We start from the raw sequence: 72,089 nt of genomic DNA, 5'->3' as shown, positions 1-72,089 counted from the left end.
CTCTGGGTTTCTCTCCTGTTCCATTGATCTATATTTATGTTTTTGTGCCAGTACCATATTGTCTTGATTACTGTAGCTTTGAAGTATAGTCTGAAGTCAGAGAGTCTAATTCCTCCAGCTCCATTTTTTTCCCTAAAGATTGCTTTGGCTATTCAGGGTCTTTTGTGTCTCCATACAAATTTTAAGACTTTTTGTTCTAGTTCTGTAAAAAAAGAGTCTTTGGTAATTTGATAGGGATTGCATTGAATCTGTAGATTGCCTTGGGTAGTATAGTCATTTTCACAATATTGATTCTTCCAATCCAAGAACATGGTATATCTCTCCACCTGTTTGTGTCATCTTTGATTTCTTTCATCAACGTCTTATACTTTTCTGAGTACAGTTCTTTTACCTCCTTAGGTAGGTTTATTCCTAGATATTTTATTCTTTATGTTACAATGGTGAATGGGATTGTCTCCTTAATTTCTCTTTCTGATGTTTCATTGTTAGTGTATAGGCATACAAGAGACTTCTGTGTATTAATTTTGCATTGTGCAGCTTTACCAGATTCACTGATAGCTCTAGTAGTTTTCTGGTGGCATCTTTAGGATTATCTATGTATATTATCATGTCATCTGCAAACAGTGACAGTTCTACTTTTTCTTTTCCAATTTGTATTCCTTTTATTTATTTTCCCTATCCGTTTGCCATGGCTTAGAGGAAATGTTTTCAGTTTTTCACCATTGAGAATGATGTTTGCTGTGGGTTTGTCATATATGGCCTTTATTATGTTGAGGTACGTTCTCTCCATCCCTGGAGACTACAGGATCTTTGGTGAGGCTAATGGTGAACTCTGGAAGGGCTCATGTGAAGGAGTACTTCCCAGAACTTCTGCTGCTTGTGTCCCTGTCCCCACAGTGAGCCACAGCTGCCCCCCATCTCTGCAGGAGACCCTCCAACACTAGCAGGTAGGTCTGGCTCAGTCTCCTGTGAGGTCACTCCTCCTTCCCCCTGAGTCCTGATGTGCACACTACTTTGTGTGTGCCTCCAAGAGTGGAGTCTCTGTTTCCCCCAGTCCCGTCAAAGTCCTGCAATTAAATCCTGCTAGGCTTCAAAGTCTGATTCTCTGGGAATTCCTCCTCCCGTTGCTGGACCCCCAGGTTGGGAAGCCTGTTGTGGGTCTCTGAACCTTCATTACAGTGGGTGGACTTCTGTGGTATAGTTGTTCTCCAGTTTGTGAGTCACCCACCCAGTGTTTATGGGACTTGATTTTATTATGATTGTGCCGCTCCTACCATCTAATTGTAGCTTCTCCTTTGTCTTTGGATGTGGGGTATCTTTTTTGATGAGTTCCAATGTCTTCCTGTCGATGATTGTTCAGCAGTTAGTTGTGATTCTGGTGCTCTCGCAAGAGGGAGTGAGCACACGTCCTTCTACTCTGCCATCTTGGACCAATCTCCCAGAAGGTTCTTATTAGTTATCTATTTTATATTTCGTAGTGTGTGTATGTCAGTCTTAAAGTTTGTAAAATGAATTTACACATGACCATAAATTATTTAAAACAAAGCTGCTGGGCTTCCCTGGCAGCACAGTGGTTGAGAGTCCACCTGCCGATGCATGGGACACAGGTTCGTGCCCCGGTCCAGGAAGATCCCACATGTCGCAGAGCGGCTGGGCCCGTAAGCCATGGCCACTGAGCCTGCACGTCCAGAGCCTGTGCTCTGCAACGGGAGAGGCCACAACAGTGAGAGGCCCGCATACCACAAAAATAAATAAATAAATAAATAAAACAAAGCTGCTTTTCTTGATAAATAAGCTGTAAGAGAACAGGGATTTTTTTGTTATTGTTATTTTGGTTTATTGTTGTACTCCAAGTATCTAGAATGATGCTGGGTATACTTAGAATTGTTAGGTAAATGCTGAATGAAGGCTGAATAAATCAATAAATGAATTGGGTTCTATTACACATGAAATAGAATTTCCTATTTTTTTCCTCAAGGTGGTGCTGTGTACAGTATAAATGGTCACTTAAGCAATATCATTTTTTTCTAATATTGTCTTGATATCTGATCAATCTCCTTTTATTATGTGTCCTTTTTGTTTTTTAAAAGGCTTCTCATCTTTCCAAACTCTTAATCTTTTAAATTTATTTTCTTCCCTGGAAGAGGCTTTACAAGATTGTCAGAGGTGTTGGCTTTCTTGTTTTCTGCTCCCACCATTTATCTCTACCAAACTGTACAAGCAAGTCTCCCTTTGAACCCTTCTTGAAAGATATTACATATACTGTTCCATTTCTACCTACTATGTTTATCATTTATCATAGAAGGTTTATCTGAAAAACTTTGATATATTCAATGCTAAGTTTTCCATTTCTCAGTCCATTGTTTATTCCTGGCTGTTTATTGTCCAGTATTATTTTTTTCTGCTTCAACTTTAAACTAACTACTCCTTTATAAAGTAATGGTTTTATTGAGATATAATAGGCATAGAATAACTGCACGTATATTATGTAATTTGATATGTTTTGGAATATACATACACCTGTGAAACCATCACCACAATCAAGATAATGAGCATAGCCATTGCTCTTAAGTCTCCTTGCTTCCCTTAGTAATCCCTCCCCACTCTCTCCCTACCAATTCATCCCACAATCAAAAGGCAACCTCTGATCTGCTTTCTGTCACTATAATTTAGTTTTTATTTTATAGAGTTTTAAGTAAATGGAATCATACACCATTTACTCTTTTTCTTCTGGCTTCTTTCACTCATAAATATGTGTATCAGTCATTCATTTGTTTTTATTATTGTGTAGTATTTCATTATATGGATATACCACAATTGGTTTATTCATTCATTTTTTATGTACTTTGGGGTCCTTTTGAGCTTTTGGTTATTACAAATAAAGCTGCTGTAAACATTTGTGCCATAAACTTTTGCATGGATGTTTTCATTTATCTTGAGTAAATATCTAGGAGTGGAATTACTAAATCATATGGTAAAAGAATGCTTAACTTTTAAAGAAACTGTCAAATTATTTTCGAAAGTGGATGTACTATTTAATATTCCTACCAGCAGTGTATGAAAGTTTCAGTTTTTTCACATTCTTTCCAACACTTGGTATAATCAGTCTTTTTAATTTAGCTACTCTGATATGTGCATAATGATGACTGATCACTTTTTAAGACCAATTTCTTATGTTTAGATACATTTTCAGTTTTTTATGAATTCCATAAAATTTTATATATACTGACATTATCATTAGACACAAAGGAAAAAAATGTATGAATGAAGAAAAATATGCCTTTTAAAAATGGAAGGATAGAGGGCTTCCCTGGTGGCGCAGTGATTGAGAGTCTGCCTGCCAATGCAGGGGACATGGGTTCGTGCCCCAGTCCGGGAAGATCCCACATGCTGCGGAGCAGCTGGGCCCGTGAGCCATGGCCGTTGAGCCTGCACGTCAGGAGCCTGTGCTCCGCAGTGGGAGAGGCCACAACAGTGAGAGGCCCACATACCGCAAAAAAAAAAAAAAAAAAAAAAAAAAAAAGGAAGGAGTGTGGTTAGTTATTCTTAAAAAGATTGATTCTAGGGCTTCCCTGGTGGCGCAGTGGTTGAGAGTCCACCTGCCGATGCAGGGGACACAGGTTCGTGCCCTGGTCCGGGAAGATCCTACATGCCACGGAGTGGCTGGGTCCGTGAGCCATGGCCGCTGGGCCTGTGCGTCCGGAGCCTGTGCTCCACAACGGGAGAGGCCGCAACTGTGAGAGGCCTGCGTACCACAAAAAAAAAAAAAAGATTGACTCTAGATACAATAAGATCCATGTATCATTAGCCTCGAATATAGAAAGGACTAGCATAGGTGTAGGAGGAATAACTTGAGAGATATCATGACACCATTTCCTCATTCTCCTCTACCTCTTTGATATCTCCTCTCAGGAGTCCTCAAATGACACCATTTATTCCCTTTGGCTCTTCAAAGTTTTCTGTCTTTTAAAACCAAGTATGACTGGGGAAATGGTTACTTTAAGGTCACTTGTCTTCTAACACTGGATGAGTTCACATCTTAAGAGTTCTTATGAGGAAGGAATGCAGATGGGTCAGATAGGGACTGAGATGTCTGGGGGCTACAGGCTACTGATCTAACTCACACCCTCAGGGGAGTCTCTCTTCTCTTTGCCCTCTACAAAACTGTAAAAATTCAGGTTACTCAAGAGTGCAAATTCCAGACTGAGCTCTGGGAAGCACAAAAGTGTGCTATGCCCACTCCACATCTCAGTATACGCTGGCTTAGCAAAGATACTGTGACTTCTTTCACAGTATTCATGCAAAATGTATATTCCAAGCACACATTTATATTAATGCAAATATAAAACATTTCAATTAAACATAACAAATGTAAGCCAGTATTTGTAAGCTACATGAACACAAAGAATATCCTAATTTATCATTTTTCCCTCCTCCTCTCATTCTCCCTTCTCAATGTCTGGCATGTGGTGTGCATGGGTGGGAGGGTGGGAGGGGAACATTAAAAATAAAATCATTTAAAATGCACCACATAGGGTTTTGAAGTTAATAAGATGAGAATCAATAATTTGACAGAGTTTAGCAATGGCTGCCATGCCACCTGGGTCACCTTGCTCAAGTTATCAAACATTTCTATGCCTTCATCTGTAAAACAGGAAGTTTTAAAAATCATAGAGTTCTTGTGGTGGTTAAATGATTTATTCTACAGAAAGCTCTTAGAACATTGCTTGGTACATAGTAAACACTAAGTAAATATTAGATATAGTTAAGGAAGTAGACTCCAAAAATATTGTTTCTCAAAACTAAAGAAAATACAAGACAAAGGAATAGATAAATGGATATTCCAGACTCAAACCATTGATGAAATTAAAATCTTCCCTGTCTCAAAATTTATTTTAATCACTATTAGTGGTTAATTTTGAGACACGAAAGATTTTAATAACTTGTCAATAATATTCCTATTTTTGACTCTATTGATCTACAGTTCCCATTAACATTTATAACCTATTTCCTAAGAGCAGCCTTCTGCTTATGTATTGTGACTTTATTATTGAACTTGATCTATGCCCTTAGCCCTTTGCGATGTTACTATAGTTAGATACCTTGCTTTCCTCCCAACCACTTAATGCAATTAATTCCTTCAACATAGATCTTTGTTAATTAGGACACAGATAAGATAAGACTCTTGTAAAATGGAAACATTTATAAATCTTCTATTATCTAAATTAATGTTTCTCAATTCTGGTGTGTCTGTTAGAAATTGGAACCTCTGCAGTGGGTGAGGGCATATATTGGGGCCCAGAACCTGCATTTTCAAAAGAGTTTGCAGTATAGATAGATATGTGTAAGTACGGTGTTGAACGAAATAATTTTTATTAATTAGGATTATGACATTTTTGCTGCTTACACAGAATTCTAGAATTGGAAGAGGGCTTGGAAATTTTCTACCCCTTCTAAATTTTTTTAATCTAGAGAAGGCATCTAAATTTCCCAAATTCTCACAGTGTAAAGGGCAGAAGTTAGGCTAAAGCAGCTTGATTCCCAGTGCTCTTTACCATATATCATATTCTCCTTACCATTTTAATGTAATTTTGAGGTCAGTTTCATTATTGTTAAATCAAAGTATTTTGGGAAAAATTATTATTATTATTATTATTATTATTATTATTATTATTATTATTATTATTATTTTGCTTTATGCGGGCCTCTCACTGCTGTGGCCTCTCCCATTGCGGAGCACAGGCTCCGGATGCGCAGGCTCAGCAGCCATGGCTCACGGGCCTAGCCGCTCCGTGGCATGTGGGATCTTCCCAGACGGGGACACGATCCCATGTCCCCTGCATCGGCAGGCGGACTCTCAACCACTGCGCCACCAGAGAAGCTCCAAAATTAATATTTTTAATTTATTATTTTTCACTCTTTTGGGAACAGGAATAACACCGTTAAGTAAGAAGCAGAGTTAATCAAACATTGACTGTAAGGAAGAAACTGAACTAAAATTCACATATTTGTATTCCTTTTTTGAATGAATAAACATGTATAAGAGAACATCAGAATATAGTTATCATCATCATCATTATCATTAATTCTTGGTTAAGTCACTAAATTGACTTAATTAATATCAATCTTGGAAAACTTTAAGAGTTTTCTAAGACCTGTGAGAAATATAATTGCTGATCAAATGTCAAAATAATATCAAGCAAACTAGTTGAGTCACAGGACACTGGAAAACGGTTTTAACCTAGTCCCATAAATGCAATTTCCCAGTCCAGGCAATTACTTAAAATTCAGCAAAAATCTGAGACTATATAGTAGTTAGAAGGACTAACCCTATAAGAGAGGCAAGTGTAAGAGTGAAGATATTTTGAAGATATTCTCTCAGATTTCTCTTGATTAGAGCTACACCACTGAGCTACTATGGAGGGGGTTTTAGTACCAGGTAAAATCTGAGAAATGAAGGTTCAGAGTGGAAAAGACCTATTTCACTTCAATTATGATCTTTACTTCATTGATTCAGGGTCTACTTATCTATTAGTCTTAGTGGCACAGATCAAATGGCTCACAATACTTTTAGAGGCCCATTAAAATTTTTAAATTTTGTTAAATCATAAGAAAAAGAATGAAGTTTTAGGGTTATAAAAGTGCTTTAAATTTTTTCTCACATCAGAAAAGAATAACATTTTTAGGGCCTTTACAATTTATTAAATTTGCCTAAAATAATAAAGTAAAGTTATATAAAAATAATTTTTAATGTTGTTATTATTCTGTGGGAAGGACCAATGAAGGCAAAGAGTATGAAAGACCATGAAGGTCATAATGCTGCCCTGCATTGATCCATTGACTTGCTTTCTTTTTTTCTTCCAGTTTTACTGAGATATAATTGACATACAACATTGTATAAGTTTAAGGTGTACAGCACAATGATTGGACAACATACAACATAAAGTGATTACCAGTATAAGTTTAGTGAACTTCCATTATCTCATATAGATACACTACAGAAGTTGAAAAAAACTCTTTTCCCTTGCGATGATAACTCTTAGGATTTACTCTCTTGAAACTTTCATATTTAACATACAACAGTTGTAATTATATTAGCATGTTACATATTACATCCCCAGTACTCACTTATCTTATAACTAGAAGTTTGTACCTTTTGACTGCCTTCATCCAGTTCCCCATTCCTCCCAACCCCTGCCTCTGGTAACCACAGATCTCATATCATTTTCTACAAGTTTGTTTGTTTTTGAAGTATAATTGACCTAAAACACTATGTTAGTTCTTGGTACACAACATAGAGAATCAATATTTCTACACATTTCAAAAAGATCTCCATGATGTCTAGTTACTATTTGTCACCATACAAAGATATTACATAGTTACTGACTATATTCCCAACGCTGTACATTTCATACCCATGACATTTATTTTATAACTGCAAGTTTGTACCTGTTAATCTCCTCATCTATTGCTCTCCTTCCCAACCCCTCCCTTCTGGCAACCATCTGTTTGTTCTCTGTATCTATGACTCTGTTTCTGTTTGGTTATGCTTGTTCATTTGTTTTGTTTTTAACATTCCACATATGAGTAAAATCTTATGGCAATTGTCTTCTTCTGTCTGACTTATTTCACTTAGCATAATAATCTCCAGGTCCATCCGTATTGTCTAAAATGGCAAGATTCCATTCATTTTTATGGCTGAGTTATATTCCATTATATAAATAGGTAGATAGATAGATATGGAAGCAACCTAAGTGCCCATTTATAGATGAATGGAGGAATAAGATGTGATTTATATCTAGACAGATAGATAGATATAGAGATAGAGATATATAGATCTCTTTTTGCAGTCTTTTTGTTTGTTTTTGTTTTTTCTTTTGCTTTCCTCTCTTCTTCCTCTTTTTAAATTGAAGTATAGTTGATTTACAATATTGTGTTAGTTTCAGGTGTATAGCACAGCGATTCAGTTTTATATATTTTTCAGAATCTTTTCCATTATAGATTATTATAAAATATGGAGTATAGTTCCCTTTGCTATACAGTAGGTCCTTGTTGGTTATCTATTTTGTATATAGTAGTGTGTATATGTTAATCCCAACCTCCTAGTTTATTCCTCCCCTACCCCCCTTTCCCCTTTGGTAATCATAAGCCTCACACTGGTTAGAATGGCCATCATCAAAAAGTCTACAAATAATAAATCCTGGAAATGGTGTGGAGAAAAAGGAACCCTCCTACACTGTTGGTGGGAATGTAAATTGGTACAGCCACTATGGAGAACAATATGGATGTTCCTTGGAAAACTAAAAATAGAGCTACCATATGATCCTGCAATCTTGCCCCTGGGCATATATCCAGAGAAAACCATAATTCAAAAAGATAAATGTACCCCAATGTTCATTGTAGCACTATTTACAATAGAAAAGTGATGGAAACAACCTAAATGTCCATCAACAGATGAATGTATAAAGAAGATGTGGTATATTTATACAATGGAGTATTACTCAGCCATAAAAAATGAAATAATGCCATTTGCAACATTATCTCATGGATGGATCTAGAGATTATCATACTAAGTGGAGGAAGCCAGACAAAGAAAGACAAATATCATATGATACTGCTTATATGTGGAATCTAAAAAAAATAATAATACAAATGAACTTATTTTCAAAACAGAAAGAGACTCACAGACATAGCTGTCTTTTTGATAATAGCCATTCTGACAGGTTTAAGGTGATATCTCATTATTGTGGTTTTGATTTGCATTTCCCTGATGACTAGTGATGTTGAGAATCTTTTCATGTGCCCGTTGGTCATCTGCATGTCTTCTTTGGAAACTGTCTATTCGGATCCTCTGCCTCCATTTTAATTGGATTTTTTGTTTTTCTGATGTTGAGTTGTACGAGTTCTCTGTGTATTTTGGATATAAACTCCCTCCTTATTGAATATATTGTTCACAAATATCTTCTCCCATTCAGCAGGCTGCCTTTTTGTTTGGTTGATAGTTTTCTTTGCTATGCAAAAACTTTTTAGTTTGATGTAGTCCCATTTGTTTATTTTTGCTTTTGGTTCTCTTGCCTGAGGAGACATCCAAAAAAATATTGCTAAGACTGATGTCAAAGAGCATACTGCTTATGTTTTCTTCTAGCAGTTTTATGGTTTCAGAGCTTACATTTAAGTCTTTCTTTAATACATTTTGAGTTTATTTTGTATATGGTGTGAGAAAGCAGTTCAGTTTGATTCTTTTGCATGTAGCTGTCCAGTTTTCCCAAAACCATTTATTGAAGAGACTGTCTGTTCCCTACTGTATATTCTTACATCCTCTGTTGTATATTAATTGCCCATATAAGTGTGAGTTCATTTCTGGGCTCTCTATTTTGTTCCATTGATCTATGTATCTGTTTTTGTGTCAGTATCATGTTGTTTAGATTACTGTAGTTTTATAGTGTAGTTTGAAATCAGGGAGTGTGATATCTCCAGCTTGGTTCTTCTTTCTTAAGATTGTTTGGGTATTTGAGTCTTTTGAATCTCCATGTAAATTTTAGAATTATTTGTTCTAGTCTGTGAAAAATGCCATTGGTATTTTGATAGGAATTGCATTGAATCTGTAGATTGCCTTGCAGAGTATGGTCATTTTAATAATATTAATACTTCCAGTTCATGAGCACAGTATATCTTTCCATCTGTTTGTGTTGTCTTCAATTACTTTCATCAGTGTCTTACAATTTTCTGAGTACAGGTATTTTAACTCCTTAGTTAGACTTATTCCCAAGTATTTTATTCTTTTTGATGTAATTGTAAATGAGATTTCTTTCCTAATTTCTCTTTATGATAGTTAATTTTTAGTGTGTAAAATGCAACAGATTTCTGTATATTAATTTTATCCTGCAACTTTACCAAATTCATTAATTAGTTCTAGTAGTTTTTTAACAGTGTCTTTATGATAGTCTAGGTATAGAATTATGTCATCAGCAAAGAGTGACAATTTTATTTCCAATTTGGATATTTTTTTTTCTTGTCTAATTGCTGTGGCTAGGACTTCCAATACTCTGCTGAATGAAAGTGGTGAGAGTGGGCGTCTTTGTCTTGTTCCTGATCTTAAAGGAAATGTTTTCAGCATTTCACCATTGAGTACAATGTTGGCTGTACATTTGTAATATATGGCCTTTATTTTGTTGAGGTATGTTCCCTCTCTGCCCACTGTCTGGAGAATTTTTTTCACAAATGGATGTTGAATTTTGCCAAAAGCTTTTCTATATCTATTGAGGTGATCATATTTTTTTCTTTCAATTTGTTAATGTGGTGTATCACATTGATAAATTTGAGGATGTTGAAAAATCCTTGCATCTCTGGGATAAATCCTCCTTGATTCTTTTAATGTATCATTGGATTTGGTTTGCTAATATATATATATATATATATATATATATATATATATATATAATTTTTTTTTGCAGTAGGGGTTTGAATTAGCTTCATGTGCATTTTTAAGGTTGAAACTTACCTGTGATTCTTTATGCAGAGAGATAATACTTGGTCTATACAATAAAATATTTAAAAAAATTTTTACTTACTCAAGATATTTTGTTTTCACTCTTATAAAACTTTTTCTATCCCCAGAAGAATCAGCCAACAAATTTATTGTTGACAGAGTCTTAAAATAAATGGAATTGTAAACACCATTCTAAATCTACCTGAGAGTATCACAACAGCTGAAAAGAATTTGGCACCTGCTAAAATTTTGGAGTTCAAATATGACAGTCTGAGCTGAATTTGGTCTTGTCTGTTTTTTTTCACGTTACATGGGCCTCTCACTGTTGTGGCCTCTCCTGTTGCGGAGCACAGGCTCTGGACGTGCAGGCTCAGTGGCCATGGCTCATGGGCCTAGCCACTCCGTGGCATGTGGGACCTTCCCGGACTGGTGCACGAACCCACGTCCCCTGCATCGGCAGGTGGACTCTCAACCACTGCACCACCAGGGAAGCCCTGGATTTGGTTTGCTAATATTTTGTTGAGGATTTTTGTATCTATGTTCATCAGTGATATTCACCAGTAATTTTCTTTTTTTGTGATATCTTTGTCTGGTTCTGACATTAGGGTGATGCTGGTCTCATAGAATGAGTTCAGAAGCATTCTTTCCTCTGCAGTTATTTGGAATAGTTTGAGAAGGATAGGTGTTAACTCTTCCTCACATGTTTAGTAGAATTTACCTGCGAAACCATCTGGTCCTGACTTTTGCTTTTTGGGAGTTTTCCAGTTATGGATTCAGTTTCATGACTGGTAATTGGTTTGTTCATACTTTCTATTCTTCTTGGTTCAGTCTTGGAAGATCGTACATTTCTAGGAATTTGTCCATTTCTTCTAGGTTATCCATTTTATTGAGATATAGTTGTTCATAGTAGTCCCTTATGATCTTCTGTATTTTTGTGGTGTCAATTGTAACTTCTTTTTCATTTCTGATTTTAATTATTTGGACCCTCTCTTACTTACATTTTTCTCACTGTTTTAAATGAATTTGACTAAAGGTTTATCAATTTTGTGCATTTTTCAAAGAACAAGCTCTTATTTTCATTGATCTTCTAAATATTTTTTTTTTAGTCTCTATTTTATTTATTTCTGCTCTGATCTTTGTGATTTCTTTCCTTCTACTCACTTTGGGTTTTGTTTGTTCTTCTTTTTCTAGCTCTTTTAGGTGTATGGTTAAGTTGTTCACTTGAGGTTTTTCTTGTTTCCTGAGGTAAGCTTGTGTTGCTATAAACATATCTCTTAGAACTGTCTTTGCTGCTCTTGAATGAGGAATATAGCAAAGTGTAGAGAACTGCTGGAGAGACACCAGGGCTCTTTCTGAAAATGCTGGTGCTTGAATATTGACTCCCCCTTGACGTCACTAATATCCAATGGATTTCTCTATGCAATTGCTTATTCAGGACATTAATTTTCTCTTTCTAATTTCAAACCTGAATGTCATGAAGTTCAAAAGTTAGAGTTTAAAATAAAAGTATTCTTATACTTTTGTAGGTATTTTTTTGGCTGACTTGGGTCTTCATTGCTGTCCACAGGCTTTCTCTAGTTGCGGCGAGCAGGGGCTACTCTTTGTTGTGGTGCGCGGGCTTCTTATTGTGGTGGCTTCTCTTGTTGTGGAGCACAGGCCCTAGAGCATGTGGGCTTCAGTAGTTGTGGCTTGCGAGCTCTAGAGAGCAGGCTCAGTAGTTGTGACACACAGGCTTAGTTGCTCTGCAGCATGTGAGATCTTCCCAGACCAGGGATCGAACCCATGTTCCCTGCATTGGGAGGTGGATTCTTAACCACTGTGCCACCATGGAAGTCCAAAAGTCCTCTTATTATTTTAAACAGATAATTTTAAAATAAAATGGAAATCTTAAAGCTGACAATCAGGTAATATATAAGCATTGTCTTTTACAAACTTTAAGGCTAGGGTACAATAAAAAATTGCAATTGTTTATTGCAGTCCTGCGTTAAGAGAGCTCTTGACTAAGGACTTTGGAAAATTTAGCAGATATTTAAATAGAGGTTTAAGTAGAGGTGTTGTTTTTTTGGGGGAAGTTGAATACCACCCGTTTCAATGTCAAAAATATACCTTACTGCTTTCTTATCCATTTTTGGAGCACCTTGGGAAGAGCTGACTTGCTGAATACAACCCTTTTTACATATTATTTCTCAAACATATTTACTTCTCTCATAAGCCATAGACTGGTAATTTCAACTTAGCATCTTTATGTAGTTTAATTATAATCTCTTTGTTTTAGAAAATACTTTATACTCTTTCTGAATTGAAGTATCTAGAGAACTAGACACTGGAGAATTAACTGCATTTAGCTAATGAAAGGCAGATTCCTATGAGTCCAAATCTATAAGAGGCTGGCTTAAAGTCTGTGATTAGTAGATTTTTCAGAGGATCTATTTCATGATGCTTGCACATACATCATAAAGTGATTATAAAACTTGTGTACTTTCAACTTATTACAAACTGAAATGGTAGTTTACATAGTGTTGGTCAACATCACTGTCATCCACAAGAACAGTCTTTACTCTGAGGGTAAAGACTTAAGAAAGGTTGTCACCACAAGGCAATGGCTTCCTCAGGCCAAATCAGCACTGGGACCACAAATGCTTTAAGAGTTCAGAGAAGAGAGGGGAATAAACTCAGGGTAGGAGCATTTGGGAACTCTTTCACAGAGGGGTGGATTGTAAATGAAAGAAGGATTTGGAGAAGGGAATTTGGACAAAGGCAGTGATGTAACCACATGGAAACATGAATGAATCATCAGTAATGACTGATGAGAAAAATGAATAATTGAATGGCCAGTTTTACAAACCTGAGGGACAGGAAGAAACAATCGGATCTAGCCTCTTAGCTTTAGGGAGGTAAGATCTTATTATCCCATTTTTCAGATAAAACAACTGAGGCTAAAATATCAAGAGAGGTTTAATGAGGTGACTAAGTCCTTAGTCCAGTGATTTTTTTTCAAACTTTCAAAAGAGATTTTTAAACATATAGATTTCTGGGTTCAAATCCTAGGGAGTCTAACTCAGTAAGCGGGGGTGGGACCTGGGTTCTCCATTTTTCACAAGATCCTCAGATGGTCCCCAAATGCAGGATTTGGGAGATGATGCTTTGTTATAATAGGTAACCAGGGAACATCTTGTGCTATATTCTTACCTGAAGTCTAAACCTAAGTGTTCATCAACTCAGGGTAGATGGACAAATATTTGGTTTGTCCCATCACTACTATTTTCCCATTTTCCAAGTTTTCAAAAATTCCTTCACAGGCAGAAAGTGGAGGTCTGACATCACTGCCCCCAAATTTGAAACTATATGCATATTTATGGATCCAGGCTCCTCAATGCAAGTATCATAATAAGAATCCCACAGAAGACCTAGGAATGATGGAGAGACGAGAATACTGAGTCAAAAACCCTGAGTTTGAGTTCTGGCTTGCCACTTAACGGCCTACTGGTGCTTGGTTAAGTTACTTTAACCCACATTTTAAATGATCATTTATGTAATGAGATCAGTAAGGTTTTGACTGATTATGTTACAAGATTATGGAAAGGACAGAAGGAGATAGTGTAGAAATGCTCTAAAACTATGAAGACCAATGCAAATTTTCAAAAATTATAATGAGGATTCAATTCAACACACTTTATTTAATTGCAATTAAATATCCATGATAAGTAAGCCACCATAGCAGTTACAGTATAGTAGGAGCCTCAGCCCTGCTCTCAAGAAGGTGAAAATCCCATCCTCATTCTTATCATCTTTTGGTCCCTGACATTGATCAGAGAGTAGGGTCATCAAAAAGCAATGACCTGACTGTCCCCTTCACCAAGTCTAAGGCATGAAACAATTAACAGAAGGGTAGAAAGGAATTGTAAACGTTTTATTCCTGTTGCTCTCTCTTTTTTCTTTTCCTCTGAAGGCTGAAGAGGTCTGGGGACTTGTGTTCCTTCTTGGGAAATACTACACTTTGGGAACATTTTAAAAAGGCCATAGTGGGGGCCTGAGGAAGGAAGTTAAGAGTTGCTTGTATATTTCACTTGGGATCAGGCTCTTTTGGAAAAGTAAAGGGTCTTTGTGAAGTTTCTGCATTTCATAGTTTATGTCATTAAGGCAGAAGTCATGGTCGTGGATGGGAAGAATGTATTTGGTCTCCTCTTAATATACTTCTTTGGATCCTAAGTGGAGTGATAAGCGGTAACATTGAAAGCTGGGTTCAAAGCAGGAAAAAAATCCTATTTCAAACAAGTGTACAACTGATGCAAGTCAGGATGTGATTAGTGAAATGGTATTTCAGAGAAGGGAGACTGCGATCAGCCATGTGGGAGCAGGAGATAAGAAGACAGAGTTTTGAAAAAAGCAAATGACAGCAAACGATGATACAATAGTAAAGGGGGTGGAGTATGAAAAGCCACAGGACTACAGATCAAAAAACCCTCTCTGTGTGATCCTAGGCAAATCGTTGTAACCTCTGGTGCCCCCTTTATTTCCATCTTAATGCACCCCCTGTTTATTTTTCTTTTAGACAATTGCATTAGCCTTTTAATTGGTCTCTAGTCACAGCTGCCAGTCATTCCTTAAACTAAGCCACTCTGCAACTAGAATTACCTCCTTAAAACTTGAATCGGATTTCCCAACTAACTCCCCTACTGGAAAGAGTTGATGATGTTCCTGTTGCTGACAAACAACCTGGCCTGACCTACAGCTCCATATCCACCCGCTAGGATGACCCGGCCCCAAACACAGCACCTTATGCTCTCCTCTTCACCCCCCCACCCCACATACTTTTGGACACTAAAACATGTACTTTTTTTAATTAATCACCACATGTCACACTCCTAGAATGCCCTTCCCCTCCTCCTCCATCTGGCAAACTTGTATTATCCAACAATATTCAGCTCAAGTGGTACTTTTTCAGTAAAATATTTCTTGTCCTTCCCTAATAATAATGAATTAAATATTTCTAGATCACAGGGAGATTTTTCTTTCCAAGACTTTTCTGGAATTTCCAGGCCAAATGGATGAGCAGCCTTATTAGTGGCAGGGTATGCTTCAAAAGAAATTATCTTCTTGGTCTCCCTGGCATTAGAAAGAATAGTTATGTGAGTTCTTGGGTTATTCTCTTTTCATGAAGGTTTAAATGATAGAAATTATGAGATGGCTCACATTTTACCTGAGGCAAAAGCTCACCCTCTTTTGTACTTGCAAGTTCTTAAGATGTCTCTTGCTGGAAATATGTCTAAGTAGACTTTAATTCAACCATGGTAAATTAAAGCTTGGAACTTAAATCTTCCAAGAGCATCTTTTCATCATTTTGAAACCAGTACAATCTCCCTCCATGTATTCACAAGTGTGTCTTATGGAGCAAAGAAATTTAATAGTCCATCCCATGAGGGTTTCATTAAACCAGGAAAAAATAAGTAGTGGAGCCAGATCCAGTTTAATTGATAACTCATAGCATAATGTTCTGTTTCTGTAGGACTTTCCCTTTCAACTTTTTAATCTCATTGTAACTCACATAAACTCTCTACTGCAGTCCTTAGACTTGATTCTGATATGGTGAACAAACCCAGGAAGGTATTTTTTTCATTGCTGTCTTCTTGCTTAAAATTATTAGTTGGTATTGAATTCATCCAAAGTTCTTACCCTACCCCAATTCTTCTCTCATCCCAAGCAGGTCCATTATTGGATTAGATCATGTCTAGGCCCTAAAATCCTCACACAGCATGGCAGATGAGCAAGTGGAAAAATGATGACCCTTGCTTTCTGAACTGGAAGCACAAACATTACATAGTTAAAGGGAGTTCCTCTAGATTTCTGAGCCAAATGAAGGAGGAGCTGGAGAAGGAAGGTCTCTGATACAAGTGATTAGATCAAAGGCAATGCTTTGTCCCATGTCAGGTGGTCTTCTGCCTGATGTACCTTTTATCAGGCATACATTAAGAAGTGCTGGGGTCATTGGGAGTTATTTCTTCTCAAAGCTATCTCTTAATAGTAATAAGTTGTGAGAAGGACCTTCCTCTTTCATCTTAGTCTGTTTTTCAAAATCTTTCTGTGGTAATTCAATAAAATGGCAACTCAGCCATCCCTTTGTAATTACACAAGGAAAGGTTTGTGACTAATTATTTCATTTATTCAAGGAGCATAAGGGTAATTTACCAAGAAGGCAATATTAGGCAATGGTTCTCAAACCTGATAGCATCCCAGCTCCAGCAGGGATCTTGCTGTGTGAGGACTCCACACTCCACCCTAGGCTTTCAGATCTCTGGAGGGATGGGGCCTCAAAGACTACTTTTTAAAATTTCCCAAGTCAGTTAGAGGATTAGTTATGTTTAAGGACCCCTTATCTTGTGGTCTCTTGCAAGGCTTCTCAAAGTCACTCTCCCCTGGGGAGACTGTAAAAAGTACAGATTTGATGTCCAACCCCAAGGGATTCTGATTTCTGTGAGGGGTCCAGAAATAGGCATTTTAATAAGCCCCCAAGGTGCTTCAGAAGCAGGTGGCCAGTGTACCTCATTTTAAGGTATGCTGTTCCATTCAAGGTTTAGCAAAAAGGAAGCAGAAGGGAAATGATTTGAGAGGCTCAGTGGTTTCTGGTCCAGGGTCAGTTCCAAAAGGCTTCCAAATGCCATACCAACCTGTATCTGGACAACCCCATTGCCAGAGAGAGAGTGAGGGTGGAGAGGGTGCCTGTCAGGGATAGGGTGGGTTTCCGGGTGTATCTTGCTCAGGATTAAGATGGGAGAATCTCAGTTAAAAAACACAGGCTATACAGATGTTCATCCCCTCCCTCCTGATATTTTAACAGCTCTTCCTTAGTCTTCTTGCCTTCAGGTTCTCCCTGGCTTGTCTGTCTCCCTTTTCCCAATTTGATTCCAGCCCCAACTCCCATAGTGCTGCTAGAATGAATTTTATAAAAAGTAAATTGTGTTTTCTCAGTGGCTTAACAATCTTCAAATCTCTGTAGCTTAAAACTCTTCTCAGTAATTTACCCATACCAAATCCAGACTCTTCAGCAAAGGATCTAATGCTATTTGTCATGTCGCCTCTTTGTACGTTTCCCCCCTTGCCTACCATCTCGATTCACAGAGTGTAAAGAAACGCCTTTGCCTGCAACATTCTTTTCGTGACTGTTTGGTGGACCTTAAGTTAAAATGTGAGCCAACCTGTCAAGTCTTCTATGACTATTCCAAGTAGAATTATTCTTCCTTCTGAATCTTGTACATACCTGTACCATAGTACCTATAACTCTATATTACATTTATTTATTTTAAAGTCTAGTCTCCCCAATAGACTTAACCATGTTTTAATGTTATTATCATTAATATTAATAAAAGTAAAAGTAATAATAGTAGCTGGTAGTAGATAGACATTAAAATAAAATACATATCTGAAGAAATACACAGAAAAAAAGTGACCTTAAAAGCCCAGTTAGGGGAGGGAGGGTGGGAACTGTTCATGGTTATTATGACCTGTTTAGGCCCTGGTCACTCATTATATCCCTCCCAGTGCTTGAGGCCACTTCATCCTTTCCTGAAGACTCAGCTTTGCTGTCCCCAGGAAGCACAAGCTACATCTCAGTCCTCACTGAAGACAGCACTGTCACACCCTCCAAACTCCCAGCCCAGCCTCCAGAGCATCAGTGTCTAGATTCTGGTAATTGGGCTTCCTTCTTATTTATGGGACCCAGTGCCTACTTTGCAGACTACTGTACTGAACTCTCTGCCATACTCAAGCAGCTGGGCCTAGTTATTGTTAATCAGCCTTCTGGTGGAGACCCAAGTAGTGTCCTGTCATTGTCATCCTGCTACCCGTGTGGGAGCCCCACCTGACCATGACTGCTTGCTTAGATCTCTGACTGTGCTAGTCTGATGCAGTAAAAATACCAGAGCTGGCACATCAGCTTTGTTTGGAGATACCATCTGGTTAAGTTGATGGTTAGTCCGTCATCAACTTCCATGATCCATCTAGTTTTCACAGGGGCTAGACAGGTAAGTAAACTGAATAGAGATATGATGGGGACCCCAATCCCTGCATTGATGCTGATGTTAGCATCCACAATCCTTCTAGGAATGCAGTGTTATTTATGTTTTACTGTCTTTGTTGCTGTGGAAGCTGGGGCAGAGGAAGCAAGGGACAACATCATCAAAAAAATCTAAAGAGATATTTCAATGTGTTCAATATACATGGTGAGTATTATAACTTCTAGCATGATATATATTGGACAATAATTTCGGGAAAATAGAATAACACTGGGAAAATAAAATTTCAATATGGCAGACAGCTTACAGAGAAAATGAAAAGAATTCTGTTTTGATGCTGGCTGAGTTAGTATCTTTGTGAATTAGGACAAGCCATACTACATATTGGGGATCTATTTTCTCATCTGTAAAACAAAGAAAATTTACTAGAATTCAGGGACAGCAGCATAATTCTATGATTTTTCTTATCATTTTCTTGGTGTTATTATAAAATTGCAGTAATTAAAGGAACCTAGGGGGAAAATTAAGAAGAGTAAACATTTTAAGAATAGCATATTTTATAGTCCATAAAGGATAAAAGCACATTTTTGTAAAAGTTAACTTAAAAACATCAAAAAGTTGAGTCTACATAAGACATGTAAAATTATCATATGCCTTCTTTTATATAGTTAGATTTTTTTTGTTTGCAGTTCCAAATCATGTTATTAGGCAATGATCCATCAATTAGAAGGAATAATGTACTTTTAAGAAGATCTGTTCATTACGGTTTTATGTTCCAGATATCTTTGCAGCTATGGAATAGTGGGTTGCACTTTGGACTACTTTTCAGTGATTTTTTTTAATAGAATGTTATTTTTGAATAAAGACAATACATATATCAGAATTTTTAAAAAATCATGAATATTAGGAAATGAGAATGTGTCATTGACTCGATTTAAAATAGTCTATGTTCTGTAGTCCTGAGGAACTGAGAAGTATGTCAAAGGACAAGGAAAAAAGCCATCTAGAAAAAAGTGAGGACAATGTCCCTGAGTGTGATTTGGAAAGAAGCAAGAATGACATTTGCAGAATTTGGCAAGATATCTAGGGGAAAGATCAGAGCTGGAATAGCTGTTTCCAAGTTTTAGGGCAGTTGGGAATCGAAACCCTGAAGAAATTTGGATGAAGGGAAATTCCACTTTGGCATCCCTGGGAATGCTTAAGTGTATAGTCTTGCCTGTTAATATTATTGAAAAATCTCTTCCTTTAGCTAAAGCAGGAAAGGGAAAGAAACACATTTTATAGTAAAACTCAGACACATTAATGACAAAGTAAAAAATTTTTTAAAGGAGTACTTCATATTAGATGTTTTCCCTAAGCCAGAACTCCTTTCTTTGATGATTTAAGAAATAAATAATTAGGAACATTCTAAGGAGCAGAAGTAAATATATTCCAGGGAATATCTTGGAAAAATAACACATATTAAAAATATAAGCTTCAATGATCGTTTGAAAAAGGACAGGCTTCAGTGCATAAATAAATTTACAACCTCCAAAACTTATAACCAAAAGATTATAAGATTAAAAGATTTCTCCAGGGGAAAAACGGAGATAAAAGAAATCCTTGAAAAAAAAATCAACTCATGTCAAAGAAATTCATGGTTCTTTACACACATACTAATGGTTAATCCATGCAGAAATAATCAGGGGGTTGATTTTATTTGTATTAGATGAAACTGTTTTTACCTGGAGTTTTTCATTTACCAATATCTGACCCTAGTAGCAGTTTTTAATAGAGTTGTTTGAAGGAGGTTTTCAGCATTTGTATTCATTGATATGTCTTTGAAGAATGACTGATGGCTTTATGCAAGCCAAACAATTATTCTTGGTAGAATTCTTGCAGCTTCATGGTGTACACCACCATGGGAGGGTAATGAAAGGGCACATAGTCCCAATGGTGCACCCTTGGGCATGGAGATTATAATGTTAGGAAACACAATCCACAGTTTCCTGAATTTTAAATCAGATTTTATGCTAGATTTTTCTCTCTGTTTCTATGTTAAAGGAACTCCAACACTGTTTCAATGCACCTTTGATTATTATATATTCATTGCAGATTTACACTTAATTTGATTAGGGTACTTATTTCCCTGACTGATAAACCCACTCATGCAACCAAGTCTCTTAATCTGTGTAAGGCAATCTCTAATACTTATACACTAAAGGGAATAAGCATTCCAAGAGGATTAGAATCATAGTAAGTTTTTTAATCCCAGAAAAATACAATATTTCAAACTTGCTTCCTATACTTACTAATAAATTATCTCCATTGGGAACTATAAGAGCAAATTCTCAACTCCCCAGAAGGCACAAATGGAAAAACCATACTTTTTGAGCTCTTGATTTGTCTTGAGAGAATAGTTATGACCAAAATATAATCATTGTAATTTTCCTGCCTTATTATTTGGAAAGCAGATGAAAATACATGACTAAAGATTGGATATTCCACCTCTCTCTGACTGGAACTTGAAAATGTCTCACCATTTCCCCTAAGCCTTCTCAAAAGAAGTTGCTTTAATGGCCTTTACACTTTTTTTTTAAAGCAGCAGACCATGAACACGGTACATAATATTACTTATTTCTCCTTACAATTCATTTACCTTTCCTAAGCCAGGCCCTTGACGATCATGGGTAGACAGCCTCATACTCAAGTTTGTGTTCTGTTGTCTACTCACCTTGTACCCATGTTGACTATTTCAAATGATAAGTCCCATTGAAAACAAGCCCCATTTTGAGCCAATTCCATTGAGAAGAAATAGGTAATATCATTCACTGTTGGTGGGAGGTTAAAGGGCATAACCTCTTTTGGGGGCAATTCAATAATACGTATCATCATTTAAAATGTGTATATCCATTGACCCTTCAACTCTATCTCTAGGCATTTATTCTACAGAAATAGTAACACAAATAGACAAAGATACATATGTAAAACAATGTTTACTGAAGTTTTTTTTTAAGAATGAAAAGTGGAAGTATTGGTTAAAACATGGCACATATGTAAATGGCATACTTGGCAGCAAATTTTTTTTTTTTTTTTTTTTTTTTTCTGTACGCGGGCCTCTCACTGCTGTGGCCTCTCCCGTTGCGGAGCACAGGCTCCGGACACACAGGCTCCGCGGCCACGGCTCGCGGGCCCAGCCGCTCCGCGGCATGTGGGATCTTCCGGGATCGGGGCACGAACCCGTGTCCCCTGCATCGTCAGGCGAACTCTCAACCACTGCGCCACCAGGGAAGCCCGCAAATTTTTTTAAATGAGATGGATTTATATTCATTGACATGAAGAGATGACCATGGTACATTACTAAGTGAAGATGACAGTTATGGGAAAGCATGTGTGTACAAAGTCTTGACGTATCATCCAGTGTCTTTAGTAAAAATTCATACTCAGATTCCATGTGTTTGTTTTCATGTGCCTAGATTGAAAGAATATTCACTGAATCACTAAAAGAAATGATCTGGAGAGTGGAACAATTCCTTTCTCCTCTATATCTATATTGTTTGAATTTTTATATCAAGCATATATTAATTTTTAAAAAAAAAACATTAAAATATTTCCATTTGGGGAGGAAAATTTATCCCAGTGAGAGGAAAGGAGAATTAACATGGTATAATGCTAATGATATCATGTTCTTGAGGAAAAAAATTTCTTGTTCTGAATCATGGATATCAAGAAAACTCCTTTTGAATTCCATGAATTTCTGTGCTCTCACGACTGAACTTTCACTCCCGAATCATTGCTTGGAGAAAGCTCAAACTTTTGAGACTTCTAAACCAAAGATGACTGAAAGTAAGACTATTCTGCATTAGAGAAAATTTCCTAATTCTTCCCAGCCCAGGATTCACATCCCAAGTATGTGGTTTGTCTTCTGGTACTTTATTATTACTACTATTACTTTCAGTACTAACTGACTCATGTCGAGTTAGCTAGGCAACATATAAAATATCTGAAATTTAAGATTGTTAACTTAAACAATACCATCAAATATAGCTTCCCAGTTTTACAGATGAGAAAGCTAAGTGTCAGAGAAATCAGCTAGCTTACCAAAGGTCACAAGCTAGTGAATAGTGGAAACAGAATTTCAACATGTCTTAACTCCAGAGCTCATGAATCTTTCTTTTATATAACACTGTTTATAAGGCAACCAGAAAAATGTCACAAGTATGTTAGTGTTCAAAAGTGAATAAAAAACTTAACATAATGACAACATTTTAAAGAATGATCATACCTTTATAACATAAAAATCATTATCAAGAGTCTTGTAGTAGGGGTAATAATATATAGATTTGGAAAATCTTAGCAAACCACTGAATAAGTGCAGGAATGCACATTTCACCCAGTGAGGGAGGATTTTTGTCAAGAAGGAAGTTAACACCCAGATGGCAAATATAATTCACAGATTCCTGACACTTGTGCTTTTTTACTCGATCAGAGTTCACTGGAGTGAAGTCCCAGAGCAAAAGTGCCTCCCAGAAAGAATACTCAGTGTTTCCTTGTAATCAAAATCGTTCTTGGATGGGTTGCTCCTGTTTTGTCTCTGTATCAGCATCAAGTCACAGTTAGCACCTATTGTGGCATCTGCCACTATGTCATATTTTCATTCTAGTACGTGATCCTCATTTTGTCTACAACCTCAGGGTATCCACGTATTCATCTCAAGCATGCTCTCTCACTTTCCCTTCCTCTCTTCTCCTTCGTTTCTTTATTCTTTTCTTCTTTTTCTATTCCTCCTCCCGGACCTCTTTTTCCTTCTTCTCTCTCCTAAACATTATTTCCCAAGTGCCTATTATGAACCAAGAACTATGCCTACTGTCAGCCAGAAACACTCTGGATGCACATCCCTCCTCTTCAGGAAGCTCACAATCCTCATGTGCCTTCTCTGCTTGTTTTATTCATTCTTGTGCCACAGCATCAAGCATAGAGACTGGTAATTATTAGACATTTAATGAATACACAGCTGAATATCTTCTTTGCCTTTAGCTCTATTTATGTAATTTAAAACACAATATGTGTACAATTTATAAAGCATGTAGAATGTAACTGGGCTGAGAGATTGGTAAAAGCGAGGATATGAACAGAAGTTTGGAAGAGACAAGGTGTGCTCTTTACTTGTGGATTGAAAAGAGTTCCTACAAGCACAAGTTAGTTTACATGCTACTACAACTTCAGGGAGCCAAACCGGTTCTTTTGTTCCATGGTTTATCCCCTACACCTGAAAATTTCCCCTTTACTCTGTCGCAAACAATTTTGAGGAGTTAATCAGGATCATTTTAAAAGATGTGAACACTTTTAGTAATGTTAAGATATTATTTGTCTTTTACACTTTAATATGATCAAAATCAATCTGATTGATTTCCTCCTAATTCAACACTGAACTCTATAGAACTACCAAGTCATACAGAGTGCTAAGCCTGGGTATACAAGGATGAATAAGATACAATTCCTACCTCCAAAGAGCTCACAGCCAGACGAGAACAAACTTAAGTATGTGTATGTGTGTTTCTGTCTCTCTCTGGACATTTTCTTGGTGATGTCTTCTGGCTCGTTTGTACATTCCATTCTGGTTTTCCTAGTTAATATTTTCACTTTTGCCTACAGTCAATTCTTCATAATGATGCTTGCTTTATTACATAAAGAAAAAGTAGGGCACACTCTACATTCAGAAAGTGCTTTGCCAGCTCTTTAGTTGGTTCCCACTTGCACCTACTACACTTAGCAGGAAGCCTCCCTTTTATGAGAAAGAGGGCAATTGAAGAAGTTATGCAGCACACTTGAAGCCAGAGTAAAACTCTGTAATTAGCTACTATCTTCTTAACTGACTCATAGCCTACCGACTTACTCACTCTTTTCAAAACCATCACTGTTTTGAAGTCAAAAAGTCAATGATCAGTCACTGTGAACATATGTTCAATGAATGGTACACAAACTAATACAGGGTTACCTTTATAGTGCCTCTTAAATCTAGGAAATGTAAAGCGATTCTCATATTAAACATTCCCATCAGTCTGTGGGGAGAGATTATCAAGTGAAATATGTTGAAATTTTTTGCCAGAATTTCATCTTAAAACTCTGACAAACCCTAAAACATTGGTAATGGCAATGCATTGATATAGGAACTTTGCTTCAATAAAAGGAGAGCCTTGTCATGATCTCTTCCTTAACCTACCACACACATGCCGTGAAAACACTCCCTCTCATTGTGGCTTTGTCTCTACTCCTTATTATCCAGTGATTGTGTATGTTTCCTCTTCAACTTAAAAATTGTCAGAAAAAATACCCTCATTTCCTCCAAAAGAAATAAACACAGGCAAAGGTCAGAGGGATACATTCCATGGAAGCTGTCCATCGTAGAGCAAAGTGCAAAGCAGCTGGTCTGAACTAGAGAGTGTCTGTCCCCCCAAGTCAGAACTGGGGGTCTGGGGCCACATTCCCCATGTCCACATTTCCAAAACAAAGTGAGACTCTGGTCCTTGAATATCCCTTCCCACATCTCGGTGGATGGGTGGGGGGGAAAGAGTTTGGCTTCGTATGTGCATTTTAATGCTGTATTTGAATATTCACGAACAAAAGCATAGTCCTCTCTGTGGGAATTCCTTTCCTAAACAAAGGCAAATTTTCTCCCATGTGCTTTGTCTATGGGAACCAGGCTCTTCCAGAAGGAAGGAGCTTCCTAAACCCCTCCTATATCATTTCTCAGTTTCTTCCACTGTTTTCCCGCTATCTCATTGCCATTACTTTTGATCAGCCCCACGCCATCTCTTAACTCTCACCTTGTAAGTGAATTTACATCTGCTTACTCTACCCTTTATAATCCACCCTTCCGAGTGCCACTATATCTTTGTAAAACACAGATTTGAACCCACTGCTTTGTTGTTTTAAAACTCATACACAAACATTAAGCATGATTATTGTACCCTAAATCCATACCTCATTCCTTGTGTTCATTAATGCATTAACCCAGCAAATATTTGGTGAATGAGTAAAGTACTAGGAACTTTGAATCATGAATGGGATAAAGTTCAGGATGAAGAATGGAGGTTAGGAATGAGGGGGAACTGGGTATGGAATGAAGGTATTGCTTATCTTTTCCACAGTATACGCTAATAAAAGATGCTAAAAGTGTAAAAAAAAATTTAGAAGAGCAGCAAGAGCCTCTTGTGCAAAAAAATTTCCATATTAAGATGATCGTCAAAGCAAAACATCTAAAAAAGGTTTTATATTGTATTTTTACTGTGGTCCCAGGCTGGTAACTAGAATGGAAATTTGGATCATTAAGGAGAGGCAGAAATCATGTGTTATTTATTATTATACTCCCTCCCCATGACTAGCCTAGTGCCTTGGACATAGTATGCTTGAAAAAAAGATTTTGTGAAAATTATATGCCAAACTATAAACCTAGTTTATAATTGAAACTAGGTTTGAAAATATAAACAGTATAATTTCTACTAGTTTTCAGGAAAGGATGACCACTAAAGTTTTGGTTAAATCTGAATTCTCTTCCTTAATACAAAGGGAGAATATTCTTTTTTTTCCCCTTCATTCTTTTTAAAAAATTTTTATTTTTATATTGGAATATAGTTGATTTACAATGTTGAGTTAGCTTTTGGTGTACAACAAAGTGATTCAGTTATACATATACATATATCTTTTTCAGATATTCTTTTTCAGATTCTTTTCCCACTTAGGTTATTACAGAATATTGAGTAGAGTTCCCTGTGTTATATATTAGGTCCTTGTAAGAGAATATTCTTTAAAAAGTGTTGAACCCAAGGTTGTATAACATTAAATTTTTTTTAGTGTGATTCTCCTTATTATATACCCCTTTACTCACACAGCAGTCCATCGGACTCTGTGGTGAAAGGTGATGGTTATTTGATGAGGGAACGTTCTATCTTATTTATGCAGAAAGAGTAAGTATTAGGAACTGAGATGAAGATAAATTATGGAGGAACTAGGCAGTTGCTTGTATTCCCAGTTACCCTGCAGAGCAGATGCATAAAATATGAGGTGTGTGCCTCTGCTTTAAATTTCTGGACAGCTTATTGTCTAGAAAGAATTCTCTACCTTACATGATACATAACTTAGTGGACTTGTGCATAGAAGAATATTAGCATTTCACAGGATGGCTCATGTATTTGGAACATAAATTGAACTGTTTTTAAAGATAGCATCTCTTCAAGTAAGTAATTCTGTCGAGCCTATTTTGTTATTCTACACAATTGATTTCATGAAATTCCTTCATGTAGGCTCAACTACCCTCCCACATCTTAATTCTTTCATTGCCAAGGCTCTTTACTATATATAGGTTACTACGATTCCTGTTTATATGAAATCATTAAAGGAGCTAATGTTCGTTTGTAGCAAATCTCAACTCTACCATTTCTCCAACAATGATCAGGCACTAAATATGTTGAGATAAGGACATGAGGCTACTGGCCCACAGAAATATTCTTGAAGTATTTTTACAGGAGTGTTGCTGGACTCTCACTAACCCACCAAACTAGTTTTTCCTTCATGCATTTTATTGAATACTTGGTTACTTGATATACATCAGTGAAAAATCTAGATGAAATCCCCTGCCTTAATGGAGCTTAGACTCTTATCACCAGGAACATATATCTGTACTTTGGTCATGGTTTATAGGAACATATATCAATACTTTGTCATGGTTTACTGATGGTGGTCATATTTGGGTAAACTTGTCATGAATGGGTATGAAACCAGCAACTCCTGCTATTCCCTGTGTCTGGAACATTATTTTCTCTGGTCTTTCCATGGCTGTCTTTTTCTCATTGCTCAAGTGTCAGCTCAACTGTTCACCTCCTTTGACTGACTTTCTTGGACTGCCCAATCTAGAGCTGCCAACCCTCACAACTGTCATTATATCAGATTACCCTGTTCTGTTTTCTCTGAAACACACAGCTGAATTGGTTTATTTATTTATCTATTTGTATATTATCTTCTCCAGTACTAGAATATAAGCTCCATGAGAGCAAGCAAATGCCTGGTGTGGCTTGCTCATTATTGAATCCCCAGTGGCTAGTAAATTGCCTACGATACATGCCAAATAAACAAATGGACCTTGTTGTTGTGGTACTCTAAATCAGCACTGCCCAATAGAAAAATAATGTGAGCTATATATGTAAACTAAAATTTTCTTGCAGCCACGTTAAGAAAGTAAAAAATAAACAGGTTAAATTAATTTTAATAATATATTTTATTTAATCCAGTATGTCTAAAATGTTGTCATTTCAACATATCATCAACATAAAAGTTTTTGATGAGATATTGTACTTTTTTCCATATAGTCCTCAAAATTTAATGTGCATTTTATACTAACAGCACACTTCCACTCAGATTCTAAATTTTATTTTGAAATGCTTCATAGACATTTAGATTTCATAAAATTTATAGTTGAAAAGGTAGATTCACATATTCAAGTAATTTCACATATATTTAAAAGTTTTCCAACAACTGAATTAGGATCACTTCTTACATTTTAATTAAAATTGAGTAAAATAAAAAATTTAGTTTCTCAGTCATATTAGTACATTTCAAGTATTCGAGAGCCACATGTGACTAGAGACTACAGTATTGGACAGTCCATCTCTAAAAAAATGTTTAAATTGCAGTGTCACAATACACATGATATATGTTCAAATATGATAATCATTTGAAAATCTGTCTGAAGCAATTTGTTACTGAAAGTAAAACATCAACATATATTTTGAAAAGTAAACCATTATTTACAGACTGGGAGAAAATATTTTCAAAAAACACATTTGATAGAAGACTGTTACCCAAAATGTACAAAATGCTCTTAAACTAAGCAATAAGAAACAAACAACACAATTTAAAAAATGGGCCAAGGACTTTAACAGACACCTCACCAAAGAAAATATACAGAGGGCAAATAAGCACGTGAGAAGATGTTCCTCATCATATGTCATCAGGAAAATGCAAACTAAAACAATGATACCACTACACACCTATTAAAATGGCCAAAATCAAAACACTGACAGCACCAAATGCTGCTGAAGACATGGAGCAACAGAACTCTCATTCATTGCTGGTGGGAATTCAAAATGGTACAGACCTTTTGGAAGACAATGTGACAGTTTCTTGCAGAACTAAACAAAGTCTTACCTTATCATGCTCCTTGGTATTTACCCAAAGGGTTTGAAAACTATGTCCACACAAAAACTCATGCTCCTTGGTATTTACCCAATGGGTTTGAAAACTATGTCCACACAAAAACCTGCATGTGGATGTTTATAACAACTTTATTCATAACTACCAAATCTTGGAAATAATCAAGATGTCCTTCAGTAGATGAATGTATGAATAAACCATAGTATGCCCAGGCAATGGAATATTCTTCAGTGCTAAAAAGAAATGAGCTATTAAGCCATGAAACAATATGGAGGAAACTTAAATGAATATTATTAAGTGAAAGAAGCTGATCTGACAAGACACATACTATATGATTCCAATTATATGACATTCTGGAAAAGGCAAACCTATGGAGATAGTAAAAATGACAGTGGTTGATGGAGTTGTGGGAAGGTGGTGGGAGTGCCGGAGAAAGATGAATAGGCAAAGCACAGAGGATTTTTAGGACAGTAAAAATACTCTGTATGATGTTATAAGGATGAATACATGTCATTATACTTTTGTTCAAACACATAGAACATACAATACCAAGAATGAACCCTCAGGTAAAATACAGACTTTGGGTGCTTGTAATGTATCAGTGTAGGTTCATCCTTAGTAAAAAATGTACCACTCTGGTGAGTGAGGTTGATAACAGGGGAGACTATGCCTGTGTGGGGGCAGGGAGTGCATGAGAAATTGCTGTAACTTTCAATTTTGTTGTAAATCTAAAACTTCTCTAAAAAAATTGTCTTAAACACAAAACAAACTAAAAACAAATGAAAAAGTAAAAGCCATTATTAATTTAGAACACGAAGTTATCCCTGCATGAAGACTGATCATTTTTATTTTCCTGTCCAGTGAATTTATAACAACAAGTCTACACAGAATGGTACACCACCCACAGTCTATGTATCTATGCAACAGTCCAGAGTGAATAAACATTATTACTGCACCATTAACATAAGCAACAATTAAAAACTACTATTTAACATGACTTTACCAGTTTTTCTTAGCAACTTGCTTGCCTACAGAAAATCCTGTCCTTTACAGAACCCTCTATCTCAACCATTTCTGGGAAGCCCTTAGGATACTTACAAATCAATCGTGTGCTCGGCAGATACTGTTCAATGGAATACATGGTGTAGTGATACTAAACACACCCATAGTATTTTAATTTCTTTTTTTTCTTTTCTAAAGTCTGGGTGTGCTAATGGGAGCTTGCTGCGCATGTGACCATCTTCCATCATTCTGGTATGGGGTAGGGGGTGGGGGGGGACTGAAAAACATGGTTACTTTAGAAAAGCATTCTCATGAATTATTCACTATGTAAAAGAAGGAAATTAGATTTTGATAGCTTGTGACCACCCCACTTCTGATTGTTTTTAAGTAAAGCAGCACCATTTAGATCTGGATAAATTTAGAGCTTATAATACAGTTCAGGAACTGGATGGATTTTCTCAGTATGGGCAGCATATTTTGTATTGGTGCCTATATTTTTTAAAGGGTCTGTGGAAATCCACACTATGCTCTCATTTAGGGGATGGAATGAGTGAGGTTAAATGATCATTTATTAATTAAATCTGCTGTCCAGATTCCTGGTGGATAATTGAATTTACTTTTTCTTTTTCATTCATACAAAACATTTAAATGAGAAAGTACTTTACCATTACTTGGCATGTTTTACAGAATTAGAACAAGAAAAATCTTAAAATTTGTATGGAGACACAAAAGACCCTGAATACCCAAAGCAATCTTGAGGGGAAAAAAATGGAACTGGAGGAACCAGACTCCCTGACTTCAGACTATACTACAAAGCTACAGTAATCAAGACAATATGGTACTGGCACAAAAACAGAAATATAGATCAATGGAACAGGATGGAAAGCACAGTGATAAACCCACGCACGTATGGTCACCTTATCTTTGATAAAGGAGGCAAGAATACACAATGGAGAAAAGACAGCCTCAATAAGTGGTGCTGGAAAACCTGGACAGCTACATGTAAAAGAATGAAATTAGGACACCCACTAACACCATACACAAAAATAAACTCAAAATGGCTTAAAGACCTAAGTGTAAGACCAGACACTATAAAACTCTTAAAGGAAAACATAGGAAGAACACTCTTTGACATAAATCACACCAAGATCTTTTTTGATCCACCTCCTAGAGTAATGGCAATAAAAACAAAAATAAACAAATGGGACCTAATGAAACTTAAAAGCTTTTGCACAGTAAAGGAAACTGTAAACAAGACCAACAGACAACCCTCAGAATGAGAGAGAATATTTACAAATGAATCAATGGACAAATGATTAATCTCCAAAATATATAAATAGTTCATGCAGCTCAATATTCAAAATGGAAACAACCCAATAAAAAAATGGGCAGAAGACCTAAATAAACATTTCTCCAAAGAAGACCTTCAGCTGGCCAAGAGGCACGTGAAAAGCTGCTCAACATCACTAATTATTAGAGAAATGCAAATCAAACTATAATGAGGTATCACCTCACACCAGTTAGAATGGGCATCATCAGAAAATCTACAAACAACAAATGCTGGAGAGGGTGAGGAGAAAAGGGAACCCTCTTGCACTGTTGGTGGGAATGTAAACTGATACAGCCACTATGGAGAACAGTATGGAGGTTCCTTAAAAAAACAAAAATAGAATTATCATATGACCCAGCAATCCTACTACTGGGCGTATATCCAGAAAAAAACATAATTCAGAAAGACACATGCACCCCAATGTTCAATGCAGCACTATTTACAATCGCTAGGTCATGAAATCAACCTAAATGCCCATCAACAGATGAGTGGATAAAGAAGATATGATACATATATACAATGGAATATTACTCAGCCATAAAAAGGAATGAAATTGGGTCATTTGTAGAGATGTGGATGGACCTAGAGACTGTCATACAGAGTGAAGTAAGTCAGAAAGAGAAAAACAAATATCGTATATTAACACCTATATGTGGAATCTAGAAAAATGGTACAGATAAACCAGTTTGCAAGGCAGAAATAGAGACACAGATGTAGAGAACAAATGTATGGACATCAAGCGGGGAAAGCAGGGTGGGGGGTGGTGGTGGTGGTGGGATGAACTGGGAATTGGGATTGACATATATACACTAATATGTATAAAATAGGTAACTAATAAGAACCTGCTGTATAAAAATAAATAAATAAATAAATAAATATTTTTAGAATGCCATTACTTATTTTGTTTTAATTTCCAGGTAATTCCTGAGACAGTACTGCCCCAAAGAGCCTTTGCAATTACTTATGAATATACAAGATAATTCTTATGTTCCTCTATTCAAATGAACCACATAATTGTAATTTTAATAGAAACTCCGGAAATGGGAGTCAAAATTTATCCCAAGATAATTACCCTGCTGTACTCTACACTGGGATAAATATGTATGAAAATAATAGGAGGAAATTCAATGCACTGAATATTAAACTGTCAAAACAGGAATATTTAAAATATTCTGTAATGGTTAAAAATAAGTTGTACTCTTAAGTTCTATGACCATTTGCCAGGGAGAACCAAAGTTGAGAAATTTCTGTTAAAAACATGACTCAAAGGAAAAACTGCAGAGGCTGGCAATGAAGGAAATGATCTGATACCATTCCCAATTGGTTATTCCTAAAATCACTTGTTCTGGGTATCTTTAAAAGGAAGTTTTCTTGACTCAGAGGGTAATAGCACCTTCCTGAAAGCTGCAGCTTCTTTCTCACTTTGAAGAATAATTCTAGAAAGCTCCCAAAATGTGTGATGCATTTGTAGGTACCTGGAAACTTGTCTCCAGTGAAAACTTTGAAGATTACATGAAAGAAGTGGGTAAGGAAATACATTGGCTGGGTTTATAACTGTTTCTCTGGGGAAGAGTGCTTTATGGCTGTTTTTCACTCTGGAAGCACTGGCCAGACATGAAATGCTGCTTTCTATATAGAGGTGATAAAAGTAACATGTGTGAATCATTTGTTTCTAGAAACATTCTAGATGGAAGTCAAAACTAATGCTTCCTAAAGGGGAACTAATATGAAAAAGAGTATAAGTGGAATTGTTATGTTGTACAGAAATGCCAAGATTTTATTTGATTGATAAACTTGAGTATCTTTGGTTTACTTGGCTCTCTACCTCTTTTTCATTGATTCCTTTTGCATATAAAATAAGCAATAAATTGGAAATAAAACTGTATTTCCTAGCATGCAATAATTTCTATTTGAAACTGAAAGCACTGTATTTCTCATCTTAATGTAATTTTTTGAATAATATATGTTAACCAAGTATTTTATTGTTTTAAGGTCAATCCATTAAAATGTGTGGTTGTTTTATGGGAGAAAAAATCTTAATTTCAGAAAATATGTTCCTTAAAAGTCTTAAATATTTGTATGATTTACAATTATATGGGATGCCATAGAATTATTGCTAATAAAGGCTTTCAGGTTTTTAGGTTCTGGTAACATTGCCTGTGTGTTCCCCAGATAATTACAAAGGTAAAGCAAAGGAGTAGAGAGGCAGTATTTCACTCAGGCAGCCACAGCATGCATGATCAGGTTGTATCCAGGGGTTGCAAATTGGGGAGGGATTTTTTTTTCACAATATCTTTATTAGAGGTTATGATTGAATCCCTAAATCTCAAGACTTAACCTTCTTCTAAATCTTATAGTGTATTTTTTGCTTGTCTATAACTACTGTTTTCCTTGTTTGCAGACAAGAGGGAAATCAAGGACTTCAACATGAGTGAAACCTAGCTTTGTAGAATATCAACTGGTTGTAATTCAATAAACTAATTAATATGCACTGATACAGATATGTCCATATTTGAGACTATTTACTATTTTTAGAAACATTTTACACTTTTAGTGTTTATGTGTAAATTCTTATACCATTGTGTTTTAAAATGATAAGGTATTGATGGTAATGAAAGATAATAAGATACCTCCTGAAATTAGCTGCTCTAGTTGATTACCTTCAGTCAGCAGGTATTGTTTTCAACAGTCAAATGAGAACAGAATCAAGTCAGTGAAGAGAATGATTTTCATAAGCTTGGCCAGTCTGGAACCACACCGGATGTTGCATCCATTCACTATGTTGACTCACTCCATGTATTTGAGGTTATTATATTTTGTAATAGAGACAGGACTTGTGAAGCAGCATATTATCTTCCCACTTGTTGCTACTTTCGGAAGGGGAGCTAAATCAGAGCCTCGGTATTGCTTGTTTTGTACTATATTTGCCTCCCTGATCCCCACTATTCCTAAATTTTGGTATCTATAAGTAGTCAAAAAAGTATCGTAGATTTATGCACATGCATTTAAAAAATCCAACACATCTATAACAGTCTTAAATTATAATTTAAGGGTGGGAGGGAGATGCAAAAGGGAGGGGATATGGGAACATATGTATATGTATAACTGATTAAATTTGTAAAAAAAAAAAAAAAAAAAAAATTATAATTTATGCAGCGGCAGTAAGGTACTGCTTGCTGTCTACATTAGGCTGTAAAGTGTTCGTCCCATAGCTGCCACACATCCCCAAAAATACACTCCTCTATTGCAAAAAGAGGAGTTTGCCACTTAAGTGATTGGGAATCAAAGTATTAATTTCTGAACTTACTAAAATAGTGATTTCTTAAACTTTGAAATTTTCACAATTGATGCCTAAGCCCTCTTTAACATCTGCTATAGTTTATTGGGAACATCACCATTCTAAAATGTTATGCATGCAGGAAACATTTTGACTTTTGGAAAAATTAATCAAAATCTTCACTTCATGGTGGAGTAATTTGGAAAAGCCAAGAAAACTAGACTTGGCAGCAAATGCCATGAAATGTGAATTTTGTACACCAAAGCAGATTAATTTTTAATCGAGTAACTGTATAGTGGCCCCCCAAATCCTATTGTCTTTGACTATGGATTGGATCACTTTTGTTATCTAAGAAGGAAAGGTAGAGATTCCCAAGTGTTTCATGAACTGAGTAAAATGACAGTGGCTGCCCTCATGGTTGAGACGGCCAGTTATTTCGAGAGTGCAGTGACTTTTAAAATATGTATGTCCCACAAGACTTAATCTTTGTACATATTCTTGTGGAAAATTAACAATGGGTCTCCTAAAGAGTTGTATCTGAAACCTGGAAGTGGAAATTTAAAGAACAGACTTACATCTAATTGTGCCTCAGGTGTTCTTTAAGTATTAACCTACTTTACTTATCTGCAAGAGATGTTTACATAAGACCTTTAAGAAACTCACTGGAGACTTTCACCTTTTATGCACATGTGCACCCACCTACACACACACACACACACACACACACACACACACACACTACTGCTCTTTCTTAAATAAAGATGTGAGAGAAAATTGTAAACTTGACATTTTTCTTTTCCCAACTATAGGAGTGGGCTTTGCTACCAGGAAAGTGGCTGGCATGGCCAAACCCAATGTGATCATCAGTGTGAATGGGGATGTGATCACCATTAGATCAGAAAGTACCTTTAAAAATACTGAGATTTCCTTCAAATTGAGCCAGGAATTTGAAGAAGTCACTGCAGATGACAGGAAAGTCAAGGTGAGGAATAAGGAATTGGAGCAGAGTAAAGGCTGGTTTCTAAATGACCGTTGCCTACAAGAAGCCATTTTGTAAAAGGAGGAAAACCATTCCACCGTAAGCCAAGGATCCCTGACTCCTAGATCTGAACTACGTTGTCTTCAATATTTAGCTGGTGAATTTTTTCCCTTTCTATAAAGTTGTCCTTATTAGTTTAAAAAATGATTAACATAATTTATTTGTCATACCATATGTATATATATATATATATGTATATAGTATTTGAAGTGAATTAAAATAATGTAACAGTGTTAGAGAACGTTTATAAAAGAGTGGGAAAAAAAGGAAAAAATCACCGATGATTCTACTATCTCAACATAAATTTATTATCTATATTCTTTCACAGTATTTTTTCAAGTGCATGTTTGTATAATATTCTGATTGTAATATACATATAATTTTGTATGTTGTTGTTTTGGCACTCATTGTTTTCTCGTTGCAACATTTTCTTGTAATTTAAAATTACTAATTACCTCAAAATATTCCTGCAAATAAAAGTGCTCTATTTTTAAATTTTATTTTCCTCCATCATTATAATCACTTTTTTATTATGCCCGCAGAGCACGGTAATCTTAGATGAAGGTGCCCTGGTGCAGGTGCAGAAGTGGGATGGAAAATCAACCACCATAAAGAGAAAACGAGTGGATGATAAACTGGTGGTGGTGCGTATCTTCTAGCTACTTAATTCTAGATCCTACTGCTAGGTCATCCCATAATCGTTATTCTACCTAGAGAAACAGATAATTGCCCTTGTAGAACAAAAGGTTAGTCTATTGGGATTACGGTTTCACTCTGGCAATTATCTTTCATACTTTTAAGCTCAGTGTAGGTATACTGTCCCCAAGGAAGCATTCCCTCATCCCTCTCAATATGAACCATATTATATTGTGCATTTCTAATTATGTTTCTCACTCACCACATAGATTGTAAGATTCCTTGAGGGCAAGACTTGTATCTTCTTGATCTTTATATTTCCCTAGCTTATTACAATATCAGGTATATAATAAGAGCCCAGAGCAAATATCTTTTGATGAATATTGTTTCCTTTCCAACATTGAAGGAGACAATAAACAAAATATAAGTGGTTTAGTCCCAGGGATTTACCAATAATTTTTTTTGTGTCTAGGAATGTGTCATGAATGGTGTCACTGCTACCAGAGTTTATGAGAAAGCATAAGCCAAAGGATATTGAGCTGGACTGAAGTTTGCATCAAACTCTATGACATTCTGTTGGGTGTGTTGTCCAAACATATATTATTTTCCACTAATTAGCAAGCAACTAATTTTCCCCCAGACTGATTTTATTCGATATGGTTGTGTTGGTTAAATAAAACTTTTTAGATTTATAAGGCTATGTAATGATTTATTTATTGTGCTAGATAATTTCTTACTCATAATTTAGTGAAGGAAATAGAAAATTGTATTATTGCTTTGTTTCCAGTACATGATTTTTAAAACAATAATCCAAGATGAAAAAAATAATAGTGACTTTTCCATTGTCTTAGGTAGAAAATGATAAATATGTGTTATTACTGAATATGAAGTCCTTCTTTAGTATAACTACAGTCAAGTAATAATTTCTCAGAGACCTAAGGTAGTTTTAAATGTAGTGAAATTGTCCGCAGTCAGCTGGCCCAAGTACTGTCATTTCACATATATCTGTCCTAGAACATTAAGACAGAGACAAGTGTAGTAACAATGCAGAGGGTAGAAAAAGATTTCTAGGCTATAAGTTTTAATCTGAAAAATTATTAGTAAACCAAGCTATCCCTGGAATCTCTCAAGAATTAAGTCCAAATAATCCCATAATATTTATTCCAGAAAAGAGGTGACAGGCTTTTAATGAGTAATGATGCAAATGTTCCTGTAGTCATTTCCAAATCTTTTCTTTTTTTCTTACCAGTGGAACTTTTTATTCAAATAAGATATTGACTGTGTTCTGGAACTTTCTATTCAAATAAAATCTCCATGGAATTCCAATATATAAAACAAACAAAAATGATAATAAGGCCTCCCAGGTAGGGGTGTGTGTTCATTTGTGTGTGTGTGGGGGGGTGTGGGTGTGTGTGAGATTTGTTTCTTCTGCACTTTGTGGAACTTCAAAGCACCTCTACAGATCATTGGAGTTCCATGTACATAGACTGAAATTTCCAAACCACGTACTTACCTTTTATAGTAAGCCAAAATCTTTTAAAGTGTGTCCTGTAGTTGATATAGTTCTGTTTGTGATGCTTCCTTTAAAAGTAAGTTTATTATTTTCTGAATACCTACCGTATGTGTAACACCAAGATATGGAGAAACCATATGAGGTAAATTAAGTTCTTGATCACAATTATTTACTTCCTTTTCAAAAACAGAGTGTTAGACTCTCACTTTGGCTTTACTCAAGAATTGGAGAATTCAAAAAGAGAAGATTTGTAGGAACTGATTAAGAAAATTCTTGGTAAACCAATATTTATTAGGCACTTACTATAGTCCATGCACTTTGAATGTTCTAGTTAATTTATTATCAAAATAATCCTATGATGAGGATTTGATATTCCTGTTTACAGATGAGAAAACTGAGTTCAAAGTTTAAGTCTATAAAACTAAGTAGGGAATAGACATAGGAATTTGCTATTCAAGAGAGCGATCCTGGCTGGGATATAGATCTAGGAACCATCAATATTCAAGTAGTGACTTAATTCATAACTGGTGATGAGATCATTCAAGGAGAAAAGAAAGTTAGAAAGAAGAAAATAGTTGAAGACGTCCAAGAGGATGTCCCAGGCACCTCAACACAACACGTTCCACACTAAATTTTCACTTCCTCCTTCCATCCACTCCTAATAACTAAATCTATTCTACTTTCCATATCTCAGTGATTATCAGGATGTATTATAATTGCCTATTCCACAAATCTTAAAATCTTCCTCCAATATGGCTTTTTCCTCACTTTACAACATTTATGTTATTTAAAAAATCATGTTGATTCAAGGCCTTTGCTGATGCCAGGGATACCACCTACCACAGGCCACACCCAAAGGCCAGCATCAGAGCACAGCTTTGAGGGTTATAGAAAACTCCCGGGAGACAAAAGAACGAATAAAGTATCCCAGGATCTGAAAAGAGAAGGCTTTTTATCTGCAGCCACAGCTCTGGGTAGCACTAGCAGAGCAAGGAGGATGGGCTGCTGAATGGGGAGAAGCAGGGCTGTGGAAGGCACCAGAACTGGGTGACAAGAATATCAGCAGCAAAGCAGTGAGAAAGGTGTGGTAGCTCCTTGACCGTGACAGAACATCCTACACAGATTGGGAGTGAGGATGTAACAGGGTGGTGGCCCTGGATTTCCACTTCGGGATGAACTGCTTTGGACTCAGAGGGAGTGCTGAGCCGGGGCAAGTGGGAGGTGCAGAGCAGTCTGAGCTTCTGTCTGGCAGGGACCCAAGAGCTTCATACGGCAAATGAGTCGGGGGCAGGTTGAAGCAAGGGCTAGTCCCGAGGTGCTCTCGTGGACGGCTCCGACTCCCTGGAATGCTGCTATCACACTGCCTGTGCAGCCCTCTCATGCATACAGGCCCTCCTGCTTGGCATTCCTCTGCAGGTTGTGTCAACCAACCCTGTCATAGATCGTGCAGTGTATGTTATAGTTCTGATCTGGGTTCTGTAACCCTTGCAATGTATGTTTGGAAGAAAATGGAAAGTATGCCTTCAAACTGCATTTCCTTCTTTTTTATTTTTAATGTTTTTTTAATTGTAGTAAAAGTCATATAATATAAAACATACTATTTAACCACATTTAACTGTACAGCTCAGTGACACTAAGTACATTCACATTGTCCCACAACTCTCACCATCATCTGTCTCCCAAATTTTCCACCTTCCTAAACTGAAACTCTGTCCCCATTAAACACTAACTCCCCATTCCCCCTTCCCACCCCCTCACCACACCCCCCCTGCCCCTGGCATCTACCAATGTACTTTCTGATTCCATGAATTTGACTATTCTAGGTACCTCATATAAGTGGAATCAAACAGTATTTGTCTGAATCTACTGTATATTGGAATGCATTTTTGAGCAGCTTGGATAAAACCCCAGAGGCCTGGAGTTACAGGAAAACTGGGTTAGCCCAGTTTTCACAAGGGCTGTTTGGTCCCACTTTAGTTTCTGTTCCAAATGTGGGAACAAACTTGCTTCTTAAAACCCTTCAGATCACATGGGTTGTGTTGACTGGCATTCATGTCAAAGCCAAAGCCTTGAGCTAATTTGGGACTGACAGGACTCTGCTAATTCCTTATATAAATATGGGATCTGCTCTTTGGCCTTCCAGGTCAGGGTCCTGGGTGGGACACTTGTAGCCTTCGTTTGCCTCTGAATTTTCTGGAATAAAGTTGCTTTCTTCTCTCATTGCAAGGTCACAGGAGAGAGAACCAATAACAAAGGTCATGTCTGGAAGCAATTTGGGTTGGGGGCGATGTCTTGAGGCTCATCCAGACCTTTTCCTCTTTGTCCAGACTGGGCAGTGGAACCACTGTTGCCCACTAGAAGAACAATTGGCTTGCAAAGCATTTCAGACTCATTCAACAGGTAGATGATCAGAATCTGAAATGACTATTGTTCACTAAGGAAATCTTTCAAGAGGGACTGTAGTACCAAGAGAGCTGAATGCCTGCCCCTGAGCCTCTAGTGAGGAGTAGAAGGAATCAAGGCCCCTGTGATTGTGTATGAGACCAGAAGCCACACCATGATCTGCCGTGACTGGCAACTCCCTTTCATGTTCTTCAGTTCCTGCATCTCCTGCCACTAATTTTCAGCTGGAATTGAAGTTGTCTCTGGGCATCTTGTCCAGCCTCGACACCACCCACAATGCAAACCAGCACTGAGCGACAAAAGAACAGAAGCCCCAGAGCACCTGCATAAAGACTAGATGGGGGTACTTCCCTGGTGGTGCAGTGGTTAAGAATCCACCTGCCAATGCAGGGGACACGGGTTCAAGCCCTGGTCAGGGAAGACCCCACAGTCTGCAGAGCAACTAAGCCCACGTGCTGCAACTACTGAGCCTGCGCTCTAGAGCCTGCTAGCCACAACTGCTGAGCCTGCATGCCACAAGTACAGAAGCTTGTGTGCCTAGAGCCTGTGCTCCACAACAAGAGAAGCTACTGCAATGAGAAGTCCACTCACCGCAATGAAGAGTAGCCCCCATTCGCAGCAACTAGAGAAAGACTGTGTGCAGAAACGAAGACCCAACACAGCCAAAAATAAAATATAAATAAATAAAATAAATTAAAAAAAAAAAAGACCAGATGGGGCACACTTGCTGCTGCCATCCACAGAGTACCAACACCCTGTTTGGACTTTTACATGAGAAATAAACTTCCATTTTGTTCAAGCTGCTGTTGTTTGTTACCAACCTGAGTTACTGGACTCCTTAATCAATAGAAATTAATAAGAGGCCAGACGAGAAATTCAGGCCACGCTTTACTGGAACTCATGATGCAGCACGAGGGAATGAAAACAAGTAACAGATGCTCTTGCTGGTTCCCCGGGGTGGGGGCAGCCAGTTGGTCCTTTAAGTGGGGTGAGGGTAGGGATGGATCAGTGGGTTGGGCTGGAGTGCAGGGATCATTTGCAGTACTCTGCTTTTGCTTCCAGCACCTCAGAAGTGGCAGTTGGCAAGTGGGGAGGAGGGTGGGAGAGGGTTGGATTGGGAGTTTGGGATTAGCAGATGCAAACTGGTATATATAGAATGGAGAAACAGCAAGGTCCTACTGTATAGCACAGGGAACTATATTCAATATCCATAATGGAAAAGCCATAATGGAAAAGAATATGGAAAAGAATATATATATGTATACCTGAGTCACTTTGCTGTACACAGCATTAATTAACACAACACTGTAATTCAACTGTACTTCTATAAAAAATAAATTAAATTTAAAAAAACATGTTGATTGTATTAACTTAAAAAATTTTAATGCTTGCTTTTCTCATTCCCATCACCAACAGCACTATCATTTTTTCCTTAATTACTAATAAATCTCCTTCTTTCAGTCTCTGTCCTCTCCTCTCTTTTCCAAGCCCTGTAGACTTCATGAATGATAGTTACACAATGAAAATTTGACCTGGACACTTAATGATTAAAACCCTTACATGGCTCCCATTTCATCCACAGAAGTTCCAATCCCCTTAGCATGGCATGTAAATGTGTCTTATGCTTGCCTTTTCTTATCTAACTTTCTAGTTTTATCATTGCTCTTGTACTTATCTAACTTCCTTAGTTTTATCATTGCTCTTGTTCTCTACACATTCTTTGCTTCAATCATACCAAAAATTTTTCATACTCTTTCTTGCCTCTGATATTTTGTTTTTAGGTTTTTTTTTTTTTGGTGTGTGTGAATTAGTCTGCTCCTTCCTGTCTAAAACTCTCCTCTCCCTTCTTTCTAAGCCTTTCCCATACCTTAAACATGCCTCTGTGCTTATCCTTTAAAAAGTTGCTTCAGGTGCCACTTCTATGTATGTGTATTTGTGAATTTATTAATTTTTCAAAATGTACTATTCAAGTTTAATTCTTATTTTTCTGTTGATGTGGAAGCATAGAGTAAGAAGATTCAGTCCAATGTAAATTTGCTGGATAAGTCAATTTCTTGTTTTCTATATTTTTACCATAAAATTAAGGCTGCAGAAACAAGACATATCTACAACATCAGTTCTCTGATTTTTCCTCCCTGGGACCTCTTTGAAGCTCACATAATTTTTCACTGACATTGCTTCTATCAACATACATGCAGAAGCATACAGGAAATTCTACTCTTAAAGGAAGAGAGACAGGATCAAACGGGTACTTCTCAGAAAGAGATCTCAAAGACAAGGATTGTGTCATATTTGTAGCTGTGTCCCCAGACCCTGGCACAGTAAACAGGAGATTCAGAGCTCAGTAAACAATTCTTGAATAAGTGAGTGAATGCTCTTCCCTGTGCTAGTTGTCATCTGGAACACGGAAAGAGTAACGGCTCATGTTCATGCCCTCAATGTAGTAGAGAAATAGCATGAACATCATCACATCACCCGGGAAAATTGTTCTGATAGTTTCTCCTCCTCCCTCATCCTTCATTCCCCAAATCTAAGAAGAGTTAAACTCTTCCTCCCCTTGACCACAGAAAAAATGTGTGTGTTCTTACTATAACATGATATTACCACATTCTGATTTCTCATCTTTTCCATCACTAGGTTGACACAGTCTCAGCACACTTATGTATATATCTAACATCTAGCACTGTGCCTACAAATATGGTAATCACTTGATAAATTTTAGTGGAATGAATAAAGACACAATATAGGGGAAGACATGAATTATATGATAAACTATGTGGTATAATCTACGGAATGGAAGGAAGCCAGGGGCAAGCAGAGTAGTCAGTATGTGCTGGAGTAGTCAGGAATGTTTTCAACATAGAGGATGTATTTGAACTGGGTCATGAAAGAGAACGATAAAATTAATTAATTGCTTATTAATAAATTTTACAGTGGAATGACTTGGCAAATACCATCTTACCTAAGTAATAAAAGTTAACATCGGGCTTCCCTGGTGGCGCAGTGGTTGAGAGTCCGCCTACCGATGCAGGGGACACAGGTTCATGCCCCTGTCTGGGAGGATCCCACATGCCACGGAGTAGCTGGGCCCGTGAGCCATGGCCACTGGGCCTGCGCATCCGGAGCCTGTGCTCCACAACGGGAGAGGCCACAACAGTGAGAGGCCCGCGTACCACACACACACACACACAAAAGTTAACATCATCATCAATAATTGTGCAAATTAACATCATGTGTGTTCTGATATGACACAATGAGAAGAACACAGCATCATTGCTGGAGTATTCTTACCAAAAATGTATAACCTCAAATGAATCATGAAGAAACAGCATTTTACCCCAACTGAGGATTATTCTATAAGGTAACCAGACTATATGCTTCAAACATGTCAAAATCATGAAAGACAAGGAAGAGCTAAAGATATATTTCCATTTGAAGGAGGTGAAAGAGACATGACAGTTGAATGCAATGCATGATCATGGACAGTTTCATGGATGAGAAAGAAAAAAGGAAAAATAAGTCTTTTTTTTTCTTCTAGCAACAGGAAACACTGTTGGGACAATTGCTATGGTGTGAGTGGAGTATGGATTTAATAATGATATTGTTATTGGTGTTGATTTCCTGATTTTGATGGATGTTCTGTGGTAACATAGGTAAGGTTCTTATTTGGGGAGTAGGGGGCAACATTTCTGCAACTTACTCCCAAGTTATTAAAAAAGTATATATAGGGGCTTCCCTGGTGGCACAGTGGTTGAGAGTCTGCCTGCCGATGCAGGGGACATGGGTTTGTGCCCCGGTCCAGGAAGATCCCACATGCCGCAGAGCAGCTGGGCCCGTGAGCCATGGCCGCTGAGCCTGCGCGTGCGGAGCCTGTGCTCCACAATGGGAGAGGCCACAACAGTGAGTGGCCCGCGTACCACAAAAAAAAAAAAAAAGTATATATATATATATATATATATATATATATATATATATATATATATATATATGTAAAGGAAGGCAAACGTGTTAGAATGTTGACAATTAGAGAATCTGAGAAAGAGTTTATGGAAAATATTTGTGTTGTCCTTGCAAATTTTCTGTAACTTTGAAATGATATAAAAATTAAAAGTAACCATCCCCCCAACAGCTGAAACCAGAAATTATGAATGTTAACTACTATATCTATATAAAGATTGACAATCAAAATTTATTGCTAAATAATAAGGAATGTAAAAGAGATGGAGCATCAATTCATGTGAAATGAAAACCTTAATATACTTTATAAAAACTGTGATTCTGGGAAGATTGTGGAGTATGAAGCACTAGGAATCTGTCTTTCTACCAAGGAAACAATTGGACTAGCAGAATCTCTCTCATGTATTTTGGAACTCAGGGGTCTATCAAAGGCTTACATCTTCCAGGGAAAGTGTTAGAGGGTAAATGTGGTTAAATCCAGTCAATTTCAGCTCTTAGCACAGTATCCATTACCTATCCTCCACACCTCAGCCCCTTTGCTGACAGCTGTGCATATATTACTGGAGGAGCTTGCACATATATTGTATGAGAGAGGGTGGGCAATGTAGACCCTATCCTCCAAATATCAGGAATGTGTGTTCTAATCGCTGATTGCTGCTTCTGATTGCTGAAGTGCAGACAAAGAGGTGGTGGTCACCATTGCTGTGCTTCCTCCCATTGTTGCAAGCCTCCCCCCTCCCACTGAAGTGATTTCCAAGAAATTTAAAGGGCCAGCACCTTCCCCTTCCCTTCATTTTTCACTTTTTCCTCTTTAAGGAGCCATAATTAAAGATTAGGATATTCAAAAGTAATTTCATATACAGAGGATATTAGAAAGTCACTGTGCATGCCAAGGGAAAGCCACAGGCTCAGAAAGGACATGAGAAGATCTTAAGTTTATACCGTAACATGGTCCTTGGCACAGAGCCAGACTACGGCAATCAGAAAACAAAAACAAAAAGCAACAAAGAAGCAGGAAGAGAAAGTAATTTCCAGAGTTACCACATTATTAAATTCAAATTTCCAGTTTTCAACAGCAAAACAATCACAAGACATAGAAAGAAACAGGAGAGTTTAGCCCATTCAAAGAAAAAATTAAACCAACTGAAACTGTCCCTGAGAAAGACCTGATGGTGGATTTACTAGTCAAAGACTAAAAGAGCTGTCTGAAAGATGCTCTAAGAACTAACTAAAGGAAAATATGGAGAAAGCAAGAAAACAGTGTATGAACAAAATGGAAATATCAGTAGATAGAAAACCGAAAAATAAGCCAAAAGGAAATTTGGGAGTTGAAAAGAACAACTGAAATGAAAATTTCACTAGAGGTATTCAAAGGCAGATTTGAACAAGAAGAAAGAACAAGTGAACTTGAAGGTAAGACAATGGAAATTATCAAATGACAAACAGAAAGAAGAAAAGACTGAAGAAAAGTTATCAGAACCTAAGGAACATGAGAGGCACCATCAAAAGGGCCAACATATGCATTGTGGGAGTCCCAGAAGGACAATAGAGAGACCAAGAGGCAAAGAGAATATTTGAAGAAATAATGGCTAAAAATTTCCCAAATTTGATAAAAGACATGAATGTTTATATCCAAGAAGCTCTACAAACTCCAAGTAGGCTGAACCCAAAGAGACCCACCCTGAAACAATGAAAGACAATCTCTCAAAAGACAAAGACAAAGAGAAAACCTTGAAAGTAGCAAGAGAGAAGTGACTCATTCCATACAAGTGATCCTTAATAATATTGTCCAAAGATTTCTTATCAGAATGTTTGGAGGCCAGAAGGCAATGAGCTGATATATTCAAATTGCTAAAAGTAAATATGGTCAACTAAGAATCTTGTATCCAGTAAAACTTTCCTTCAAAAATGAGGGAGAAATTAAGGTATTCCCAAATAAACAAAAGATGAGGAGTTACCACTATACCTGCTCTACAAGAAATGCTAAAGAGGGTCCTACAAGTTGAAATAAAATGACACAAGCAGTATCTCAAGTGGAATTTATTCATGGAATGCAAGGATGATTCAACAGATGAAAACTCGTCAGTGTAATATATGACATTAACAGAATGAAGGGAGAAAAAACCACACAATCACCTCAGTTGATGCAGAGAAAGCATTTGACAAAATTCAACATTCTTACATGTAGAAACATTCAATAAACTAGATGTAGGAGGAAAATTCCTCAACATAATAAAAGCCATATATGAGAAACCTCAGTGAACATTATACTCAATAGTGAAATCTGAACGTTTTTTCTTTATGATAATGAGCAAGGCAAATATATCCACTCTTGCTACTTCTATTCAATGTAGTAATGGAAGTACTATTCAGAGTGATTAGACAAGACAAAGAAATAAAAGGCATCCAAATTGGAAAGAAAGAAATACGATTATTTCTATTTACAGAAAGTATGATCTTATATGAAAAAAGGTCCCCCTACAAAAAATTGTTAGAACCAATAAATAATTCAGCAAAGTAGCAAGATACAAAGTCAACACACAAAAATCAGTTGCATTTCTATACATTAACAATGAACAATTTAAAAAGTTAATTAAGAAAACAGTTCCATTTACAATAGCATCAAGGAGAATAAAATACTTAAGAATAAACCAAGAAAGTGGAAGTTTTGTGCAATGAAAACTATAAAAGAAATTTTTAAAAGACATAAATAAATGGAAAGACATCCCATATTCATAGATTGGAAGATGTCAATACTATTCAAAACGATCTACAGACTTAATGGAATCCTTATCAAAAGTCCAATGATGTTTCTTGCAGAAATAGGAAAGCCCATTCTAAAATTCATATGGAGTATCAAGGGACTCTGAAGAGCAAAAACAATCCTGAGAAAGAAGAACAAATTTGGAGAACTCACATTTCCTGATTTCAAATCTTACTACAAAGCTACTATAATCAAAACAGTGTGTTACTGGCATAAACTCTGACCTATAGACAAATGGAATAGAAAAGAGAGTCCAAAAATAAACTCTTGCGTATATAGTCAAGTGATTTTCGAGAAGTGCACCAAGACCATTCAATGGATAAAATGCAGGCTTTTCAACAAATAGTGCTGGGAAAACTGGGTATCCACATGCAAAAGAATGAAGCTGAAGCCTTGTTTAACACCATATGCAAAAGTTAACTCAAACGGATCCATGACTCAAATGTAAGAACTAAATCTTAAAACTCTTAGGAAAAAAATGTAAGGTTGAAGCTTCACAACATTGGACTTGGCAATGATTTCTTGAATATTACAGCAAAGGCACAGGCAACAAAAGAAAAAATAGACAAATTTGATTCCAGGAAAATTAACTCTGTGCAACAGAAGACAGTATCAACAGAGTAGAAACGTGACTCACAAAATGGGAGAAAATATTTGAAAATCATACTTCTGATAAAGGATTAATATCCAGAATATATAGAGGGCTCCTAAAGCTCAACAATAAAAAATTTGATTCAAAAATGTGCAAATGGGGCTTCCCTGGTGGTGCAGTAGTTGAGAATCTGCCTGCTAATGCAGGGGACAGGGGTTCAAGCCCTGGTCTGGGAGGATGCCACATGCCACGGAGCAACTAGGCCCGTGAACCACAACTACTGACCCTGTGCGTCTGGAGCCTGTGCTCCGCAACAAGAGAGGCTGTGATAGTGAGAGGCCCGCGCACCGCCATAAAGAGTGGCCCTCGCTTGCCACAACTAGAGAAAGCCCTCGCACAGAAATGAAGACCCAACACAGCAAAAATAATAAATTAATTAATTAATAAACTCCTACCCCCAAACATCTAAAAAAAAAATAAAAATGGGCAAATGTCTTGAATAGACATTTCTCCAAAGAAGATACATAAATGGTAAATAAGCACAAGAAAAGATGTAGAAAATCGCTAATTATTAGTGATCATGTAAATTAAAATTACAATGGGACACCACCTCACACCCATTAAGACAGCGACTATAAAAAAACAACTTGTTGGTGAGGATGTGAAGAAATTGGAATGTTGGTGGGAAGGTAAAATGATACAGCTGCTGTGGAAAACAGTAGGACAGTTCCTTAAAAAATTAAAAATAGAATTACCATGTGATCCAGCAATTCTACTTCTGGGTATACACCCAGAAGAATTGAAAGCAGGGTCTCAAAGAGATACATGTATACCCATGTTCAGAGCAGCATTACTCATTTATTGCTAAATTGTAGAAGCAATCCAAATGTCCATCAAAGGATGAATGTATAAGCAAAACGTAAATACCACCTTTTGATTATCCAATAGAATATTATTGTGTTAAAAAGCAAGAAAATTCTGAGAAATGCTACAACATGGATGAACCTTGAGGACATTATGCCTGATGAACTAAGCCAGTCACATACACACAAAAACAAATACTGCATGATTCCACTTGTATGAAGTACTTAGAGTAGGAAAAGTCATGGAGGCACAAAGTAGAATGGTGGTTGTCAGGAGGTAGGGAGTGGACAATGGGGAGTTACTGTTTAATGGGTAGAGCTTCAGTTTTGCAAGATGAAAAGAGTTCTGGAGGTGGTGGTGATGGTTGCACAATATGAATGTATTTAATGCCACTGAAGTGTGCACTTAGAAATGGTTAAGACAGTTAATTCTATGTGATGTATATTCTACCACAATAAAAAGTCAGAAAAAAGTCTAGTGTGGCTCCAGCTATTTTATGTACAGCAGTAAATTAGCAGACATATTTCTGAATACTTTCATAGCTTCTAGTACGTATTTAACTTCATCAGTATCCCTCACCAGTAGATAATGTAGCATCTTAAAATTGAAATTTATTTAAAAGTATTTAATCTCTAGGGCTTCCCTGGTGGCGCAGTGGTTGAGAGTCTGCCTGCCGATGCAAGGGACGCGGGTTCGTGCCCCGGTCCGGGAAGATTCCACATGCCTTGGAGCGGCTGGGCTCGTGAGCCATGGCCGCTGAGCCTGTGCGTCCGGAGCCTGTGCTCCACAACGGGAGAGGCCACAACAATGAGAGGCCCGTGTACTGCAAAAAAAAAAAAAAAAAAAAAAAAGTAGATGTCTAGTCTTGTGTAGATTAGAATGTAGTGAATTACTATTTCTGACCGATTTCTTTCTGCATTTATAGAGAATCATAACATTAGATGGTGGCTCAATGATTCATTTCCAAAAATGGCTTGGCAAAGAGACAACAATCAAAAGACAAATTGTAGATGGAAAAATGGTAGTGGTGAGTTTTCTCTAAATTTAATATTTTTAGAAGCTCCTATTTGAGGCATGCCTTTCAAATTACTCAGTTGTCTTGTATCTCAAATAGAGGGTCTGGGGAAAGAGGAAGAGATCAAATTTAACATGTCATGTACCAACTCTAATAGATCCCTCTTTGTTTTTAGGAATATATCATGAACAATATTGTCAGCATTGGAATCTACAAAAAGGTATGAAGAAATTGTATGCGTCAGTGAAAACTTGTTCACTAACAGGAAACTGGGACTTGAAGAAGCTGTGCCTCAGGGCCAGTGATTTTTTTTTTAATTGCTCAACATAAATTTGCCCAATAAAACCAAATTAAGTGCAGTTTTGGAGCTGTGTAATCTTGAGGGTTAGGGGCAATCTGATAAATTGGTGAGATAAGAAACTTCTTGTCTCTCATGTAATTGTAAGACCACCAAAGTGCCCTTTATTCTTTGTACACCTGAATTCTGCAGTCACTGATTTTCCTCTCGTGGACCCATTCCATTTAGGTTAATGCTTTCTGTCAAAGGGTGCTCTGTTGAAATTCATGTGACCTCAAAGGGGGATACATTATAATCATTGGAACCCACTTTGGGCATCACAGATTTTGAAAATCAGCGTTGCTTTTTATTTTTGATTTTTGCAGAAGGTTGACCATGTATAAAGTAGATAGGATAGATAGATGGATAGATAGATAGATGATAGATAGATAGATAGATAGATAGATAGATAGATAGATGATAGATAGATAGATAGATAGATGAGAGAGAGAGATTACAAAATAGAGCCTGGACATTATACACTGTGCATGAATTATTATAGAACATTTAAAACAATCATTATCTTACTTTTCCATAAACTTATTTAAAATAATCAGGCTAGTGCATCAGTCACCATTTCTTACAACTTAGTCTTTGAAGAATGATATTTTATTAAATGCCAGTCCAGAATTTCTAAATGCCTAGTAGGAATATAATTGTTAGAGCTACACAATGTCCCTCAATAGTTTCACCAAGTACTTTTGCTAGGAAGTACTCTCAGGGCTTAGAGCAAAACAGAGTAATATAGGTAAAATTTAAAAATTGAGGGTATTTGTAGCAGTGGGAGGAGGAAAAGGAAAAAGAGGAAGAATTATGTAAATCTCATGTTGCATCTTAAACTTAAAACCAGATAGTAGTTGGTGAAATGTAACTCCTGAGCATAGTGTTAAATATGTGCTAATTTGTCATCTAAATTGGGTGAGAAGTGAAAAGTGGAAAGAGGCACTTTCAATAATTACACCTGGGCAACAAGCCTAAACTGGGACTGTCCTAGGCAAACTGGGAGGTATGGTTACCTCAGTAAGGATAAATTTAAGAGTAATGTACAAAAGGACTGAACATAGTGTTGGGACAATAGCTGAATTCTTGTCCAAGGAAAGGAACTAGGCTGTCATATTAAACCCTGAAGACCTTTGAGGATACAGCTGTGCACTTGAAGTGATGGGCTTGGTAGTAGCCACACAACTGCCAGATGTGGCCAATGACAGTCATCCCCCCATGGCTTGTCTCTGTCCTTCCTAAAGGACTCAAGTGTGTACAAAATGTACCTGTGCTTGTTTGCCAGAAGTCAAAGAGGATTTCAGCCCCCAAGGTAGCGTCCTGTGCACAAAGCAGAGCAGAAGCCAATGTCTCCTTCATCAGAAGATGGTCTCTGCAATGGGGCTGCAGATGACAGCACTTAGGCAACAACTCAGATCAAGGGCCAAAATGTTTTCCACAACCATTAGGAAGGGGGTATTCTTCTAAAAAGCACTAGGCACTTATTTAAATCTTAGTCTTTACAGAGGCAAAATTTATAAAAGAATAATATAGTTCTGAATGTTCAAGACACTTTTCTTCTCATAAATGTCACAGCTCAAAGTACACACAGCCTAAATGAGAAATAAAAGCCTGCTGTGGTGTCTTTAGTAGGAATCAAACATGCTACTCCTGAGGAAATCACTGATCCAGCAAGTTCTTATTCAGTGACCACAGTTTGTTCAACACTGTATTAGGTGATGGCAAACAACAATAAGTTAGAGATGGAGTTCACAACTGCCTTTTTATGTTACAAGTAGCAGAGGCATGTTGAAACCCTATTGCTTTTATTTTTAGAAGCAACTAATCAGTTAGAAATGGGATTTGGGGAAAATGGACTCCTGTTTACTTTGTAAAATAGAGTTCAGGTGTCAATACATATGTCACAAAACAATTTCACAAAAGTTTTCTTTTTTTTTTTTTTTTTTTTGCAGTACGCGGGCCTCTCACTGTTGTGGCCTCTCCCGTTGCAGAGCACAGGCTCCGGATGCGCAGGCTCAGCGGCCACGGCTCACGGGCATGTGGGATCTTCTTGGACCGGGGCACGAACCCGTGTTCCCTGCATTGGCAGGCAGACTCTCAACCACTGCGCCACCAGGGAAGCCCAAGTTTTCTTTTTTTTTGATCCTCAGAACAATCAATATTGTACAGGTGATAAAACTGCAACCCAAATGTCATCCATCTGGTAGATGATAAAGCTAGACCAGAACTTATTCCAAGTTTATTATAACATTCTCTCAAATGATAGATGTTAAGATAGATATTCAGACATAATGTCAGGACTCAGTGTGCCAAGATTTGAATGCATCAGAAATAGTTAATTGCCCACTAGAAATCTGGGCGTGTCCTTCCATAGTATAGCATTGGTATCGAGAAGAGTCTGCAAGCCAGGCACTGCTCAGTACCCAACGTGTCTCAGTGGGGTCATGTGACTACTTCCTGCATTGGAGTCTGAGTGGAAGTGAAGTGTGCCACTTCTGGGTCAAGAGAGTAAAGAAGCAAATGCAACCTTTTTCGTCTCTCCCAACCCCTGCCCACTTGGAGGACTGGACTCTGAAACCTGAAGGGTGGCGTAGGCATGAGATGAACAGATCCAAAGCCTCTGAGTCACCTCATGGAGAAAAGCTACCCATAGACCAAGAGCACCTGCAGTGGACACGACAGGGAGCAAGAAATAAACATCTGGGTTAAGGCTCTGAAATCCTGGAGTTCATGACAGCAGCTAACATTACTCTGAGTCAGTGTGCCACTTAAGAGATTGCATTTGCACTGTGTATGCCATCATGAGCATGTTATAGGCTAGAATTTAACTACAAAATTAGTTTTCAATTGTTTGAAGGAAGGAATGGGTTGGCATGAATAAATGAAAGTACAGTTTAAACATGAATTGATTCTCTGATCTAACTTTAATCAAAAATATGTGTTTAGGGCTTCTCTGGTGGTGCCGTGGTTAAGAATCCACCTGCCAATGCAGGGGACATGGGTACAAGCCCTGGTTTAGAAAGATCCCACATGCTGTGGAGCAACTGAGCCCTTGCGCCACAACTACTGAGCCTGCTCTCTAGAGCCTGCAAGCCACAACTACTGAGCCCACATGCTACAACTACTGAAGCCCTAGTGACTTGAACCTTTGCTCTGCAACAAGAGAAGCCACCACAATGAGAAGCCTGTGAACCGCAATGAAGCGTAGCCCCTGCTCGCCACAACTAGAGAAAGCCCGTGCGCAGCAACGAAGACCCAGTGCAGCCAAAAATAAATTTTAAAAAATATGTGTTTACACGTGTGTGCATGTATATATGTATATATACACATACATATATGTGCAAACCACATTTTCTATCAAAGCCTTTCTACTACCTCAATTACTGAAAATTTTATAAAACAATCAAGGAAATAAAGTAGGAAATAAAGTTGGCAACCTGGATAACACATGATTAGAAAATCATCTGAATTTTTGTGACTTTATATTTGTTCCTTATGAAATAAAGCTACGCACATACATACAGACACACTTACACACTTTTCACTATGCTTTGCAAGTGAATTATTTTTAAGGGATTCCTTTCTCCCATAGGCTATAAGGGAGCAGATGGCCGAGTCCTAAGAAGTGTTTCCTAGAGCTCTTTGTGCTAATGCCTGAAAAGTAAGACCTATTTTAATGCTATTAATATCACTTTCTCTCAAGAGGAAATGCAAATGGAGTAGAAAAAACTGTGACCAGCTCATCATACCTTGTAATGACTAGAGGAAAACACTGAAATGTAGAACTTCTGTCTCTGGTTCCCTCCCCAGTGAAAGAGTAACCAGTTCTTGGGTGTTCTGTTAGGAATAGTGACGTGAAAGCTTAAACCGGTCTTTGGAAAAGAGGCCGTGTATGTTCAAGGCTAGGAAAAACAAAACTAATTGGATTGTTTGGAAGAATCACAAACTACTTCTTCCCTCTATTTATTGCCATTCAAAAAAAAGAAAAGCTATTAGCTTCCCTTGGGCAGCATAATGCAACTGTCACCATAGTAACTAAAAGATCAAATACCCACTGGTGGCTGAGAAAGCTCCAAGAAATGGTTTTCATTAAGAAAGCAACTTTAATCTCAGCATTTTTAAGATGAGAGAAAAACAGTTATTTGAAGCATGAAAGAGGAAGCTATCAAGCCTGAATTGCCATTGTCACCTTCTGTCAAATATATGTCTGGAAGGGCCCAGATGCCCTAGTGGCTGAGTTCTGAAGATAAATAAGACCGTTGGTCTCAGGGCATCTGGTGTCTAAGAAATTACAGAAGGTATCGTCCTACATAGAAACGGTTCATTGGCTCTTTAATGTCATTCATTGCCTCCATCTGTAAATGATACAAAATAAGTATCGGATATTCTAAAATGTCTCTAAATATCTGTTTAACGTATGTCTTCCTTACTGGAGTATAAGGCCCATGAGGGCAGGAACTGTTGCTGTTTCACTCACCATGTTATCTCCAGTGCTACTACAGTTCAATAAATTCATGTTGAGAAATCATCTGCATGCATGCAGGTGAGAATATGTACAACGAACCTTGGAATTATTTTATATGCACTTTCCTAGTGTTGTGATAAGATCATGTCATCCTGAATATGGAAAGAACAACCTGCTTTTACCACTGACCAAAGCAATGACTAAATGAAGCAGTGGGCGCTACAACTAAGTTTCACACTTAGGTATAACTCACAGCCTTGCTCTTTCCATGCCTCCAGAGCAGATAAAAAGGGAAGGAAGCGAAGGAAGGGGAGAGGAGGAGAAAGGAAGTCTAGGAAAATCATATTATTGATTATAAGCATGAATTTTAGATGCTTTCATATTTGTTATATGATTTAATGCAAAGAAAGTCCCTCACAAGTAGAAAATTTACATTTTCTTCATTCATTCAGTCAGTAAACAAATAATTACCTACTGCATACATGCATGGTGTTAAGTACTTGGAATATTATGTGAATAAAATCACATATTGTCCCCACACACATGGAATCAAGACTTCAGTGCATGACATATATATTAATGAAATAATGTCAAAAATCAATTCAAATTAACATGTTAATTAATTAATTGCAGTAACTGTTAAATGAGGAAATACTAGAAAAGGATAGGAAAGATGGCTGAATTGAAATCTAAAGGATGTCTCTCCAAAGGTAGGTAAGAATGAGCTGAAAGTTAAGGATTTACCCAATGGGAGTGGTTATTTATTTTTTTATTGAAGTATAGTTGATTTACAACATTATATTAGTTTCAGGTATACAGCATATGATTCAGTATTTTTACAGATAATACTCTGTTAAAACTTATTACAAGATAATGGCTATATTTCCCTGTGCTAAATAATATATCATTGTTGCTTATATATCTTGTACAAAGTAGTTTGTATCCCTTAATCCCATACCCCTAACATGCACCTCCCTTATTCCCCCTCCCCATTTGTAATCACTAGTTTGTTTTCTATATCTGTGAGTCTGTTTCTGTTTTGCTATATGCATTCATTTGTATTATTTTTTAGATTTTACATATAAGTGATATCATATAGTATTTTTTTCTGTCTGACTTATTTCACTTAGCATAATTTTCTCTAGGTCCATCTGCATTGCTGTAAATGGCAGAATCTAATTCTTTTTTATGGCTGAGTAATATTCCATTGTGTACATGTATACCATATCTTCTTTATCCATTTGTCTGTTGATGGAAACTTGGGTTGCTTCCATATCTTGGCTATGACAAAAAATGTTTCTATGAACCTTGGGGTGCATGTGTCTTTTTAAATTAATGTTTTCTGTTTTTTTTCCAGATATATATACAGGAATTGAATTACTGGATCATATGGTAGTTTTATTTTTAGTTTTTTGAGGAACCTCCATACTGTTTTCCACAGTGGCTGCACCACTTTACATCATTCTCACCAACAGTGTACAAGGGTTCCCTTTTCTCCACATCCTCTCCAACATTTGTTATTTGTGTTCTTTTTGATAATAGCCATTCTGACAGGTGTGAGGTGATATCTCATTGTTGTTTTAATTTGCATTTCTCTAATAATTAGCAATACTGAGAAGATTTTCATATGCTTGGTGGCCATCTGTATGACTTCTTCAGAAAAATGTTTTTCAGGCCTTCTGCCCATTTTTAGATTGGGTTGTTTGTTTTTTGAGTTGTATAAACTGTTTATATATTTTTAGTATTAACCCCATGTCAGTCATATCATTTGCAAATATTTTCTCCAATTCTGTATGTTGCCTTTTTGTGTTGTTGGTGGTTTCCTTTTCTGTGCAAAAGCTTTTAAGTTTAATTAGCTCCCAGTAGTTTATTTTTGCTTTTATTTCTTTTGCCTTAGGAGACAGATCCAAAAAAATATTTCTACAGTTTATGTCAGAGAGTGTTCTGCCTATGTTCTCTTTTAGGAGTTTTATGGTTTCAGGTCTTACATTTAGGGCTTTATTCCTTTTGGGTTTATTTTTATATATGTGAGGAAATGTTCTAATCTCACCACTTTACATGTAGCTATCCAGTTTTCCCAGCACCACTTATTGAAGAGACTGTCTTTTCCCATTGTATATTCTTGCCTCCTTTGTCATAGATTAATTGAGTATAGGTGTGTGGGTTTGTTGTGGGGCTCTCTCTTCTGTTCCATTGATCTATGTGTCTTTTTGTGCCAGTACTATGCTGTTTTGATTTCCATAACTTTGTAGTAGAGTCTGAAGTCTGGGAGGGTGATACCTCCAGCTTTGTTCTTTTTTTCTTAAGATTGCTTCGATAACATAGGGTCTTTTGTGGTCCCATATGAATTTAGTATTGTTTGTTCTAGTTCTGTGAAAAATTTCATGGGCATTTTGATAGGGATTGCATTAAATCTATAGATTGCTTTGGGTAGTATGGCCATTTTAACAATATTATTTCTTCCAATCAAGAACAAGGGATACCTTCCCATTTCTTTGTATCGTCTTCAATTTCCTTCACCAATGCTTTATAGTTTTCAGAGTATACAGCTTTCAGCTCCTTGGTTAAGTTTATTCCTAGGTATTTTATTCTTTTTGATGCAATTTTAAATGGGATTTTTGAACTTTCTCTTTCTGATAGTTCATTATCAGTTTATAGAAATGCAATAGATTTCTTTGTATTAGTCTTGTATCCTGCAACTTAGCTGAATTCATTTATTAGCTCTACTAGTTTTGCGGTGTATGTTTTAGGGTTTCTATATATATTATTATGTACAGTTTTACTTCTTCCCTGCCCGTTTGGATGCCTTTTATATCTTTTTCTTGTCTGATTGCTGTGGCTAGGACTTTCAATTCTATGTTAAATAGAAATGACAAGAATGGGCATCCTTGTCTTATTTCTGAAATTAGAGGAAAGGCTTTCAGCTTTTCATCATTGATTATGATATTACCTATGGGCTTAAGATATGTTCCCTCTGTACTCACTTTGATGAGGGTTTTTATCAAGAATGGACGCTGTATTTTGTCAAATGCTTTTTCTCCATCTATTGAGAGGATCATGTGATTTTTATCCTTACTTTTGTTAATGTGGTGTATCACATTGATTGATTTGTGAATACTGAACCATCCTTGCATCCCTGGAATAAATCCAACATGATCATCTTCTATGATCCTTTTTATATATTGTTTAATTCAGTCTGCTAATATTTTGTTGAGGATTTTTGCATATATATTCATCAAAGATATTGGCCTGTAATTTTCTTTTTTTGTAGTGTCTTTGTCTGGTTTTGGTATCAGGATATATTTTGCTTAGCAGAATGAATTTTGGAGTTTTCCCTCCTCTTCAATTTTTTGGAATAGTTTGAGAAAGATAGGTATTAATTCTTGTTTATATGTTTAGTAGAATTTCCCTGCAAAGCTGTCTGGCCCTGGACTTTTATTTTCTGGGAGTTTTTTTTTTTAATTACATATTCAATTTCACCACTAGTGATTGGTCTGTTCAAATTGTCTATTTCTCCTTGATTCAGTCTTGGCAGGTTCTATGTTTCTAACATTTTCTATTTCTTCCAGATTGTCCAATTTGTTGACATATAACTGTTTGTAGTATTCTCTTATGATTTTTTTGTATCTCTGTGGTATCAGTTGTTATTCCTCCTCCTTCATTTCTTATTTTATTTGAGTTCTCTTTCTTCTTTTTGGTGAGCCTGGCTAAAAGTTTATCAATTTTGTTTATCTTTTCAAAAGCCCAGTTCTTGGTTTCACTGATCTTTTCTATTGTTTTTTGATGTCTATTTTATTTGTTTCATCTCTGATCTTTATTATTTTCTTCCTTCTTCTGACTTTGGGCTTTGTTTATTCTTTTTTTCTAATTCCTTTTGGTGGAGTTTATTTGAGATTTTTCTTGTTTCTTGAGGAAAGCCTGTATCACTATAAAATTCCCTCTTAGAATGCTCTTGCTGCATTCCATAGATTTTGGAGTGTTGTGTTTCCATTTTCATCTGTCTCAAGGTATTTTCTGATTTTGTCTTTGATTTCTTCATTGATTCATTGGGGTTCTTTTTTAGTAGCATGTTGTTTAGTCTCCATGTGTTTGTTTTTTCCCATTCTTCTCTCTGGAAACGATTTCTAGTTTCATACCATGGTGGTCAGAAAAAAATGCTTGGTATAATTTTTGTCCTTTTTAATTTATTGAGACTTGTGCTGTGGCCTAGCATGTGATCTATTCTAGAGAACGTTCCATGCGCACTTGAAAACAATGTGTATTCTGCTGTTTTTGGATGTGATGTCCTGTAGATATTTATTAAGTCCACCTGATCTAATGTATCATTTAAGACTACTGTTGCCTTATTGATTTTCTGTTTGGATGATATGTCCATTGATGTAAGTGGAGTGTTAAAGTCCTCTACTATTGCTGTATTATTGTCAATTTCTCCTTCTATATCTGCTGATTGCAGTAATTATAAAATGAGGGTATATTAGAAAACTTTAGTAAAGATGATTGAGTTGAATCTAAAGGTTGTCAACACAAAGGTGGGAAAGCATGATTGAGCTGAGAGTTAAGGATTAATCATATAGGAGTGGTTAGACATTCCAGAAAAAGTGAACATTATGTGTAAAGACCTTGCTAAAAGCAAGGAGGAAATTAGTAGCTCCTTTTCTATTCTCCAGAAGATTTTGTGTAAGATTGGTGTTACTTTTTCCTTAAATATTTGTATGAATTCAGGGTGAAGCCTACAGGTCTGGAGTATCTCTGTGGGAGAAAATTTATTTATAGATTAAATATTAGTAGATTTGGGAGTATTCATAGTTTTACTTCATCTTGTATCATTTTTGGTAAATTGTGTTCTAGGAAATTTATAATTTTTTTTTTAATTTTTCCAATTTATTGGCATGAAGTAGTTCATTATATTATGATCTTTTTAATAACTCTAGGATATATTGATATACCCTTTTTTATACTTGCAATCAATAACTTTTGCCTTCTCTATTTTTAAATCCATCTTGACAAGAGTTTGTCAATTTTATTAGTCTTTTAAAAACTTTTAGTTTTGATGATATTTTCTATAATATGTTTGTTTTTATTTTATTAACATCTGTCTTGTTGATTATTTATTTCTGTCATTTGTTGTTTCTTTTTGAACATATTTTTCTGTCTCTTTTTGTTCTATTTATTTTTGATTAGTGAAGTGTATGAAAATTTGTAGAAATAAATTTAGAACTAGAGTGACATTATCTTCTTATGCAGAGAGCTTATGTTTTTCTCTTACTGGTAGCCAAGTTCACTAGCTGTCCCAGATCACAGTAAACTAATTTTAAGAGTTGCATTTGTATTAGCCAGGTCTATTTCCAGTTCATCTTTCCTCCTATATTGCAGCCTTTCAAAGTCCCAAACTAAAATATGATTAACCAGGACTCTCCCCCATTTCTCCCCTAACCCTGAAATAATGTCATAAATGTCCCCCAGATTTTGCCTCTCATCTGCTTCTTGCAGAATTCATAGATCACCATAAGGGCAGCAGCCTTAATTATTGGGCCTGTTTCTCTGGTTTTCCTTTTTTGCCCAAATCTTAGACCCTTAATTTTTCTCTGCCTTTTTTATCTCTCTGATCTCTTGAAGAATTTTTTTTATAATTTTGTCTATTTTTTAGATGTCACAGTTTGAAAGTTAGCTTACTTTCTTCATCTATCATGAGGAAGTGAAAATTCTAAGATTTATTTCTATTTTCTCAATTTTTTTAAATGATCATTTTTGGGTTATTTTTTCTAGTATTATATTATGTGATTTTCCTGCACCAATTATTATCACAATATTTCTATTTTACAGATAATTTCAGACTCACTAGAGTTAAAATTTCTTTCTTGACGTCTTTATCAAGTCATGAATAGACTATAAGTTCCTCGAGGGCATGGAATCTCGTTCAATGATGTTTAACCAGCACCTTGAAGTGTGCCTAGCCCTTAGTAGGCTCTCAATGCTTTTGCAGTTAAATGAATGGAAGGAATGGAGTCACATCTTTGGTATTAAGTGGAGGATCATGAATTCTTTGTTCTTGTGCTACAGGATGATTATCACTTTTCAAATATACAATTGGATATAGCTTGATAACAATACGTAAGGACATTTTATATAGAGCAAGCTTTACTTATCCATCTTGTTTGGACTTCTGGATTTTCTTTTCAGTGTATCATTCTAGTAGCTTATTTTATCTTGAGAATTTATATAGGCAATAAACCACTGAAAGATAAACTCACACTGTAGAGAGACAATGTCCATTTTACAAACATTTAGTTCAAGTGTAAATGTATATGTCTAATTATAATGTGGCTCTGATGTTTATTATCAATTCTTTCTCGGTAGGATATTGATGACTTTCTTATCTAGGAGTGACTTAAAAGTCTCAAGCCAGTATCTTCTCTCATTGCTTTGATCTGTGCCTTTGACTCATACATGGGCCTCAGAATTTCATCTTGGCCAATTCCAGTTGTCAGGTACATTGTTGACAATCCTAAAATATAAAATTTTTCTTTGTCTAAAATTGCTTCAAAGTTATAAGCCTTGCCAATATATAGCTCAATGTTTATATTTTAAGCTCCACTGCTATTCTTATGTGCAAAACAAGGTCTGCAGAAAATTCACACAGCTTTCCTGAATGAACCCCTCCAGATACAAGGGCTCAGCTCAATTGGGAACGTTTAAAGGTCCTTCATAGGTTTAGGCAGAATACCTAAATTTTTGAAGACACAGTCATAGCATTATTCATTTTTATTAAATGTTTTGGAAAATAACATATTCTACTAATCAAAAGCCCTTTCTTTCATAGCTGTATCTTATATCCCAGTACAATGTACTCCCTCCAGTTACATTCTCCTGGGTCTAGGATTGGGTTAGTTAGTAAACTGGGGAATTTTTCTAGCCACTATGTCATTCCCATCTTGAGTTATACAGGCACAAGTAATTTAAGATGACACTTGGACTCGCTGTGTATAATTCTACATTTTTTACCCAACTTGGACCCTAACCACATAATTGCAATGGTTATGGTGCAGCTATGGCATTGGTAACCTGAGGCCTAGAGGTCAGTGATTCTACCTGCTATGCGTAAATCGATAATTTTCATTATTGTGAATAGTGCCAAACTGTGTACTAAATATATAAAACCTGGTAATATCAGTTGTCTCAAGGCCAGGATTAATGTCAATGTAGAAAAATTGCTAGGAAAGATTATGGCATCAACTTGGTATTCCCAAGAGTAACACTTATGTTCAAAGTGGTTTCATATTTGCTCCCCTTGGTCAAAGACTGGGACTTTGATATATCATATAACCTGGATGCCTCATCTCTTGATTTTCACTTCTCTTGCTTTTTGAGCAGAGAATTAGTGTCTCTATCCATGGTGACGTCAGTATTGCCTGACCTTTGGCCAGGGCCTCCAGCACACATGTTATAGCTGGAGCAGTGTAAGATAATGGTCTAACATCTATGCACTGAGAAAAAATACCAGGTTCAAATCCTACCTCACCTTATTCAAGTTTGGGACAGAAGTTACCTAACCTCCCCAAGCTCCAGTATTCTCATTGGTAAAATAGATATAATAATAATGCCTTACTCTTGGAGTTGTTGAGAGAATCAAATGAAATAATCTATATCAAGCACTTAGCACAGTGACTACTGAGCTCTCAATATATATTAATATTATTTTTTGTAGAAAATCCTTTCTAAAATTGTAGATTTATTTTAAAGGACTTAAACTCAATGTTGTTGTATTAACCAAGAACCTGCTTAATTTGGAACTAAGATTTTTTTAAGATAAAAATCTTGGCTGTGGTCAAAGAGCGTGTTATAGTGCTACTTGTTGTTCACCCATGAAAGCAATTTCTGTGTTCTGCTGTAATAGACTGACCATATTGTCTGCCTACTCTGACTGCCTTGGATATGCCAACTATGCCAAGCCTCCCTTACCTATGAATACTTCCTCACACTGCTCCCTTGCATTTCTCTCCCACAACATATTTGAGGCAGTTATCACAGTACTCATGGACATTTTTCCTCTCTTTATTCTCTTTCAATAAGAATTCTTAATTGTGCAGACTCAGGATTGAGAGTGAACAAGATGCCTAAATACACACACACACACACACACACACATATTCATTCATTCATGCTCATATAATTTAATTTGGTATAGGACTCAACTGATGGACTCTTTTCCAAAGCATTAAGGACCTAAGCACTTCTTAAAAATGTAAGAGCAACCAAAATTTTTTTGAAGGTTCAAAAAGTACTGTCATTGATTTTTATAAACATTTTTGGAGACTGAAGGAGACATTATGTGAGGTTCTCTTTTGTCCCAGTGGATGATTGAAGAGCCATTCATTGCCCAGTCCTGACACTGCTTTTCCCCATTGGGTCTCTCTGAGAGTCACATGCTGTGGACATCTTTGAAAAGAATCTTCTGAGGCTTCAGCATCTCATTTGAGTTTCCTGAATCTCACCTACCACTGTGTTGAATTCTCATCCATCACAATGAGCAACAAATTCTTAGGCACCTGGAAACTTGTCTCCAGTGAGAACTTTGATGATTACATGAAAGCTCTGGGTAAGAAATGTTCTCTGTTGTTCTAATTGAGAGGATCCTTTTTGATAAAGATGTATGACTATTTCCTTCTAACTCCTTTTCCAGGAGACGGGAGTTTGCACAGGTTGAATTATGATCCTCTTCTGGGATTAACCTTCTGTTGTGTCAATCAAATAACTTATTTGCATTTTATTTGTGGCAGTTTTAATAGATTTTAACTCAGATAAGAGCTGCTTAAATGCATTAGAGTGCCCACTGATTTCAAAGGCAGTTTCCTGTCAATAGGGTTTTCATTCCAAACCTGGAGGAAAGAAATCTTAGAAGCTTAGTCAACCTATTTTCTGGCTTTCCTGAAAGTTAGACTTACAACAACTAAAATAAAATAAAATGAAATAAAGAGTTGAATATACTAAAGTTAATGGAAAACCTTAATTTAAAATTTTGATACTTAGCTAAACCAGAAGTTTTCCGTCTCTACCTCTAGGTTGTCTGTTATTACATAACTATGTGGATAAAGAGTTTGTAAAAAGTGAGTGCTTCATAAAGCAGGATATTTACAGTCTAGGAAAGTTACTGAGAGAAAAAGAAGTGTGTTGTGGCAGTGAACTCAAACTCAGTTACACTAACATCAGGCTTTCCTGGAGTTGGAACAGTGGATGGAGATGGAAAGTCTAGTCATTAGTATAGCAACTTTATTTGCTACTATTTCTAGGGAATTTTCCATAGATATGAGCACAAAAGTGTGAAGAGTCCTTGGAAATGTCCAGAGCTGTATAAATAAGTAGAGAGTGAAGCCAATGACCTCAGATTGCTATGCTCATCAAAGTACTTGTAATTTTACCTGTTCAGAAAGCATATAAGAAGGGTTCTATTTTTGGATAAAATGAGCAAAATCATGTTGTGTTGCCTGGAAAACTATGGGAACTTATGGGAATAGATTCATACCATAAGATTGGTTAAATTTATGGACTTCACTTTATAGCTGAGGAAGAAGCAAAATACAATATAAGAAAGTCTTAATGAAAGACTCCCTAATTGTGTCATTTTCAAATTTTAGAGTGCATAAGGACACCTGGGGGTGTTGGTAAAATGTAGATTCTTAGTCTCTATTGTAGAGGTTTAGTTTGAAAAACATTGTCCTAAATCATATCAAATAAAAAAAGATTAATCACAATTAGAAGAAAGAGTATCATTCACAATCCTTTATTACCTCTAACTCTTCACACTTCTTTATGTATATATAAATGTAAATATATGTATATTTATATATAACTAGTTTTTTCTTCATGTATCTCTCTCATTTGACATTTCTATTTTTCCATGTATTTCTATAATCTTGGGTAATATAGTAATAATACTTAAGAGTCTAATTTTGTTTTGTTTTCAAATGCAGAAAATTTTTTTTTAATTATTTTATTTATCTATGATCATTTGTAATGGTACAGATCATTTTAGGGGCTACAACAAAATTTCAGAAATGAGCTTCTATCAAGGATATGGGGAGAATTCTTTTCTATATCCATAATATATTACTGAGGGAAAAATCATAGAATAGCATGTATAAGTCATAGTCTCATTTAAAAAATATATCTATAATATTTATGCATATAAGCTAAAATGTCTGGAATGATCCATACAAAACTATAACTAGTAGTTTTTAATGGAGCATGGGTTTGGATGTGGTAAAAATAGATGACTTACACTATTTAAGCTGAACACTTTTAGCTTTAAAATCTGCAGGCATTACTTTTTTAATAACAAAACTTAAAATATTCAAGTCCGTTGACATGTGTTTCCATTAGGTGATGAAACATGGGAGAAGGTCCTTCGCAGTAAGTGCTATTACCTGCAATCTACACAGCTGAGCATAAAATATGGCCACCCATAGTCCGTTTACATAGAGGTTCTCTTGGTCAACAAAATTCTAACAGTATCTTGATTTTCAGGTGTGGGATTAGCCACCAGAAAACTGGGAAATTTGGCCAAACCAAGAGTGATCATCAGCAAAAAAGGGGATATTATGACTATAAGAACTGAAAGTACCTTTAAAGATACAGAGATCTCCTTCAAGCTAGGCCAGGAATTTGAAGAAACCACAGCTGACAATAGAAAGACAAAGGTAAACTCAATTGTTTCTCTTCAAATTTGGCCCAATCTACTACTTTGAGAGAGAAGATTACTCCTGCTAGTATTCAAAAGTGTAGACCACTCCCTTCTGTTGAAAATGAATGTGCCTCATAAAACATCCGTTATGAAAATGATTCAATACTGAATGAACTGCTTCTTTAATCAACCAAAGTCCAAGCAAGTCAATTATGTAAACCTATCTTTGCAGAGCGTTGTAAGTTTGGCAAGAGGCTCGTTGAATCAAGTACAGAAATGGAATGGCAAAGAGACAACAATAAAGAGAAAGTTGGTGGATGGAAAAATGGTAGTGGTAAGAGTAATTTTACTCTAAATACATAAATATTGCCATTTAAATAGAGAAAATGGTTATTTTCAAAATATTCTCTTTTCTTTGCAATACAAATGGATAAGAATGGCTAAGAATAAAGTCAGAGTTAATGTTTGGGTGATCTTTGAACTATAAAGATTCATTTACAGGTACTTCAGGTTCAGATTCAAGAATTTAGAAATGATACAACTCATTTGTTATTTTAGAAATAACAACACCTAAAAATGATTTAAAAAAATATGGGTAAACCTCATTAGTTTAGACACACAAGGAGAAAAGCAAATCTAAATTTTAAAAGCAAAGCACATCCCCAGTCAATTGTAGAATATTTGTAGATAGCTAAGCATTTTGTTTTCAAGAATCCATAGTAACTTGGACTAAAACATGTCAACATCTCAAGCTGAGGCCATCAGAGACCTTTTGTAGTTGGCAGGTAAAAATGATGACAAAGGTTATATGAGATGACCTCTAACAATTTTTTTAAGTCTCAGGTTCTGTTCTTACTAATCAACACACACATTGACTATAGATAGATTTATGTAGTTCTTTGAACATTCTTTTCTTTAGTACAGAGGAGCTTTATCCTTAGCTCCACAGCAGATTTACATGGGGAGTAAATACCAGTATGGAGGCCCCAAAACAGATCAACTGCATGCACATCTCTTGGGGGAGGAGGAGTCATCAGTATTTTTAAATGTTCCCCAGATAATGCAGATGTGCAGATAGTTGTGAAAACCACTGTTTTAGTAGATTTAAATCTGTGCCAATTATGCATAAAAACTTACCACTTAAAAAATATACCTCTGCTGTAACTTAGATCAGCTTTAAAACTGTTTCCCCTGTTTCAATGATCATGATTCCAAATTCCTGGAGACTGACATACTGATATTTTATTTCTTTCTGAGTTTAATCTTATGAGATTGCTTATAATGTCTGTTATTATTACAAATTTACTGTCACCTAGTTTGAGTTTTAGATATTCAATTAATCTTTCTTTTTTTTAAGGAATGTAAGATGAAGGACGTGGTCTGCACGAGAATTTATGAGAAGGTCTGAGAAAGTTGTTTCCTCATTGAAGTGATATTTGATCATTTGATGTTGGAAATCAGCTGTTTCCATTGGCGAGGCCTGACTACACTGCACTTTGTTTGTTTTCGCTTTTGTCTTAATAGATCAGATAAGCAAAGGCCTAAACTGAGGATTAATCTAAATTTCAGTGTTATTTAAACATTTTCAATTTGTATGCACGTCATTACTGTATTAAAGATTAAAGTGTGTATATTGGTCAGACCTAAAGAATGGATAATGTCATTTAATTATCTGTGAAGTTCTAACTTATGTTGTATTTTAAATATTTGAAATGATAGTAAAAGGAAGTAATAGCATAGTAAAAGGAAGTAAATATATTGATTGGGGTAGCAAACTCAAATGCCTTCAGGGACCAGGAGAGTAATGGGTTTAGAGCATCAGGAGTGAAGCAAGCTAGAAGAAAGAGCTGTTTTACAACTAGGAGTTCTAGCTTCAGCTAAAAAGGGCAGCTGCTACTCCAGCCAATTTAAAAACTGTGGGTTAATTTACAGACAGTGAAATGAACAGATATTAAAAATAGAGTTGTGACAAATGTATGCACCCATATAATTCGCATCCTGATCAAGATCTAGTACATTTCCCTAATCCCAGAATGTTTTTTCACACTCCTTCCCAGTCAATGTCCTGCCCTGTCCCAGCTCCAACAAAAGCAAGTAGTGATTTAGTTTCTATCACTGTAGACTAGTTTTGCCTGTTCTCAAACTTCATATAAATTGGATCGTACATTATGTGTTCTTTTCTGTTTGCCTTTTTAAAGTCAGCATAATGTTTTTGAAATTCATCCATATTGTTGCATGCAACATTAATTTGTTCCTTTTTATTGCTGAGTAGTATTCCATCGCATGAATATATCACAGTTTACTTATCCCTTCGTCTCTTAAGATAATTGAGTTATTTCCAGTTTTCGGCTTCTATAAATAAAGCTGCTATAAACATTCTTGTATAAGGCTGTTTGTGGAAACATGAGTTCCTTTTCTTTTGAATATTAACTAGGCATGGAATTACTGGGTCCAGCTGATTTTTGACAGGCAGGAATAGGGGACCACTCTGCCCAGGTAACAAAACTATTTCAGATATATTACATGATTGAGCAAATGAGAATACATTTTGATGTTGTTAGGAGCTAGAATTTTCCTTCTGGAAGAAGGCACATACAAATATGACAGAGGGAAGGCAAGAAAGAACTGTGTGCAAATGGATTGGAATAGATGTAAATTCATATGTATGGATATGTGTATACACGTGCATATATTTCTTAGCTCTATCTACCTTAAGAGCTTACAAGCAAAGACATCTCAGTAGGCATAAGTACACCCAGCACTCAGATCTTGGTGTCTAATATATTCTCCACTAAAAAGAATGATGGTTCCTTGGAGATATGGCTGATTCTGATGTGAGAGCAGGGTAGGTACAACGTAAGCCTGAAATATCTTTTTATGCCAGAAATTAAGGAAGCTTTTCCCCCAAATAATAGAGACATGTCACCAAAATATCAGAGTCAGCTTGAGGGTGCTCTCAATTGGACAAAACTGGGACAATTTGAGAAGAAAATAATAGAGAAAAGTTGTAAATTATAGAACACTGGGAGACAAAGAAGAAACCATGAATACATACTGGAAGAGGGAGAGAGAGAGAGAGAGAAGAAAGTATCTTCCTTACAGTAGACTGTCATAGGCTGACTGGTAAATGTGGAAAAGGTGCTGGGATTGGAAAAATTGTCATTTTTTCAACCATCACGGTCAATATTGGCTCAGGCAAGAATTGTCAATGGAGGTAAAAGCTAGAGCAAAATTTTAATTAGGAGCAGGATATTAGGTTGGTCTTAAAATACCTCCACACAGATTGCTTATTAGTTACAAGGGAAAAAATAGTAACCATGCAGTGGAAAAACTGTGCCACCTCTTTACTGAGTAATCAAAATTAACCTGATCAACGAGGGTAGATGAAAACCATCTGCCTTCAAATGTGATACCCTGAGAAGGAAGCAACATGGCTTATGCAGTATTCTAGCCTGGAATCCTTATCTAGATCTAATCATGAGGAAACAGCAGACAAATTCCAAATGAGGAATGTTCTATTAAAAAGGGGAGGAGGTGTTAATTGAATTCTTCAAAAATGTCAATGTCATAGAAGACAAAGAAATGCTCTATGGAAATGTTCCAGATTAAATTATACTAAAAATACATGACAACTAAATGCAATAAGTTATCCCAGACTGGATCCTGCACTAGAGATAAAATAAATACTCCAAAGGACAATATTCGGTTAATTGGCAAATTGGAATATAAGTCGTAAATTAGACAGAAGTTTACTGTGATTATGTAAGAGAATCCCCTATTCTTCAGAAATATACACTGAACTATTTTGAAGTAATGAGCCATAAAGTATACAATTTACTCTCAAAAAATTTAGAAAAAAATGTTGGATGTGTGACACACAATATGTACATGCATACAGAAAGAGAGCAATTGATAAAGCAAACAGGGTAAAATTTAACAACAGATGAATCTGAGTAAAAGCTGTATGTGTTCTCTTTGAATTAGTCTGATTCTTGAAATTTTATGCAAGTTTGAAGTTATTTCCAAACAATTTTGTTTAGGCTGCACTTGGTCCTTCTCTGCCTCTGGGCATTCAGCCAATACGTCTGGGAGGCATCATAACCAGGGTGGGGTTTTATTACTTTGGCTCCAGCTAGATTAACCCACAAAAAAGGAGAGTTTAAAAACAATGGTGCAATTTTTAGAGGTTTGTGGTAATGTGACTCACCATAAAAAAGTATTCCTCAATAAATATAATTGCACTATTATACAAAAATCATGGGTACTTTTGCTTTCACAACAGGAAAAGTGGAATTACACTGATAATGAGGAAAACAAAATAATTATTTCAGCAGGTGATACATATTGTTAGATTTGAAAAAGATATTCAAACAACCAGAAGATAGGAGAGGGGGGAAAAAAAACCACTAGAGTTCTGTAGTATTCAAAAATAGTCTCAGAAAATAATTGTGATTCTCTAGTTGTTTTTGATATAAGCTGCTTAAGAGCAGTCAGACTGCCTAGGTCAAATTCCAATTTGCTACTTACTAGCTGTGTGTCATTGGGCAAGTTACTTCACCTCTCAGATCCTCAGTATTTTTACCTGTAAAAATAGGGTCAATAATAGAGCATACCTCAAGGAGTGTGAATAATAAATAAGTTAAGATATGTAAAGTGATTGGAACAGTACATGGCACAGGAAAAACATTATAGAAGTATCTTTTGTTATTATTATTTATCTAGTAATGTACATGATGTTCAAATAGATGAGGGCTTCACGGGATCCCAAAATGAGGAGAAATTTACAGGATCTCAGAGCTGTTGATATTGATTTGCACACTAAGTGACTAACTTTATTGAGGATATTATTTAGGGCTTCCCTGGTGGCACAGTGGTCGAGAGTCCACCTGCCGATGCAGGGGACACGGGTTCATGCCCCTGTCCAGGAAGATCCCACATGCCGCAGAGTGGCTAGGCCCATGAGCAGTGGCCACTGAGCCTGCGCGTCTGGAGCCTGTGCTCCACAATGGGAGAGGCCGCAACAGTGAGAGGCTCACATAATGCAAAAAAAAAAAAAAAAAAAAAAAAAGGATATTATTTACACAAAAGTAAAAACAATCAAAAAGCTGCAATGTCTTTTAAAGAAATCACCAGGTAAATCTTTAGTCGAGAACTAGAAATACTATGGTCAACATGAAACCAGGACTCTCACTAGTAAAATCCAAGTACTGTGCTACTCTAGGCATAGAAGTATATATAGAGTTATATAACAATCATTGTTATATAACTCTACTAATCTAAGCAACTTTTTAAGATGGCAATTGATGATTATCTACTCTAACCTAAACAAGGCTTAAATAAATACACTTAATCCCAAAAGGGTAAATAACTTCTCTGATGTCATTCTCTTGGAAGTCGTTCTCTTAGCAGCAGCGGTGTGCTGGAGCTAGCTCACATTGTTTCATAAGAGCTGATAGATTTTCAGGAATTTAGCAAGCCAGTTGTTAAAACATTGGTAGGTTGAAGTCAGCCATGACGCTGGGAATTCCCTGGCGGTACAGCACTCAGGACTCTGCACTTTCACAGCCGAGGGCCCCAGGTTCACCCCGGTCCATGAAGTAACTAAGATCCCACAAGCTGCATGGCCAAAAAAAAAAAAAAAAAGAAAGAAAGAAAGAAATCAGCCATGATGGGAATATTTACACCAAGGAAAGAGGCAAAACACAACCAATTAGAGCTTTGTTTCTTGAGGAGATGGTTTTAAACACTTACTAACACCCCACTGCCTAGAAGTAGCATAGTACTTGGATTTTACTAGTGAGAGTCTTGGTTTCATGTTGACCATAGTATTTCTAGTTCTTGACTAAAGATTTACCTGGTGACTTCTTAAGAAGACATTGCTGCTTAGCTTTTAGGATGATTTCTTCTAAACCAAGTGGTACCTCTCTAAATATGGCTGCACATTAGAATCATCTGGAAGTTTTTAAACATCCCAATATGAAGATTGCACCACAGGCCTGTTGAGTCACAATGTATGGGTGATTGATAAGTGAGACCCAAGCAACAGTATTTTTCTTAAATCACCCAGGAGATTCCAGTGTGTGGCCAGCTTGAGAATCACTGTGCCAAAGTCTCCCAAAGTTAGACATTTAAGGTAGCTCCTCACATGGTTTTCAATTAAAATGGAGTAAAACATCATCAAAGTCAGGAGTACCAAATGTCTCCAATGTGACCTTAAATAACAACAGGTAGTGAAAATACTACCATAAAAATCAACTCAGATGTAATCAAGTCCTTCGTAAGGGAAGCCAGTGTTTGCCTCTTATCTTTGTTATTTCCACAGGAGGCAAAGTAATTGGCCATTATTCATGACATATGGAAAAATGAAGGTTTAAAAATAGCAAAATGTGGATCAACAGGGAAAACAAACTGTAAAATAATGCTAAACCTTCACAAAATATAAATCATCTTTCAGCAGAATTTAGAAAGTAAGTTCAAATTACTCAGAAAATGTAATATAGGACTAAAGTTTGAAATAGCATTTCTCATCTTTTACTGTCTATTAAAAAAAAAAGATCAATGATGGAATACAGAGTTCTCAGGTCCCAGTTTTCAGGGCTGGAATTTTGGCACTATTTATTGAAGCATAAAATCCTGCCCTTAGTAAATGACTTGTGCAACAGTTTTAACTGGTCTAGTAGTGCAAGGTGAATATCCCAGCACCACCAAAGAATGGATGCTTCTGCAGTTAAAGGGTTTTGATTGAAAACTGGATCTGTGACAAGTCTAAAATTTCACATCCATGAAGAAGACCAAATAATATCACTCCCTTGCTGAAATTCAAGACAGACATGAATTTTTTCACAATCTGTCATTTGGCAGTAGTATTATTCTTGATCTTCTATAATTGCATTTTTTCAGATTATTAATGCATCATTAATGTATATAAATTGCATTAAATAAGTTATTAATGTCGAGTAAGTTGATAATAGAGTTCAATTTTAGGATTTACAAAATAAATCATCAGAGGGCTTGTATTTCCCTGATGTAATTTGGCATCTGAAGAATACTTACTGTACTTAAGTCTGGTACAAATTTCAGTTTTTTATTAAAACCTATCTCATATTATGCCACATCTTATTCAAGTCCCATCTTCCTCAGCCAGATGGTACACTGTTGAAAGTAAGATACATCCTAAGCTACTTTGTATCCATGAAAGCTTCCAGAAAATTGCTAGGTCACAGAGACTATTACTAAATACCTGACCGATCCAGGAAGGTGCAGGTATTTATTGGACATTTCATGTGTTAGAGAAACAATGAGAGTGTAATAGCAAGAATCCTGCAACTGTAGTAGAAAAACATGGATTTGAACCCTGACTTTGTTACTTAGAACCTGTGTGGCATTCTGTCACAAAGTGTAACTTGCAATTTCCTAATGTGTACAATGGGGCCAACAATGGCTACCCCACACATTTGATGTGGGAGGACAAAATATGATGCATGTGAAAGTGCTTTCTACATAAAATATTATCATGTCTATTCTTACATAA

General features: G+C 36.5%; 2 protein-coding genes across 2 annotated transcripts; both read left to right on the top strand.

Moving 5' to 3' along the window:
• The first annotated feature begins 32,455 nt into the window (after positions 1 to 32,455).
• LOC132500682 (fatty acid-binding protein, adipocyte) lies at positions 32,456 to 36,625 on the top strand. The gene is made up of 4 exons (XM_060115796.1): positions 32,456 to 32,543; positions 35,105 to 35,277; positions 35,877 to 35,978; positions 36,443 to 36,625. Exons 1-4 carry the CDS (start codon positions 32,471 to 32,473, stop codon positions 36,491 to 36,493), a joined length of 399 nt encoding a protein of 132 aa, XP_059971779.1. The 5' UTR covers positions 32,456 to 32,470; the 3' UTR covers positions 36,494 to 36,625.
• Positions 36,626 to 62,403: 25,778 nt separating this feature from the next.
• LOC132500707 (myelin P2 protein) lies at positions 62,404 to 65,966 on the top strand. The gene is made up of 4 exons (XM_060115871.1): positions 62,404 to 62,476; positions 64,402 to 64,574; positions 64,791 to 64,892; positions 65,916 to 65,966. The coding sequence occupies exons 1-4, from the start codon at positions 62,404 to 62,406 to the stop codon at positions 65,964 to 65,966; spliced, it is 399 nt and encodes a 132-aa protein (XP_059971854.1).
• Positions 65,967 to 72,089: the final 6,123 nt, after the last annotated feature.

Source organism: Mesoplodon densirostris, chromosome 13 (assembly GCF_025265405.1).
Source record: "Mesoplodon densirostris isolate mMesDen1 chromosome 13, mMesDen1 primary haplotype, whole genome shotgun sequence".
In the NCBI taxonomy this organism is placed as follows: domain Eukaryota; kingdom Metazoa; phylum Chordata; class Mammalia; order Artiodactyla; family Ziphiidae; genus Mesoplodon; species Mesoplodon densirostris.
This window is presented reverse-complemented; position numbering and strand designations above follow the sequence as displayed.

Excerpts from the sequence above, each read along its gene's own strand:
- LOC132500682 (XM_060115796.1), top strand. The coding sequence starts at position 32,471 with ATGTGTGATGCATTTGTAGGTACCTGGAAACTTGTCTCCAGTGAAAAC. Across the intron at positions 32,544-35,104 it reads AGATTACATGAAAGAAGTGG|GAGTGGGCTTTGCTACCAGG; the intron begins GTAAGGAAATAC and ends TCCCAACTATAG. Across the intron at positions 35,278-35,876 it reads CAGATGACAGGAAAGTCAAG|AGCACGGTAATCTTAGATGA; the intron begins GTGAGGAATAAG and ends TTATGCCCGCAG.
- LOC132500707 (XM_060115871.1), top strand. The coding sequence starts at position 62,404 with ATGAGCAACAAATTCTTAGGCACCTGGAAACTTGTCTCCAGTGAGAAC. Across the intron at positions 62,477-64,401 it reads TGATTACATGAAAGCTCTGG|GTGTGGGATTAGCCACCAGA; the intron begins GTAAGAAATGTT and ends CTTGATTTTCAG. Across the intron at positions 64,893-65,915 it reads TGGATGGAAAAATGGTAGTG|GAATGTAAGATGAAGGACGT; the intron begins GTAAGAGTAATT and ends CTTTTTTTTAAG.